This window comes from Onychomys torridus, chromosome 2, assembly GCF_903995425.1.
Source record: "Onychomys torridus chromosome 2, mOncTor1.1, whole genome shotgun sequence".
NCBI lineage: Eukaryota > Metazoa > Chordata > Mammalia > Rodentia > Cricetidae > Onychomys > Onychomys torridus.
In genome coordinates this window covers 16,860,810-16,921,757 of record NC_050444.1, presented here as the reverse complement: position 1 = coordinate 16,921,757, position 60,948 = coordinate 16,860,810, and the positions used below count along the sequence as shown (strand labels likewise).

General features: G+C 39.9%; 1 protein-coding gene across 1 annotated transcript; it reads right to left on the bottom strand.

Annotated features, from left to right (window-relative positions):
• Positions 1 to 693: 693 nt before the first annotated feature.
• Pip4p2 (phosphatidylinositol-4,5-bisphosphate 4-phosphatase 2) lies at positions 694 to 56,026 on the bottom strand. Its single transcript, XM_036178481.1, is given in 8 exon segments — positions 694 to 1,930; positions 3,320 to 3,410; positions 13,079 to 13,131; positions 23,818 to 23,941; positions 24,944 to 25,038; positions 25,040 to 25,051; positions 29,028 to 29,170; positions 55,753 to 56,026. Coding segments are annotated over 8 exon segments (768 nt in total). The 5' UTR covers positions 55,859 to 56,026; the 3' UTR covers positions 694 to 1,786.
• Between the last annotated feature and the right edge of the window lie 4,922 nt (positions 56,027 to 60,948).

The following is a 60,948-nucleotide window of genomic DNA, read 5'->3' as shown; positions in this document are numbered from 1 at the left end:
GTGGACATTCAACTACAAAGGACTGTCACTGAGACTGAACAAAGTTGATATTTGATACTCAATGTCAAGTATGCTACCAACTCCATGGCATGCAAAATGATTTTTGAAAAACATAGTTATAAAAATAGCACAAAAATGACAAATTAACACTGTAAATGCCATGTCTTTTTTAAGATGAATATTTCAGAGCAAGACCTCAAAGTAAATTTTAGAAACTAAATCTTATTTTTTAAGATGAAATAGGACAAAGTAACTTTTGAATAATAATCTTTATTAGTGTATTTTCAAAGATACATATAATCCTGAGCTACTGCATTTATACATTTATCATTTTCTCTTTGAGGTTTACATGTATTTCACTTCAAACTTTTCAGTAAGTACATTTTTATATAAATCAGGAACATAAATAATTTAAAATACCAGTCTTGTTCTTTGGAATCACCTACTAATTTACTCAGGTCATCTCATTGTCTAATTTTATAATTTGAAAGAGTTTAGACCATGAATTCTCCAATAATCTCTTCAAAACTGCAAAAATGGGCTGGGCGGTGGTGGTGCACGCCTGTAATCCCAGCACTTGGGAGGCAGAGCCAGTGGATCTATGTGAGTCCGAGGCCAGCCTGGTCTACAGAGATATACCAGGACAGGCTCCAAAGCTACAGAGAAACCCTGCCTCAAAAAACCAAAAAAAAAAAAAAAAAAAAAAGGCAGTGCAGGAGCTGATTCCACGAATCCCAAGCTAAGTTTTAGGAAACCATGAAGCTCTCCATCTCTGACCCATTTTCTTGAATAAGTTGAGTTATCTGGTGATCTGAGAAATGAATCTCTAATTCTAACATTTCAGCTAATATAAAATGCCATAGGTCTCTTCACAGAGAAATGGGTGCACAAGGATCTCAAAAAGAAAGTTTGCCAGGATCTAAAGAAAGGAAGTGCAGCCCAGTGTAAATATATCTTTGATGAGATGAAGTATTATAAAATATGTTTTCTGAAATACTTCCTCCAGTCTATAAAGGAATACATCCAGCAGATTAACATTACATTCCATAAATCCAGACGACTTTTGTGAATGCTAAATAAAAAGACAAAAATGAAAGGCAAAAAGTTCTGTAATCTTAGAGAAAAGACATTTATCCAACATATCCAACTGTGAACAAGTATGTTCATCCTAAGTATTTTAATTTACTACCAAAATATTGTATCTTTCTACAAACAACAACAACAAAAAAACAAGCATATAATATCTAGAAATGTTTCTCTGACAAGAATGTCAAGTTTTTGAAAGTACACTCAATTTTTTTTCCTGAATAAGGTAACTATAATCTTAGGTTAAAATTACAGTAAGCAGTTCAAGCAAAAATGCATATTGCTTAGATTTTTTAAAGCAAGCAATTCTGTTGAAAATGTAAGTATAAATGTGAACCTAGTGTAGAAACATTTATAAACACTTCTTGGGAATAGTCACAGAAGTAATGGAATAAATGGTTTAAACATAATAAAAGACTGATATTAGATGTAACATGTGATGACAAATCCAAAAATAATTTTAATTGATTTAAAAGAACAAAGACACACTTAATTTTTCCAAGTCTGATAACCTAGCAGCAAAGTGAACTTGCATATAATGTACTGTAGTGAGTATCTGTTCAGAAAAGACTCACAAAGTCTTGAAACTATTATACAAAGCAGGATGGAATCCACTAGGATACATGATTTGAAGGTGTCCAAAAGAACTTATCAAGAACTACTGGACACTCTCACCTGCATCAAGGATTCAGGGGCAGATTTAAGCAAAACTGTGTTCTGGATAACTGACTCTTATTGCACCCCAGTAACAAGCTCGGATAAGGCAAATCAAACCTAAGAGGTAAGCAACTGCCCAAGATACGTAGGTTGCATGAAATCTCCTCGAAAAATCTTGAGTGCCAACCTGAAACAAAAAATAATATAAAGACAAGAGATCAGAAACTTTAAGAAAATGTCTGCTGGGAAAATTTGTGTTGGCCCTCCCTGATTGTGAATACATGAAACATGTCCCCAAACTAAAGCCAATAAGTCTCTCTAAGACTATGTGTAGCTCTTGATTAACTGACAGATGACAATGCTACTTGTATTAACTACTAATTTTATGAAGTAAATTTTTAAAAAGCACACTGTCAGATATGGTGGTGAATGCCTGTAAATCTCGGGACTCGGTACCAAAAAATAAAAAGTAAAAAAGTAAAGAAGAAAATTCATGTGATGTTATCTCTATAAGGTATTTAATCCATGTAAATATTTACTCTCATATGGCACCATAGAGCATTACTAACAACATGGGACCAGGTGTATTGACCAAAGAACACAGAGCATGGAGCAAAACAGATCAACTCCTCATCCCTTTCTCCTGATGTAAATTCCCCATGCCCACTGCTCAACTTCAGTCTCTCTGAAACTAACCTAGCCTCATAGCAAACGTAAATCTTTACTTGGCATGGATAAAGAGAATGATTTTTCAGATCTCTGTAAGTGAAAACATGTTATTTTGGACATAAGATAACTCCATGACTATGCAAAGTTGGTTCTGCCCACTCAACAAAAAAAAGAGGGCTTCTGACAAATGAATAGTGAATTTCTCAGTGCTAAAGACGTTCAGAGGGGCACAACATAGCTTTCCCTGGGTAGGCAGACCCCATTAGAAACAATTTGTGAACAATGAAATCTTGACTTTATATAATTAATACAATGTCATGAAATCTTTTAAAATGGGGATGGAGAGATAGCTCTGAGGTTAGGAGCACTGATTGCTCATCCAGAGGACCTAGACTGGATTCCCAGCACCCACATCAAGGCTCACAATCATCTACAGCCCCAGTTCCAGAGAATCTGAAGTCCTCTTCTGGCCTCCATGGGCATCAGCCATACAAGTAGTGCACAGACATACATGCAGACAAAACACGTGTACACATAAAGTAAGATAAAAATAAAAATAGTTTTTTAAAGATCTTTTAAAAAATCAACTAATTAAAATATATACATTCAAGGATTGCCTATCTGATTGGCCATAGTCCTTCAGAAGCTCTAGAGCCTGTGGCCACCATCTTGGGGATCTCTGATGGCTGTCCCAAGTCTCATGACAGATTAAAGTTGATAAAGCTGCAGAAAGAATTCTAATAGTAGTGTTCAGTCTCTTGGCCTGGCAGGGTACATCTGTAATCCCAGTACACCTACAATCCTAGCATTTGGGATTACAGGAGGGACAGGAGGGTCCTGAGCTTGAAGGCCAGCCCCTGCTACATGAGAGCCCATATCAGAACAAAGAAACAAAAGCAGTACTCACAGTTAACCCAACTCCGACGAAGATACATATCATCCCAATGGTGACATACGCGCAGCAGCGTCTCCGGGGAAGTGCACTACCTACTGAGGAGCTGCAAAGAACAGAGCAGAGGGACACATGGAACATTATGCCAAGGTTTTCCATCACAAAGTCTTCATGACTTCTTATGTCTGGCTTCACTAACTTACTGGCTTCATTTGTTCCTTGAAAGTGACAGTGTGTATAAAATGACACATCAACAAGTGACAAAAGCAAATGGTGTCTTCCTTGCTCACTGACAATATTCATCTATAAAGAAATATATATATATATAAACAAATAAATAAATAACAACAAAACAGCCGCCGTGGTACTTGATCATAAATGTCCATATCCAAAGGTCTTTTCCAGAATGGTGAATAAATGCTGGCTTTAAAGTAACATTTGGCTTGCTTATGGTTTATATTTAGTGCAGAAAATTTGGACAATAGAGACATGGAAGAAAAGGGGAAGAATGTGTAATTCTACTGCCATAAAACCGTCTCCCAGTGTCCTAGCATACTCTGTTCCTGCTAGTCTTTACACTGACCCATGGACAGCACAAAGCTTTCCTGTTATCAAGTATTCTCAAAACAGAGTTCTAATATGTAAGCAGCAGAATCAACCACCTCCCCGCTCACTTATACCTAAGTGTTTTTATCATTATAAATACTGGCAACTAACCATCACTTAAAAGCATTGTGCTTATTATTTATCATTGTCTTATATTTTTTAGAATTAGAATTATGACATCATAGGGGTTAAAATTTTTAAGGTGTCTCAACACTGTCAAAAAGCCTATAGAAAATTCATCAAAGCATACACTGTGACCATGCTTCTCAAGTGAAATCCAAGATCTGATAATATTTACCTACCTCCACTCCTAATTTTGGAAATTTTCAAAATGATGCAAGCATAGAGAGAGCAAGTGACCCAAGCCCAGTGGGCACTGTTTGCTAATGTGCACATGCTTATTAACACATACCAGAAGAAGGCACCATCAGTGAATGACAGAAAGAGGTGTCACCTTTGCATGGCCAGTGGTGAGACCATGTGTAATCAATGATTGTTCTGAATGAGTGAAATAGAGGACCAGGCCACTGTTAGACATAATTTATAAACATGCTACTCTAAAGAGGTTAATTTTGCATAATAATTTCCTTCAGTACTCAAATCTTCCTAAAAATTAACCAATTTTGCTGCAATATATGTACCATCAATTTTCCTGAACTAAACATTAACACAAACATCTGGGTGCCCTCGGGGCAACTGACACTCCATTGTGCAGAGGGCTGTCTGTAATCGCTGAGACATGTACAGTCCAATGCCTTTGTGCTCTGCTTGGCCTCACGCTGGTTTTGGTTTTAACTCTTGTTTCCTGCCTTATAGCTCACAGCTAATTCTTGTTTCTCATCACTACCTGTATTGCAGTCTGTGGTGGTCTCGAACTTACCATGAGAAACCAACTAACATGATTAGAACTGCCCACTGAGGAAGCCAAAGATGCTGAGTGAAATGAGAGCAGCTTTTCTGTGAACCAAGAGGATAACTCAGTTACACTAACCTTCCTGTGTAAATCCTGTATGGAAAATCCATGCCTTTTCTAATCATTTAAATTAAGGAAGAAACCACTGCTATTCCACAGCCTAAGTGCTAACCCACCATAGGGCTGAAGCAAGGACCAAAGACTGCTCACTGCACAAGTGAGAACTTCTCAGTATTTAATACATATGTGGTGCGGTGTACAGTACCCAGGATTGTCTGCATCTGTGAAACCGTTACAGATGCATGTGTTTAACTGTTTGTCTAGGATCTGACCTTTCATTTGTTTAATATTTGACTGGGGAAATCTAGATTGATATGAGACTGACCAGGTCATAATAAATTTTCATCTTATGAATGGAACATTTTCTTAATATTTTGTTATTATACCACTACTCTGAGCACTATTTTTTGTTTTTGTTTTTCAAGACCGGGTTTCTCTGTGTAACAGCCCTGGCTGTCCTGGATCTCACTCTGTAGACGAGGCTGGCCTTGAACTCACAGAGATCCACCTGCCTCCGCCTCCCGAGTGCTGGGGTTAAAGGGGTGCACCACCACCACCTGGGAACTGAGCACTATTTTATGTCATTTATATGTGCAATAATTTCTCAAACATAATCCTAGAAATAGAGTGCTGAGTTATATCATAAACATGGCTTTAACCCTAATAAATATAAAATTTATGTCTTCAGCAAAATTGTATGATACATGCCATTACTCATCCTAAATTCTTGCCAGCATGTAACATCTAGTACTGTTCTTTATTTATCATGCTGAGAAGGTTTTGATTGCAGCAATACATATTTTACTGAATATGTATAACTCTGATTTTTAAAGTTGGGGAACTATTTCAACTGACAATTGGTTATTCCTTTTCTGCTCAATATGTGCTCATGTCTTTAACTCAGGCTGTCATTTGTGTGCCAATTCCCAGATGCTATTTATAGATAATATTCCTGGCATATAAATGTATGAATATATGTGATATATATATATATATATATATATATATATATATATCATACTGTGATTAAAAACACATCATTCTTATAATATCTTTTGATAGTTTTTTAAATCAAGAAAGTCAATGTAATATAAGGCAATACTTTTTCAAGATTTATTTTTATTAGTTTTAATTATGTGTAGGTATATGTGCCTGTGCACATGAGTGCAGATGTCTACAGAGGCCAAATGAGTTGGATCCCCTGGAGCAGGATTAACAGCTGGTTATAAGCCGCCCAATGTAGGAACTAGGAACTGAACTCAGGTCCCTGGCAAAACTGATACATGTTCTTAACTACTGAGCCCTCTTTCCAGCCCAAGGTAATTATGTATATTCAAAATTACCAGTCTTCCTTTAAGTACCTTATCTAGGAAGTTCTTTCTTATCCATGACAAAAATACTTTATCTTGTAAAGTCTTAAAATTTTGTATTTCTTTGTTTGTATCTTAAATCATAAGAACATAGTCATTATAACCAATAGTTTCCATTTTTACATACTGTGACATTATACTATACTATACTATATATAGTATATGAGGCGTACAAGTATGAAATTTATGTTTCTAATGATGTGGCCATGATGATATCTTTATACTAAATAGTTAGTACATGTGATAAAAGAGAAACCCAGACCATCAAAGGCAATGCACAACTGCAGTAACTTAAGGAAGTTTGTTTCTCTTGCACATAAAATCAGATGCATGTACCCAGCCTAGAGCTGACTAATGGCCATATGCTGTGGTTAACTGGCATAGGTAGACTCCACTCAATTGGTAGCAAGGTTCCTGCTGCAGTTACCTGTCCAGATAGCTAGAGAGGCTAGAGAATACCAAGTTAATCAATTCTGTGTTTGAGGAGTGTGCCAGGAAGCTGTACTTATCAGTGTTGATTCCATTGCTCCCAACCTAAGCCCATCGCTGTCCCACTGTAAGAGAGGATACAGCGGGGAGGGGTGGGGGGGGGGGGGGGGGGACAGAGTTCAATTACTAAAAGGAAGACAAGCATGAAAGACTTGCTATTTAAACTCATGGATGTTTTGACATCAGTTAGCATTTGCCTTTGGTGAGTGTTTCATGGTTATATCTTCTTCTGTTCTTTTACTTTGACTCCATGCTCAGCTGTTGTGTTTTTAACCCTCTCTTTTGACTTCTGTAATGCTATTAAGATGCTTGCTGACACAAGCTATCTTTTCCACATCTTCCTGTTCTGGTAGGCTGTTTTTCATTACCTACACATTTGGGGAGAACATATTTCAAGAAGGTTATTGGGAGGGAGCAGTATTCCAACCTTTCCATCTCCTGAAAGTCAAAGGCCATTTCTCTTTACTTGAATACTAAAGCCTCAGGATGGCCCCAGTTATCATTGTATCTTCATTTGTGGAACCTTGGTGACTCTTTTTAACTTTCCTATCGGCTAAGCTATGCATCAAAGAGGATGTTTGTTAAAAGTATATAAAAAAAATGTGCACAGTGACTTTGCAAGGGAAAGATTATTTGGTGTTCCCAAGCATCTAATTATGCTTCAAATTACAAATTTCCTTGTTTATAAAACTACTTTATGGAATGCTAGTCTTAGGAGGGACTCGTGTAAAATATGGTGTGCTATTGTTATGAAAACATTTTTTTTGTTTGTTTGGTTTTTTATGCCAAGCAATGTTCTTTTTCATTTCAGATGAGGTAATGGGGGAAGGTAAGTGCTCTGATTTCAACATTGCTTCTTCCCTTTGAAAACTCATGTTGGAGTATACTCTTCACAGTGAGAGTTTTAGAGGATGGGAGTTTAATTGGAAGGGTGTAGAGATGTGTGGCTTTTGAAAGGTAATTAGGATTAGATATGGTCACCAGGGTAATGCCCCATGAGTGAATCTTATGCTTGTTTTTTTCTTAAAGAATAGGCAGAAATACCAGAGAGAGAAACACATGTGTACATTCCCAGTCACTAGCCATGTGAAACTCTGTACCATCCCAAAATTCTGCTAGCAGAGAGACTACCACCACATATCCGCTCTTAACTCTGAATCATATGAGCTAAAATAAGCCTTATTTGTTTTTATAATGCTGAAATCTATATTTAAGTATTGCAATACAAAATGAATCAATACAAAGAAGTTTGAAGACAGGGTGAGGCGTGAATAGATAGAAGGATGGGCCCTTTTAGTTTATAATAGTGTGGTTCAAGAATGAGAGAAAACAGGGCTGTGGTGGCACATGCCTTTAATCCCAGCACTCAGGAGGTAGATCCAGGCGGATCTCTGTGAGTTTGAGGCCAGCCTGGTCTACAGAGTGAGATCCAGGACAGGCACCAAAACTACACAGAGAAACCCTGTCTTGGAAAAAAAAAAAAAAAAAAAAAAAAAAAAAAAAAAAAAAAAAAAAAAAAAAAAAAAAAACAAGAATGAGAGAAAAAACAGTACTCTAGCCATTCTCCCACAGGAAGCTTGTATGAGCCAACAAGAGAAGCAAAAGAGATTTCAGCTAGTTTGTGTGGTTTAATGGGTATCTTTGAGGCAGGTAGGGGAGAGGAAGTGAAGCAACCAGGCCATCTCACGGCTCCCACACAAGAATAAAGGGACGAATGGAGGAATTGCAGAAGATGTTTACAGAAGCAAAAGGATTTGCTGATGTTAGCACATAGGGGTTGTTTATAGGTACAGAAGAAAACAAAGAAAGCTCGAGAAGGTAGGTAGAGACTTGAATCCAGGGACTGTATAAAGCTTCCTACAAAGCATTCTGAAAAAAAGAGAGAGAGAGAAACTGATTCCTCAAAACAATTTATATGCCACCAGCAAGACAAAATTAAGAAAACGATGAACAGGATTAAGACAAGAAGGGACATGGTATCTTCTCGAGTTATACAGCATGTAACTCACACATTTGCATACCATGGGAACTGCAGGAAGATCTGAAGCCAGACTTTAAAATCGTATGTGGATATGGGCACGCTTTTCTAGGAAATTGTTTGAAAACTTTAAAGCTAGAGCTAAAGGGTAAGTCAGAAGGCCACTGTCAGAGCACTAACACAGGGTGCTGAGTGAGTGAAGCAGTTGAAATGGTAAGAATATGGAGGGAAAAATAAAGTGGCAGGAGACATAACTGATATGATATCAGCATCCATATATAGAGACTAAAGAAAAGATACAATCAGAATTCTCGCAGCACTAGAGAGATGGGGTAAGAGTCATTGATATATCCATCCTCTATAAAGAATATTGGTGTGCAGAGTGGACTCGGGAAATTGTTAAAGTGTTTGTGACGTCAGCTAGATACTAGAATGAAGTAATGATAGATGAGATTATGAATGGAGATTATCTAGCTACATCTGAAGTTTGTGAGAGAAATCTGAACCAATCCGATGACTGCACAACACATAAAAACTCACATAAAATACATTGAAATTCCTGCTTTGGAGAGCACTAATACATAACAAGTTGCAAAAGGAAAGGAGACTGATAAAATTAATAACAAAGGAGTGTTCTCACAAGTGGAAAAACTCAGAAGAAAGCAGTTTCTGATAATCAAGAGCAGACCAAATATTAAACCAGAACGATCAAACTTGCTCTGAGGACACAGGTGGGTAAGGGTTGAGTGGCTGGAACTGGTAACTAGATGTGACTCTCTTCATAGCGAAGTCAGTAGCTCTCTGGAGAGTAATGTCTAGTCCCGAGGGACTGAGGTGAAGCCTGCACAGAAGATGCCCCCCTCCAAAAGAAGGAGAGTGGCCCTAGACAAAGACAGGCTTATAGACAGGGCTGAAAGCCAAAGTTTCCACAATCAGCTTCAATCATCTCCCAGAGATGGAAAACAGCACATCAGTGGAGACATAGAAAGCCAGGAAGCTGAACTGAAGGGTCTAAGGGGAATAAGAAGATCTGATCATAAGTGGTTTGGGACAGGATGCTCAAAAAAAGAGCAAAAAGCAAAGTTTTAGTGGAAGGGTAAAGCTGTACATTAGTAAAAGGCTAACCAATACCAAAATTTTCAGCTTTCAGTTATCCTGGTGAAGGGAGGAGAAAGTCATCGCCATGTTGACCCAAAACGTTATTTGCATAGGGGATAGACAACCCAGTCTCTTTAGATCAACCGTGATAAAAAAGGAACCCATTATCTCCTGCCAGCTGCATGTCTTCTAGAGCCTGAGTTTCTCCTTAAAGTCTCCAGAGCATCTAGGAAATAAGGTCACCGTTGGCCCCAGCCTGCCTCCATCCATGCTCAGTCCTCTCTGTTGCGTCCTTAACAACATGGCTACTCTCTGAGTCCTCCCTTGCCTTTCAACAAGTGACTGTTTCTGCAGTGAACCATACTAACTACTTTACAAATCCCCCCTTGTCTATGAGACTTAGATCACACTTCAGCATCTCCTGAAGGCCACCTCTCATGGTTGCTTTCCCTCCAATCTTCCAAGCAGAGCAAACACTGCCAAGACAGCATTTAAAAGGTTTACTGTGCTTTTCTAGTCCTCTCCTTCCCCACCTTTACCTACCAAACTAATGTGCATCACTGTAAGATTGTTGTCTTTTATTTCAAGTTCCCAGTAACACCGGAGTGCTTACTGAAGTAAAGGGTCCAACTTAGAAAATCTAAAGGACAGCATCCAAGAGGAAGAGTCCATAATAATTGAAAACAGTAGAAAGGCATTCACAAAGGAGTTCCTGGGGACATAGAATTGCTATTCAATGAGAACGTAGATGAAAAGCCCATGTCTCTGTTAGTCATAGATCCATTATAGCATTTCAGTAGGGGACTACAGCCCAAATTCCCAAATTCTACTTCAGAATGCTAGAACTGAATATCCAGATGGCACTCACCAGCCACAATGAAAGGAAAACACATTTTCAGCTGCAATAGCCTCCACTTCTGCATGAACAAGGAAATGGGATAGGAGAATACATGTCGTTGCCTGTGCAGCTGTGGGAAAAGCTGTCCCCAAGTGCTTACTCATTTTGGAGTAATGACTTTATAACTCCTATAAATAAAGGAATTCTAGGAAAGTTATGTTTAAAGAAATAAAATGCTGTCTCAGCACCCTATTCTAATAGACCCATCATGTCACTGTAAAGAAAAACATTGCAAAAGAAATCTAGAAACGAGCTATGGGTGCTCATGCCATGGCAGTATCTGCCCACTGCCCACTCAGAAGTAACAAATGTCCTGAATTTCCCATGGTTAGCATATGACTCCAATTCTACACACCATCTTCTGAGAATGATGTTTAAGCTGGTTTAATCCACATGAATTTCTATGCACACTGCTCCCAAAGTTATTAATACAAATTTTTCTTTATATCAATACAGCCTTCTGATCAGAAATTTAACATTCTTATCAGCAAAAATAGTGCCATTGTTCTGAAGTAATCAACCAAGTTCCGTAAGCATAACCCTTGCCCTCTCTCAGTAGTTTCTAACTTGGAAAACTGGGCCAACCATCCCTGCATTCTAAGATTACTGCAGAAGTTCTGTACAACGTGTGCAGGGGATTGGAAGGCTGCTGTCACCGTGCTTAGAGCAGCTGATCCTTTGCTTCTTGTTTTTTGTGATTTTTTTAAATACTACTTGATGTCCTTGGGAAAAATAGTTACCACTTAATTTTGTGCATTTTGTGATACATGAATAAACATGTATTGATAGCACACATATTCACATATTTTGGGTAGCATTTGTATTCACATATTAGGAGTTGTCTCCCCAACATGACTTTTTTTCTGTGTATGTATTTGGGGTTGTCCACTTTTCTTATCCATGAATGTACTTACACTAGATTCAATAAACCTAAAAATGTAGGTGATTTATTTCACACAAAAAAAATCTCCTCTTTTAAAGTTAAAAATGAATGATAAAGAAAATTATCCCAGGAATATATTAAATTGAAATCATTTAGCAGTGATGAATAGAGACATTTTATTATGTATTCTCAATTTTTCAGAAACTTTTAAATTATTTTCTCTGAGAAACCATCCTTGGGATTCTTCTACTGTCAAAATAGATGAAGTTAATTAAATCATAGTAAAGGTTGTATAAAGTATGAATCCATATTTTCTGTTTTAAAAATTGAGTTGTCAAAACATTCCAGTTTAATTGACTTTGCTTACATTATAATTCACACATGTAAGTGGATACTTATTTTTATTTAAATTTTCATTATCAAAATAAATGTGTGGAAAGGTTAACATATCAAGCCTAAGGCCTTCTTATGAGGTTGGTCCTTAGCTGCTCTCTGGGCACTTAGGTTTTTAAAAAGTTTCCTGCATTCCATAAGTAGTAAGAGTGGCTTATAGGGTATACATTCTCTCTGAGAGTGATATGGGTTATACTGAATATGAACTTTCCTGTTGGGCATTTGGAATGTTGGTACGTGCTTGGCAATAGGTGCCAATGTTCCCCAGGGCACCAAGTCTCAAGTGAACACCCTTAGTGGGCACACATTGCAGATGTGGTACCAATCCTTCACAGAAGATTTCATTTGGAAAGGCCTCTTTGAAGTTGCCACTTGATGTCTCCAAGGTTTGTTCCCCATTGTCTTTTCCCTTTGCTGAGTGTGCTTAATATTCTTCAGCCAGAGTTAATCATCATCCACAGTAATAACCGACTCCTACGATTCAGTTGGAAGCTTGGTCCTCAGAATTCCCCAACATTTAAGCCATTAAATATTTTCAATCAAAATATCTTTGTTGTTTCCCATGGTCATATTGCTTTTTGTTCTTTTCCCTAAGCAAACCAGTTAGAAACATAGATAAACAGACTTCATAGTTAAAACAGACAGTTACATAAACTTTGCCATAGTAATAATCTCTCTCATTAGGAAGGGAGCAGAAAACTAACCATCAACTAATTACAGACTCACAAAAAATATAGGTTTTCTCCCTGATTACAATATTTCTTACAAACTGTAGATGAGTTGCAAGAGATTATAACCTTTATAACATTGGGAAACTTCTCCAGGTAACTAACAATTTATTAATTTTGCTCTCTTAGAAATGGATTCCCCTTTAAAGAATAATAATCAAGCCCAATTATTTTAATTTCAAAATGGACTATATTAGCCTAAAGATGCCTTGCCTTTGTCTTGAAAATGATAATATATTAAGCATTCACTCACTTCATAGCACGTCTTAAAAATCAAATCTACTTAAGTGAGAATCCCAAACCCTGTAGATTGAGCTCAAGCACTTCTCAATGGTATTTCCAGCAGCAGAGAACTTACATTTTTTTGCAGTGTGGGCATTTTGCCAGAGTGTTGAACCTCAGTTCCATCCACTGTAAAATAAATAGAGAGGGATTTGAAAAGAAAAACAACTGAAAACCAGCCAATCTGAGAAAATGTTTATTTTAGTCTAAATGTCACCAGGGATCATGACAGCAGCCATCAATTGCCTTGTCCTGGCTCCATGGTTTTTCACCTCCAACAGTTCTCTCATCCCCTGAAAACACGTTTTGGGATCCCAGTCTGAACCAGTTCCCACGCCTCTCTCAAGGCTCTGACGCCATCTAGACTTGCCTCACAAGGAAAAGAGAATGTAATTCTATACTCACGTCACCTCTTTCCTCTGCACTTCTCAGTTCATTTATGAAGTAGGTCATGTACCTTCAAACTTTATTTTCCTTTAAGCCCTGAGGGCCAACTTGTAAATGCTTAAATATTTTGATTTATAACTTCTTTCAACTTTCTATTTTACTTGTGTGAGAAGCCACAGCACACATAATAAACTAACCAAATGAAATTCTAACAGAACTGCAACCAGGAAACTATCTTGCTCCCTCTTGTTCGTAAAATGTAACAGAATCACATTAATCCAATGGTACAATTTTCTCCTCTATCTACCAGTAAATGTAATAGAATGTGTAACCTTTCTCATAAAACTATTATTTGGATTCCTGTAAATTTAAGCTAAAATTTTTATCTCATGAAAGTATTTTCAAAGGGCTTTCTAGGGTGGTGTGGCTGTTGCTTTGAGTTTCTGTTGATGTTGAACAAGCGTGGGGTCTGGTGCTCTTTATGACACCCCAACAATCTAATTGTCCATGTTGCTTTAAGTAAGGCAATAGTATATTTCTTTCATGGTTTTACAGGGATATAAATTTGTCTCAAAACTAGTTCCCATATGAGAATTAAATTTTGCTCAGGATTCTAGGTGTCCAACTTCTAATTGTTGTGAGTTTTCAATAACTTATGCATATTCTAATGTCTTCCAAATAACAAAAGATAATTTTAAGAAAATATGGGTTTTTCTTTACATTTTTCTTTCATTCCCAGATTTAAGAAATGAGCAAAGGGTGTGGATTTCCTGTGCTCTGTTGCTTCATTTTAATTCAAACTTCATGAAACTCCACTAACCTTAAGAAAAGCTTCCCATGCTCTTTCCATTGCAGTAGGGCACACAGTCCCGAGGGAGGGAAACTCGGAACGAAACGATGTGAATACTCAGTTTTTCAGAGGGATTATTTTCAACATTGGAGACTGTCAACCAAACTTCCTCTCACTACTTACACTTTGTAACACATTAGTTTATTTCAGTTACTCTTACCTGCAAAAGATTCTGGAATTAATGTACCAAACAGAGATCTACACAGATGCCAGAACAGAACATAAAATAAAGTGTTCTTTTGTATTTTCAACAGATGAGTTGTTGGACCTGTAATATCATTTCAGATGTTATCTATAAACAGCTTTTCATAAATGATTTTTATAGTTAAAACAAGAAAATGGACTGAGAAGGCACTTAAAAAATCCTTAAGTCAAGGGTAACTCCAAACCCAAGACTTAAGGTCGACACATTGCAGAATACGAATTTTAGGTGACTAGCCAAAGAGGATTGCTTATCTCAACATGATTGTCTTATAGTGCACACTTGAGCACAGGTTCATCTTGCCGATTTCATTGATAACTAACATCTGAGACTTGATTGTGAAGGAGGTAAACTATGCGGTTGGCACCCTGACAGAAACAGTGGTGCTGCTGTCTCCAGTGCGGTCTCTTGATGCAGCGAATTCAAAAAAGAAAAGATTTTAAAGCTGGGCTTGACTTTCTGTTAATGTATTGAAATGAATGGAAATTTTTTTGCAAAGAATTTAACTTTCTACAATCTCCTTATCTAAAATGTTATGCCTGTACTCTTAAAATGGCTAAACCATGAAGTCCTGATAGCAACAAACAAACAAACAAATGAACAAACTTTTTCTGGCATCTTGGTCACTTCAGGTAGTTTCCTACCTTGGGTATGACACCTGCAGCAGACTCCAGAATCCGAAGAATAGCATGTCTACCTCCCTGCATGAATGCTCAGCCCTGCTCTGACCTGATTCCTCCATGCTCTTTCCCGATGACTAGTGGTGGGTGTGCTGTTCTGTGGTGAGATGGGAAGAAGCCTGGTGTGCCTGCCAACCATCATGGTTTCATACAGATGCTGCAAAGCACAACATAGGAACCAGAAGACAAGCATACCTACAGGGCTCCTTTACGCCACTTGTCTGTATCTCTCCTCGTTTGATGCTATCTCTTCATTAATTAAAACTAGATGTACAGAAACTGGACCAGGATCAAGCAATGCCTCATACATCCCCTTACTCAAATTCCCTATCACTGAGTTCTCATGCCAGAATTCATGACACCATCTTTAGAAAAGCTACAGACTGGCACCTATGCCCATATGGCTACAGGCCTTACTATCATCCTCATCTGCATGGCTCTGAGTGTCTTCATATAGTGCCAAGTCTCAGCATTGCCAATGGTGGATGGAAAGGGACATGTGGTAGACTTTGACTTTGATGTGATCAGCTTGTCAGGAGAAAACCACACAACAATACAGATATGGCTGTGATCGTACCCCTACAACATCAATTATACTACTTTGTGAGGGTTCTCAAGTGCTGATTTCATGAGACTCTTGAGATCTTCATCAACTTGGTAGAAGAGGTTCACAGTCTGGCAAGAGAATTAGTCAAGGGAGCTCCATCTCTGTCTGACATCCTGCAGAAACAGGCACACATAGGTAGAGAGATATTCCACTCCCCGCCTAATGGAAGCTTAGGGAATCATGAAATTCTAGGGGAGCTGAGTCTGCTCCCAAGCAGGAACCCTCTGTCCAGGATCTAGAGGCTAGTGGAGAGAAGCAGAAAAGAGAAGACAGGACTTTTAACAGCCCTTACTCTCAAACTTAAACACTTGAGAAAAGCTCTCAGCCTAGCCAAGTCCTGGCCTGGCCTCCTTGGATGTAACTGCCTTTGTGGTGGTACCCTTGGGCTCAGTGCTTTTCAGGTTAATTCTGGGAGACCTTAGACTGACCCCTGTCTGTCCTTGCTTCTGTCTCTGGCCTGACTGTACTCTAAGATAGTAACAGCACAGCAAAAGTCTCTGTAGAGACGTTCGTTCTCTTTGGTGCTGCATGGGGGGGGGTCCATTTAATAGCATTTTCCCATGATTAAAGTGGGGAATCCGGCAGGGAGGCAGGCCCTTCCGCTCCCATGCTGTTTATACAACAGCAAGAAAAGTGGTAAGTAAAGGTTATTGCTCTTTCACGGCAAATCGAGTTAAATAACAAGGCTCTCATTAAAAAAAAAAAAACTCGGGCTGGAGAGATGGCTCAGAGGTTAAGAGCACTGGCTGCTCTTCCAGAGGTCCTGAGTTCAATTCCCAGCAACTACGTGGTAGTTCACAACCATCTGTAATGAGATCTGGTGCCCTCTTCTGGCCTGCAGTCATACATGCTGGATACATAATAAATAAATAAGTAAATCTTTTAAAACAAAACAAAAAAAATATAAATCTTAAAAAAAATCTCACTTCTGTCAAAAAATTAAAAGCGTCTTCTCTAAAACGTGATCATTTTTAGACAGCTTCCAATATTCTATTAGTTTCTAACCCATTTTACTGGACAGATAAACTCAGTGGCACCATGATACATTTTTCAACTAAGAAAGCTCATAAATAAGGCTTTATTGCATAAAATCAGTCACTTAATATTACCTCACTGGAATATTTTTAATGGATATAATAGACAATGAGAAATACCTGGAAATATGCTTACATTGAAACTATCATTTCCCTCAGCTATGGCACTAACTCTATATTCAGGTGAAGAAAATCTGACCATATCTGAAGCTTGGCCCACTTCAAAGAAGAGTTTGAACCATTGTCTGTGACTCAGCACATGGGTGAGTTGGGCCTCTGAACCAGTGTCTGTGACTCAGCACATGGGTGAGCTGGGCAGTTTTGTAAGAGAACACTAGCCTAAATCAGGACGAATATGCCTTTTATCAGCAAGTACATACCTGTCCCCAATATGGACGCAGTGTTAACCTCTACTGCACATTAAGAAAGGTCTTTATATTCCTAGTAGACTAGTTTAAGCCTGCATATCACTTTATTCTCCTAGGAAATTGTTTTCTCAACATGCCCCTCAAAATAATCACTGTTATCTGACCACAGGATTCTCTCAAAACAGTCTGGATGACAAATGATATTTGGACACTCAACATAAAACCTCCCTTTCAGATGTTAACAGTGACACACATGGAAAGTACTAAAAATACGATTACAAAAACTTCTGCTCAATTTTTTTAGCATATCACTTCTCAATATTTATGAAAGTATTTATAGAATAATAACTGATGGTCCCATTAAATAAATAATGGCATTAAATATACTTTGCAAACACAACTCTAATTCTGCTAAACTGCTCAATGAGTCCAGGCAGGTCTGGAAACAGTGTCAAATAGTAAACTCCTAACCAACTTAACTTAGGAATTATAACCCTATTAGAAGATGACATGAAAAACAGAAGGAACCTGTTGAACAAGGTCATTATAGGGATCTTGAATCCACAAAAGGAATGTCCTCTCTGGTCTCAGGAGTCCAGAGACGGCCATTTTTTTCATTGCTGTTGTTAACTTTTTGTTTAAAATGTCACAAGTATCTTCTAAGATATTGTGGGGGTTTTCTTCTTTTTCTTTCTTTCTTTCTTTTTTTTTTTTTTTTTTTTGTTTGCTTGTTTGTTTGTCTCTAGAAAACTCAACTATAGTTCAGCCTAGCTTTTCATCTCTGCAGGATTAAGTATCTGCATACTTTTCACATTCTTTTCTTTTTTTGTTTTTTGAGATAGGGTTTCTCTGTAGCTTTGGAGCCTGTCCTGGACTAGCTCTGTAGACCAGGCTGGCCTCGAACTCATAGAGATCCACCTGCCTCTGCCTCCCGAGTGCTGGGATTACAGGCATGTGCCACCACTGCCCGGCTCACGTTCTTTTTCTGACGCATTTCTCTTTTCTTGGTTTTCTCCACTAGGACAAGGAACTAGTAGAAAAGAGTCAAGATCATTCATGCCTAGCACAATAATGATGAGGCCACAAGCAGGAAGAAGAGCTTGGCAGCCAGGGCTCACTTGTGAACACTGAGCAATCTTTACTCTCCACCCCGGGTGTGCTGGGGATGGAACTCAGGGCTCCTAACTTTCAGGCAAGTCCCTTCTACTGCAGAAACCCCCAGCGAGCAGCCACTGAGCTCCCAATCCCATGCAGCTTCTCTCATTAACCTGAAACTATCAAACTCAGCTCCCATCCTTTAAATACCAGCAATGTTCTCTCTTATTACCAAAAATAACTTTCCAGAAATTTTGAAATCATCTTTACATTCTGTAATTTAAACTGAACATCTCTTCTAGATAAAGAATTCAAGTTTTTAATTATTGTTATTGTGTAAGATATGCTAATTTGATCATCTGACTCAGTTGCCTAGCCTATATATTAAGTAGAAGATTTGCCTACAGATAGCAAAATACCTAAATGCAAAAATTATATTTTAAGATTATAAAAATTCCCCCTCCTACATATCTATTTAAAGTTTCAGTTTGGATTATTTCTCTAGAATTCGCTGTCAGATGATTCCCCCTGGTACTAAATAGAGGAATAAAAAAGGAAAAGAATAAAGAACTGGGGGAGGGGAGCTACTGTAGGGGGAGGGGTAACATGGAAGTAGAGGAGATGACAGGAAGAACACCGAAACACACTTTGTTCAAAAATGCCATAACGATAGCTAACATATTACACTGCAATTTAAATTTAAATGTATGTCTGTGTCTGTATAATATTTTTCTGGAACTTTTCCCCACTCTTTCCCACACTATTAAGACTATCATGAATTTTCTCTCTCTCAAATTCTTAATACTTTTTCTAACCATCACCATCATCATCATCATCACCATCATCATCATCACCATCATCATCATCACCATCATCATCATCACCATCATCATCATCACCATCACCATCATCATCATCATCATCATCATCATCACTTTTCTGAATAAAAGCTGAACATCTGTTTAGCCCTTCACAGTCCACTCTATACATCTCATACATATATCTTTTTTTAATTAGTATTTTACATTTTTTTATTTTGCATGAGTGTGTGTGTGTGTGTGTGTGTGTGTGTGTGTGTGTGTGTGTACATGCGCACACTCAAATTGGAGAGGTCAGAAGACAACTTGTGGTAATCAGTTCTTTTCTTCCACCATGTGGCTTCCTAGGACTGAACTAGGGTTATCAGTCTTGGCAGCCTTTACCTGCTCAGCCATCTTGTCAACCTCGAAGAAAGCACTTGCCTAGTTTTCCATTACTCCTAGATACTGCCATGCCTTTTAGGCTCGGTGCATCTCTGCACTAAAACAATGTGTTCCCATGCTCTATTCCAAATACATTCCACATGATTCTTTGTTGTTGTTGTTGTTGTTTGTTTGTTTCCAGACAAGGTTTCTCTAAACACTCCTGGCTGTGCTGGAACTCACTTTGTAGACCAAGCTATCCTTGAACTCACAGAGATCTGCCTGTGTCTGCCTCGAATGCTGGGATGAAAGGTGTGCACTACCATGCCTGCCTTTTCACATGATTCTTAATTGTCTTCCCTTCCTCTAGGTTAGAAAACTCTATGAAAACAGAGATGGCTTCCGGTTTGCCATAATTTCCTTGGGATTTGCCCAGCACCTGGCACACACACACACACACACACACACACACACACACACACTCAGTATTTTTTAATAAATTACATTAGCTCTTTTGTAGGGTAACTACAAAGATAAGCCATGAAAAGATTAGGAATATAAAACATAAAGAATGCAAGATCATCCTGAAAGGAGATTTCTCAATAAATTGGAAAGAAGTCTGTTCTGAAGAGTTATAAATGCTTATTACAGGGGCTGGAGAGAGGCTCAGAGATTAAGAACACTGGCTGCTCTTCCAGAGGTCTTGAGTTCAATTCCCAGCAACCACATGGTGGCTCACAACCATCCGTATGAGATCTGGTGCCCTCTTCTGGCCTGTAGGCATACATGCAGACAGAACACTGTATACATAATAAATAAATCTTTAAAAAAATGATTATCACATTCAAAAGACAATTTCTTCATGTGAGACAAAGAGCAACAAATGTGTTAAATATATTTTTAGCCAAATCACTTTACTTTATGTCTGCTGACATCTGTAAAGTACACTAATCTCTACTAAGTCAATATGAAGTGACTGTAAACAGAAATCTGTGGTTTATCCCAAGTATATTCCATAATTTATATAAGTACTGTTCTTATCAATAAAATATAATGTAAAGAGATTTATATTTCATCCTAGATCAGAAAAATCTGAGTCATTACGATGAAATGCACACAATGAGATGAATGAATGAATTTCTATTTCCTTCTCCAACCATGACTAAAGTGATAAAAAGTGATAAGATACATGGGGCTGGAGAGATGACTCAGCAGTTAAGAGCACTAGCTGCTCTTCCAGAGGGCATGAGTTCACTTCCCAGCACCCACATGACAGACAGTTCACAACTGTCTGTAACTCCAGTTCCATGGGGATCTGACGCCTCACACCAATGTACATTTTTTTTTTTAAGTTAAGATTCTGTAAGAAAAACAAAAACAACAAAATCAGAAGACAAATGGCTTCCAATTTGTGTACAGCAGAAGCCAGAGGCTCAGCAAGTGACTTGGTGAACCGGATGCTGCGATTCACTACTGCAGAGAGACATGCCACAGAAAGCAGGCAGATTCCCACTGAACTACAATTCAGGTATTTGAACTACTTTCTAAGTGGGATGTTAGAGGGTGTGATAGAAGCAAGGAGCATCACACTTCCGTGCTCACTGAAGCATTAGTCACCATAACCAAAATGCAGAAGGAACTCATAAATTCACTGACAGATCAAGAAATGGTACACCCATGAAATGAAATAATCCAGTCTTAAAAAGGAAGGCAACTGCAGCACATTATGACGACGTACGTCAATGTGGAGGACAGTATGTTAAACAAAATAAACCAGACACAGAAAGAGTAACACTGTGTGACTGTATACAGTCTGTATACAGAACTGAAAAGAATGAAACCTATAGAGGCAGAGAGGACAACCATTGTTCCAGTGGCTCCAGAAGGATGAAGAAGAATCAGGAACTGTCTACTGTGGAACTACAGTAGATAAGAAGATACTGTCTCATCTTCCTGAATTTTACGAAGAAAGCAGATATTAAGTGTAGAAGTGTTGCTTTTATGATACTTACACCAATAAGGGAATATATCTAGTCTTCTAAATGTTCACAAGTTAGATTGTGATGATTTTAATGTACACATGTGTAAAATATAAGTTGTACCTCCTAAATACATATGATTTTGCATTGTCAGTTATACCAAAGGCTGAAAAACATGTACCAAAGTGTTCCTTGTAAACTCTCTCTGCATACTACAAAGCCAGATGCACTCTTCACCCAACACATGTAAGAGATGAGTGATTTATTCTGAAAAGAAATTGAGCAGCCAAGAAAGCAGTATTCTGAAAACAAAGGAATTAAAGTCTACCATCTGAGCAGGAGGTAAGAACTTCACTCTATCAGTTCCTAGAATGCTGGATCCTATGTCCAACCCTCTTTCCCCAGAGAAAATGGCCCCTCAGCAGATTTACAAGTATTAATGAATGACAAATTTTCAGAGAAAATGAGAAAATGAAAAAGAAATCATCTAGCCTCTATCTACACATAGAGTCCAATAGGGGAACGTAAATTAACACCTGAGTAAAATCTCTGTTAGGAAAGAAACACAAATAGAAAAATGAGGACAAAGCAGAGAAAAAGCACTGAGAAAAATAACACCTCCTAAAAAGTATAGTCTTTTCTGAATGACACCATGAGGAAAAGATTACATTCAAAAGGAAACAGAATTTGAAAGGCCTCTTGTGCTGTGGGATGTTCTGTATGTCAAATGTGTTGCTCTGATTGGGTAAAATAAATAAAGTGCTGATTGTCCAGTAGCCAGGCAGGAAGGATAGGGTAGGCGGAACAAGGAGGAGGAAAATTCTGGGAAGTGGAAGGCTGGGGGAGAGACTGCCAGCCACCGCCATGAGAAGCAACATGTAAAGACACCGGTAAGCCACAAGTCATGTGGCAAAGTATAGATGAATAGAAATGGGTTAATTTAAGATAGAAGAAGTAGATAACAAGAAGCCTGCCATGGCCATACAGTTTCTAAACAATGTAAGTTTCTGTGTGTTTACTTGGTTGGTTCTGAGCATCTATGGGCCTGGTGGGTGACAGAGATTTGTCCTGACTGTGGGGCAGGCAGGAAAACTCTAACTACACTCTTGGGTATTTAAGCTTAAGTTAGATCATCTAAAATAAATCCAAAGGTCCATGAGATACTGTCCCCAGGACACGGCCTCAAGAAATTTCAAATTAATGAGGAAAATGAAAGAAAAGAAGGAGAAATAGAGAATAATAGGCCAAATAGGAAGAACTTGGAATTAAAACAGTAAAAGTCATCAATGGGAAATTTTCTGAAAGAACAACAGAAATTTCAAATTCAGTATCTAAAGAAATCATTATGGAAATTTGACATTAGATTAAAAACCACCCAAGAAATAAGTTTTACTTCCTGTCTCTTCTCAGGACAAAGTCAACAGTCTCGAAGTCAGCATGAGGGACAAATCTGCAGACTGAAAAAGACCTTTCAGGATGGTGGTGGAGGAGGTCCCAAGATGATAGCCAAAAGCAGATCTTAGCTACATCTGACTAGATACAGCAGTTTTATAGATCTAAGACACCACATAAGGAACAAGGAATGTAGACATAGAAAACTAAAGAAACCAAAGGAGAGGGCCAAATATTTACAGATCAAACAAAATGCTAAAAGTCATTTGAGGAAAATGTACCACATCACTGGCTCAGCCATGAACACAATTACCCTAATCCTATAAAGTCCACAAACTTTATGTAACCCAGTCAGTCCACTGGGAATAAGGAAAGGAATTGAGGGAGGGAATACAAAGAAGGCGGTGTGAGTATAAATGTTCAAGTTCCATCTTACAAAGTAGTGAATAAGACCCAAACTTGACAAGTCAGAAAGAAATAGGAAAAGAAACAGTTTGAACAGAGAAAACTACTGTTAGTCAAGTAGCTGGAAGAGTTGAAAGCATTTGAGGGACACAATCAGATCAGTGAGGTGGTCTCAAGCCTGATTTGACATTTAGAATGTATGCACACAAATGCTTTAATACAAAAAAACACTTACAAGGAAAAGAGCCAATCATACTTCTGAAACTTATTCGTTCCATGGCAGCATTCATAGATTTCCTTTCCAAGACTCTAGAAAGTATGTAGTGTTAAGGACCTAAAATAGCTCTCTTTTACCCCATGCTTTGTCACTAAGTAAGGTAAGAGAGCTATGATTTATTTGCTCACAAGATACCCTATAGAGCTAAAAGTGGATGCATCTTTGTCTAATGCACAAAGGATATTATATATCCCTGCTATATGCTGGACTCCTTATCTTCATAAACCAGGCTCTATTTTAACATTTCGACCAATGTACACTTGGATATAACTATACAGTTATAAACAGTCCTGAGATCTATGAGCTCATGGCCTAGATTTACAGAGTAGTATCCAGTGACCAGGGCACAGCTCCTTACCAGGAATGTGTTGCCGCAGTGCCCACACACCACCCTTGTGCCTTCTGGCTGGATTGGCAATGCAGGTTGTGCCGGTTGTTCTTCAGAAATGAGCATTACTGGACCAAGGTTAATTATGCGTCGACTGTGGAAAGAAAAGGCAAACAAACCCATGAATCCACAAGCAGACTGAGGGTAAACCCAGAATACACGGCCAGAAACAGAGTACAGTAAGGTAGGTTAACTGAATCAAGTAGCAAACCCTAGGCCCCAAATCACAGAAGGTATCAATAATCCCTCAAAAGTAAAGCAAAAACAATATGTTTTTCAAATATAGGTCATATTATGTTATCAGTTCTAATCAATGGCCTTGGGAACCATTTAACTGCTATTTCCAAATTTTTAGAACTTCAAATCAGAAAGGTCATTTTTTTTTCTTAATCTACACAGGTGACTTGAATTTGGAAGAAGACTGAATGCACAAAATATTTTCCACATTAATAAATATGTCTGTCACGAAAGGACCCAGTGCTGAGCCAAAACCAAACTTCTCTGAAAAACCTAGCAGTCCTTGATAATTATTCATTCATAGATGTAACAAAAGTAAAGTGGAGCCCATGTTTCCTTTCTATTCTCCAGTCATTCAGATGATGTATTTGATGGTCAAAAGGCCAGAGAAGTTGCAGGAAAAAGAAAACGGTGAAGGTATTTATATACTTGCATGTCAGCACATTCATAATGGCATTTGGTATAGGCAAACAACCCCAGCCATTATTACATATTATACAGATTCTCATGTAGCATACAAGGAGACACACAATTTAAAAAAAAGTCTCCTTGGTTAAAATTAATTATATCAAAGGTAAGCTAAGTAGTTATTTTTCAGTAATCCAAAGTGAGCCACCAATTTATTATAGTTCATTAAATACCCACATACAAAAAAAGAAACTATCCACTGTCCATTCAAAAACATTACATCCTACAAATCTACAAATACTTCTGACGGCCAAGTTCTAGGTCTACAATCTCTTTAACAAGAAAAATCTATGCTCTGTAATGACTCAGAACAAAGCCTTGCATATAATGAGCCTTAGCAAACACTTGTTCAATGCACAAACGAATGAATGAAGGAATCTTTATCTCTTACCAGTTGGGTCTCGGGCATCCTATTCGCCGAGATGTGTCCTTACATATGAGGAGACAATTACAAGGGCATCTAACATATTTCTTCCCTGTTGGGGGGGGTTTTGATTGGCTAGATAACGGAAGAAAATGCAAACACAGGAAATCAACCAAAATACAAATTGTCACAAATCGCTGTGTCTAAGGAGGAAACAATGACTTGAACATGGAAGGCCCCACAGTACTACCAAGGCACAGTCTAACAAAGAGCTCACCACAGCACATGGTTTCAAATGCTGGCAAGCACTCAAAAAATCAGGGACTGAGGATCTGATTGTAAAGAACCCATTTCAAAGTGAGCTAGAGCTGGTCTTTACATAGGGTAAGAACAGTTATCTTGCAGGCTGGTTGTTTTCTTCCTAAAGTTCACAAATGAAGGTCATATACCTGACCACTTAGATAGAAACATACACAGGACTATCGTACCTGGCCCACGCTCAACAAAAGCAACATTAGAGAAAAATGGGCTCATTTGACCTTTTCTTCAACTACTCAATAGAAGTGATTAATTTTAATGACATATCTAACTTAAAAATTTGCAATTATGGCTGGGCGGCAGTGGCGCATGCCTTTAATCCCAGTACTTGGGAGGCAGAGCCAGGCAGATCTCTGTGAGTTCGAGACCAGCCTGCTCTACAGAATGAGATCCAGGACAGGTACCAAAACTACAGAGAAACCCTGTCTCAAAAAATAAATAAATAAATAACTGCAATTGTTCCAGATTGCAATTGTTCCAAATACTAGTATATATTTTTTCATTTACAGCAAATTTGAAGTGAGAATAAATAGCATAGAAGAAAATATTCCTTGCAATATTAGAACTTAGGCTTGCTAAACTGAATGGTCATGCTAAAAAGAACAGATCTCTTCTGTGGTGTTCCTTCCAAAACACATGACCTGAAACCAAGCATGGGGAAACAAGAGATAGCTCAACTGGGAGACAGTCTACAAAATATCGTGCCTAAACTGATCCAAACATAAAAACAATAAATAGTGAGACAAAAAAGAACAAATTACAGATAAAAGAATGTTAGAGCACTATGACAACCATATGCTATATATGATTCTGGTTTTACTTCTGAAGCAGAAGTGTTTCTTTCCTAAAGACATTAATGAGACAGTTTGGGAAACATGAAGTAGGTCATAAGATTATTCAGCAGGGGCCGGGGAGATGCTCAGTGCTTAGAAGCATTAGCTACTCTTCCAGAGGACCGTGTTAAAAGAAAGAGATCAAGAACTCCAGTTCTGGAGAATCTGACTCCTTCTTCTGGCCTCTACAGGCACTGTACACATGTGGTACACAGACACCCAAGTAGGCAAAACTATCATACACATAAAGAAAAAAAGAAAGAGAGAAAGGAAGGAAGGAAGGAAGGAAGGAAGGAAGGAAGGAAGGAAGGAAGGAAGGGAAAAAGAAAAGTAAATAAATAAAATTGAAAAAATAATAAGATGAGACAGCAGAATAATGTCTACATTAATTTTCTGCATTTGATAAATTTATACTAGTAAAACTTATTTAGGAAGAAAAGCATGTATAGCGTACGTGTTAACATCTGTAGACTAAGGATAATGGGCATTTGGGAATGCTTCATATTTAACTGCAGGGAGTCCTTAAACTATAATAGCCCACTTGCAGCTTGTCGGTAACTCGGTGATGTGAAGAAAGAAGTCTGTGTTCAGTAGAAAGCACACTTAGAATGCTGATTTTTTAATCTTTATCTTTTTTATCTTTTTATCTTTTTCAGAGCTAGCAATATGATGTATGAGATTCTCTGAAGAAGTTCTTGGGCACCAGCAACTAGCTACAGCTCTCAGCCCCTTAACCAGCAGAAGAAAAACCCTACACTGCACAGTGAGCATACTGTGCTGGCAACCAGGGATGCTCAGTACGCTTGGTGTACTAAATGTTTCTTATGGGCATATTGTTCTCTTCTGGCCATAACTGATTGGAACTCGAGAAGCATCCATACATACCATAATTTTTTTAACACTTATTCTTTAAAAAAACAAAAAAGAATTACAAATATTTTAAGTAAAGAACTTTGATGGAAATACATATATGTTAATAAAAAACTATAATTAATTAAAATTATATGTTATGTAACTAAATCTGAATGTTTAATGTTCGCAAACATCAAGGATATGTATATCTGTAGCATGAAAAGCACCCAGAAAAACAGAATTTGGGCTTATTTATGTTTGTTACTTTTTATGTTATTCAAAATTTACCATGAAATAAATGTATGTTTGACAATGGATAAGATTTTTCACACACACTTGATTAGTTTCTCACTTCTAGACATCAGTCCCTTCTCTTATAACACAAGGCAAGTAAGTTAGATTTCGAGCACTAGCCCTCAGTGCCAACCCTCATCATGTCCTGTTTGGTCTGCGTGGGAAACAGGGGAGGGACATGCCCTGGAGCACACTTCTGTTTTGTTTTAAGACTTACTTAGTTTTATTTTATGTATACGGCCGTTTTGCCTGCAGGTGTGTCTGTGTACCACATGTGTGCAGTGCCTATGCCAGAAGACAGCAATAGGTCATCTGGAACGGGAGTTACAACAGGATCTCGCTAGCTACCAAATGGTGCTGGGAACTGAACCCAGGTCCTCCGCAAGAGCAACAAGTACTCTTAACCTTTGAGCCATTTCTCCAGCCCAAGCACATGTTTTAAAATTATTATTTGGCAAAACAAAGTTGTCTAGCTGGGCATGGTGATGCATGCCTTTAATCCCAGCATTCAGAAGCCAGAAGCAGGTGGATCTCTATGAGTTCCAGGCCGTCCTGGTCAACATAGTGAGTTCCAGAATAGCCAGAGTTACACAGTGAGATCCTGTCTCAAATGACAACAATAATAATATTAAAAGTAGTTTTGTCAATAACAATGCTGGGTATTTTACTTGTGTTTCCCACAACAATTATACAAATTGGTATTATTTTACCATGAAGAAATCACAGGTTAAGATATGAAGTCCCCCAAGATACAGTTACTGAGCAGAAAACAGGGCCTCACAGTCCAGTCTGTCTGCCTTTGAATCTCAGGCCCACAATTAGCTCTGGCCCATTTCATCTTGACAGACATACCAGGTTCCTATCCGAGTGGCTACCACAAAGAACAGACTCTGAGGCCCCATTTCAGGTGCTTGGGAAAGGATCGCCGTAGGGGACAGAGACTGTGGGTGTAGAGAATCACTGATGGATCTGAGTCCATTTCATTCATTATTTCTGACATTTTCTCTGAAGCTACTCCCAGGTGCCTCACAACAATTCATGTACAAGCTTATAATCAAATTACAAGTGGACATTATCAAGACACACATCAAGGCTCTCCTCCAAACTTCCTTTTTACTTCTGTCCTCCTTTGTGAAGTTAGAGCTAGGAAACAAGTCAGTTTGAGTACATGCTATTAGCTAGTCTAGTGTCTCCACAATTGTTAAGGATCGCCATAATTTCCTTTAGGCATCAAAGTCCTGAGCTGCACTGGTTCTGTACAAATGAATTATTAAATGACTGATCCTTTTTGTTGAACTTTCAGAAACTTTAAGGTTTCAGCATGAATGACCTACTTTGTTCTGTTTACTTCCAAACAATAAACTCAAAGCCTTAAAACTTGCGTGTATATGTGTGTGTGTGTGTTCCTATCATTAACAAAAGCCAGGCATGGTGACACATTCTTGTAATCCTAACACTCTCAGCAGCTGAGGCAGGAGGATCATGACCTTGAGGGAACCTGAACTATGTAGTAAGATGATGTGCCTAAAGGGACTGGAGAGACGGCTCATGGGTAAATGTACTTGCTGTGAAAGTATGAGAACCTGAATTCCCATTCCTAATATCTACATAAAGAGATAGCCATGACTGCACACCCCAGTAACTCCAGCATTGTAGGGTACAGGGACTGTCAGAGAGAGAGAGAGAGAGAGAGAGAAAGAGAGAGAGAGAGAGAGAGAGAGAGAGAGAGAGAGAGAGAAAAAGAAAGAAAGAAAGAAAGAAAGAAAGAAAGAAAGAAAGAAAGAAAGAAAGAAAGAAAAAAAGAAAGAACTTACCGTAGCTTCATTGCAAACTGTGCATTTAACCACATGCTGGTGAAGTTTGCCATCCAAGTTGATCAGTGACTGGCACACACGACAGTTGATCACGGGAACACCACTGGCCCCTGGACTGGCTGTGTACGGAGGTGGGAGCTCAGCTGAAAAGATATGACGACCCTGAGTCAGAGTCTTCAAAATTACTGTGGCTTGTTTGGGCATAGAAGCATCAGACATGCAGCAGAAACTGCGAAAACATTCCTCCACACTTAATATGTAACACTAGCTGACCTGTCCTAGGTGCAGAGAGTAAACATGCATGTGGCTGTGTTGTCAAGCAGAATGATTCTTAACTCTGACAAAACCCAAAGTTTGATGGTTTAGGTCTCTTACAGTGAGGAATTTCCTTTACTCACCCACCCCATTCCTCTGCGTCCATCTGTAGAGGTGGTAGTAGTAGTTTGTGTCTAACTGAAAATCATATACTAGTGCACTTGTAATTGCAGTACTTGGTAAACTGAAACTGGAGGATTGCAAAAACAAAGCCAACCTGCACTACTATATGGGTGAAGGGACAAAAGGCCCGAGAGTCCCATACTTTAACAACTGGGCTGTGACCTACTTGGAGACTAATCACAGTGACTTACAACGACATTTACAGCTGATACCCAACACTCTAAAAGACCAGAGAGACAGCACTGTAAAATTTACTCCTTGAGATATTAAGAAGCCTGCCTATCTATCCACATGAGAATGCCTGCAAACAGCTCAAAGATAAGACCAAGTGACTTCTCTGCTAATTATTATACTGTCATTAAAAAAATCCCCATTCCCTCCTAGAGCCAACATCCCCTCAGCTACATCCTCTCTAAGAACTTGCCTTTCTTGAAGTATACACCAATCAGTTTTCGCTCTGTCTGTTTGGACTCTTGGTAGATTCTTTTTTACCCACATTCATGTCACCAGCCCTCAAGACATTTTTTTACATGGCCATAAAAGACTTTTTTGGAGAATAATAAATAAATAAACGTTCTCACTACTAGAAAATAAAAACAGTAACAAACTGAAGTATTGTAATCACTCACACATATCATAAGTTGAATACTGTTGTGCTTCCTCTATAAAGTAAGGACTATGAGAAAGTTAAAGAGACAAATTAACCCAGGCAAATGGAACTTAACAGGATCAGACAAAGATGGGGACTATCCACATTTCAGACACAAACATAATGAAGTAAATTTAACAATTTCTAGTTTCAAATGTTTACTACCATTAAGAACATTAAAGAAGACGTAGGAGTTATGAGTAAAATAAAATGACTCCTGAGACAAGATAATCCAGGGACAACCACAACAAAAAGGACTGGACACACATGAGTGACCAATGACAGCTGGTGAATATAATGATACAAAAGAACATGTCTTTCACATATTTTTTAACCTTGATCTTAAGCCAAAGACTTGGTAGGGAAGAAGATATTCTAAGGCAGCTATCAGGTCATCACCTGTCTTTTTTTTTTTCTCCATGTGAACGGAGCTACAGTGAAGGAATGGACAAAGAATTCTGCCAAGCTGAAAAGCACTGGTGTTCTAAGTATACACAGGGATCCTATGAACCAGAAAGCTCCCAGACTCCTTTCTCCTCCAAATGAAGCATCTTTAAGATTCTATTTTCTTTGGCCAGGGATTACATAAAAAGCTGACATTTTAGCCGGGAGGTGGTGGCGCATGCCTGTAATCCCAGCACTCAGGAGGCAGAGGTAGGTGGATCTCTGTGAGTTCAAGGCCAGCCTGGTCTACTGAGCTAGTCCAGGACAGGCTCCAAAGCTACAGAGAAACGCTGTCTCGAAAAACAAAAACAAAACAAAACAAGCTGACATCTTAACAGAAAACTGAGAGAGCCTGGCGTCTGGGTCCCTTCCTCCGGGAACTGTTTTGCCGGTCTTAGGGATAAATTTCCCCTTTTCTCATGGCTTTTCATAAACTGCAAGATGGTCACAGGTGAGATGAGCAGGAAATTAAACATTCCTACCTACTGATGGACAAACTGCAAACACATCTCTTTTCCTTTACTAAATTTTGTTTCCCAATTTCTTTTCAAATACAGGGAAAGAAGGCAGCAGGTTTATAAACCTAAGTACCCAGAAAAGTAAAACCTTTGAAAATGCCCATACCTCCAAGAGACACACAAACACACACACAGCTTTTTCCTGCTGCTGTAGTTTTGCTTTGTGAGGTATCTAAATTGGATTGAGTGGGTAAAGAGTTATGCCTAGTTTACAATCATCTAATATAAGGTAGGCCAATACTCTATCACTAAGGGACATTCTTGTCCTCTAGGATAGAAAGCCTTTTTGATTTCAGGGATGATCTTAGGACATCTACAAAGATCCACCCAACATATGACTGAAGCACCACCAAAGAAAACTGACATGCACACAGAAAACAGCTACATGAAAAGAGCTACTTTTGAAATTCAGATCCAGAATCATGTGACATTTTTTTTCTAAGTGTCAGAGAACAGTACAATTGGTGTATTTAAAATCCACATGTGGAACCAAACACAAAGGAAGTTATGAACTTTAAACCGACAGCTTGGAACCTTCACGGGACCGGACTAGACCCTCTGCACATGGGAGACAGTTGTGTAGCGGGGTCTTTCTGAGGGGCCCCGGCAGTGTGATCAGGATCTATCCCTGGTGCATGAACTGGCTTTCTGGATCCCATTACCTATGGTGGGACGCCTTGCTCACCCTTGAGGCAGTGGGGAGGGGCTTGGTCCTGCCTCAACTGAATGAACCAGGCTTAGCTGTCTTCCCATCTCCCCATGGGAGAACTTACCCTGGTAGAGGAGGGCATGGGGGGGGGATGGGAGGGATGGGGGTAAGTGAGAGGAGGGATGAGAGGGGGATCTGAGGTTGGTACATAAAATGAACAAAATTAATGAATAAGTAAAATCAACAAATGGTCTTTTTATTTCAGACATTTAGCGGCAAGTGCTGTGCAGTCAAATGATCCGTGAGGTGGATTCCTGAGGCAGTCAAGGTTCTAAGCAAGCGGCCATTTTGAAATGACACTATTGCTTACATTTCTGGGAAGTCTGTGTCAGAGCTCTGCCAAAGACCGAATATGAAAGAGAACTAGGTATGTCTTAAATCATAAAAATAGTTTGAAATCCTTGAAAGAACATTAAGGTTGGTCTAGAGTGACCCATCATGCTCGAAGAAGACAAGAGCAGGTCAAAGCCACAGTGAGTGAAGAAGACACTTAAGGCCTTGCAATTTACTCACACACACACACACACACACATACACACACACACACACACACACACACACACACACACACACACATACACACACACACACACACACATACACACACACATACACACACACACACACACACACACACACACACACACATACACACACACATACACACACACACACACACACATACACACACACACACACACACACACACACACACACACACACACACACACACACACACACACACACACATTTTTCAAATTTGTGAGAGAAAATAAAGAAAGAACAGAAAGAAGGAAGGGTGGGCTGCAGAGGTGGCTGAGCATCGAAGAATGTTTGCGCTTTTTCAGAGGATCTGCAGTCTCCAGCACCCATGCTGGGCAATTCATAACCACATGTAAGTCCAGCTCCAAACGATCTGATGCCCTCTTCTGGCCTCCCCAGGTACCTGCACACAAATGGCTTTCACTCACACAGATGCATACATGAAAATAACAAATTACAGTGCTTTTTATTAATATCTTATTATTTTGTGTGCGTATATAGGTATTCTGTCTGCATGTATGCCTGTTCACCACATGTGTTCCTGGTACCTGAGGAGGCCAGAAGAGGGCATCAAATCCCCTAGAAGTGGAATTACAGACAGTGGTAACCAGGCAATGTGGATGCTGAGAATTGAACCTGCGTCATCCAGAAGGATAGCCAGTGCTCTCAACCCCCAAGTCAACTCACCAGCTCCTTTGTCTCTTTTGGTTCAAGTTTTGGTTTTTAAGAATAAAACTTCAGTGTTGTAACAATCACTTGAAATACAAAATCCTATGAATTTATCCTCAAAATTTACACTACAGTTTTTAATCTGTCAAACAGGAAAAGCCCTTAATGACAAAAATAAGTTCAAATCTGCTCTCATGGAAGAATGGTGGGATAACCAGTGGTGATAAGCATGCCTGGCTTAATGACTCAGTCCCTAGCCTGCCACGATGTCCCATATTTGGCCGATGTTCACTGCATAGTTCCAGAAGCACTAAAGTGAGCTCATAAAGCACTTAGGTTTATTGGGTACAACAATGTCTCTTAGAAAAATAAGACTAAATGAATAACTAACTACCAGTCTCCTCATAGAGGAGCTAGGGTCCTTAGAAAAGAATGGCTCCACACTGGAGGGGAAAAGAAGAAAACTCTCTTCCTTGTGGAAAAATGTTCCTTCCAAACCTCGCTCTCAGAGGTGAGGAGCTGGGGACACTGCTTGATCCAACCCACGAATGCAGTCAGTAGAATGGCAGACACTATAGTCTGATTGCTCCACTAGCCAGTCAGCGCTGCTAGGCCTTTGATTCCCATCGTATGAGCATCATTCTAGTCCTAAGGCATTTGGAGACAAAGAGCTCTCATTTGGAATTTACCCCCAAGGAAACCTGCACCCACAGCTCTATCTCCTCCCATGAGGGACCTGCAATTCGGGAAATGTAGTCAGTTACTCTGACAATAATTGGGATTTAGATTTTCTCATGTCATCTATTTTCACTGTTTAAACAGCCAAGAAACCACTTGTACTTCAGTGAAATTTCTAGATTAAAAAGGGTTCAGTGATGTCAGAATTGCAGCTCACTAACTTTCAAGTCAAAAATTCTTGGTTTTTCAGAGGTTTGGTAGACGCTTAAACAATGGGCATTTCCTCTATGCTGTTATATTAAATGAAAGATCTTGTCTTTCTATGTATTTGCAGCCCTTAATTCTAAACCACCCCGTCAAATCTTCAGGACTGTACCACATTAGAAGTGGAATCAATCTATGAAGTCTAATGTTTTCTTTAAAAAGAAGCCAAAGCCTGGGGATGCTGACCACTGCAGGGCTCTAGAGAGATTCCGCCACACCCGGAACACAGTCGCTATTCCATAGGCAAAGACTTCCCGTGGGGAAAAGGGGAAAAGACAAGGGAGGTGATGGAAACAGGCAAGAACCTATTAGTGAAGGTTTCTGAAGAATCAGATCTGGGGTACAGTGGATAAAGAAAAAGATGAAAGTCAGGGGATGTTAAAAATTGAATAGTATGAAGGAATCATTTCATGGTAATAAAAGCTTCATGGAAAAGACAGAATGAAAGCCAAGGATCAAAGGACACGCATCATGCTGCTCCTGAAACACTCGGGAGGAAGCAGAACCAGCCTGCAAACCCACAAGTGGTCAGACTGCAGTTCTCCATCACAAGCATCAGCATCGTTCATCCATTCTGCACCAGCAGCCCCTCCACTGTTGCTAATTCACCCTAGTGTATTAATCTGTACTCTCTGTTTACAGACACATCTCTCTGTAGTTTAAAGGTCGGCATTGCCTCCCTGGCTGCTCTGACCTTTACTATCTCAATCACTCCCCTTCAATGCCTGCCCACTGAATTCACTTACTTCACCCAGACACTTCCTATATCCTGCCCTACAGACCCTTGACAAAAATGCATGAATAACAGAAAATGACATCAGATTAAAGCCTGAGATGGTCTAGGATCCTACTACAAAGGAGCTGCCTGGGAAGAAGGTCTGCTTTATCCTCCCCTTTCCTCATGGTCATTGGGAGAATGTGGGTTAAAGACATAGTCAGCTGGGCTGTCGTGGGACATCTGCTTTCGGTGGCCACTCTCTCCAATGCAGCTCAACACAGAGAATGGCAAAGGCCACTCCTGTTCCTCCCCTTCTCAGAAACCAAAGAAATCATGTCATTCCAAGAGACTCTCAGGCTCTCCCAGAACCATGCCTCTGTTTAGAGGAGGTATCTGACCCGACCCGACCCGACCCAACCCGACCTGACCAGGAGAGAGCAGGTTGGTGATCAGGTTCCATCCTTTGTTCTGTATTGTGACTACAGAGCTGAAACAGGGCAGCCACCCCGCCCCCACACTCTGTAAGCTGCCTGCAGGTGCTCTGTTAGTAGGTGCTTGAGGGAGTCTACCAGAGGAGGAAGGGACTTGTCTCTTCTGTTTGTTACCTGTTTGCTTCTCAATCTGCCCAGGAGCACTCCTTCACAGTGGCTAGGGCACTTTCCCACAGCAGCACTGAATCCTGTTTGCAGTCTTTAACTACTGTGTGTTGACTGTGTACCCCAACTTCCAGACAGCGCTTCCCTCCTTGGGTGCACGGTCTTTTCTAGCGTTCAGAGACACCAGGGCCAGCTGCTTGGTGCGTCTTCAGAAGCCGTATTTCAGCTGTTCAGGAACTTTAAAGGTTTCAGTCTTTCCTTTTGTTCTCTGGGCCCTAACAGTGATCACTGCATTTTGTTACCTCCTGGGCACTTGAGAGAAAGATATTTACCTTTCAGTTGTCTAGTTAGCGATGCCATACCTAGCTAACGATTCTTTATATTAAATTCTGTTGTTTCCATATTCTGATGAGATCTTGACTGCTACAGAAACTAACATAAGGAGATACCTCAAGAGAAACAAGGATAGAATAAGAGAAGTGGTTGGATGAGTCTGGATTTGACCAGCACGCTGAACTCCTCATCAATGAGAAACAGGAGGGTACTAATCCACAACGTATAGTGTCATTCTGATGAACCTGATTAACCCTGGGCTGATATCTATGGCTGATATCTATGGCTGGTTCATTCGATTATTACAAAAGTAATAATTACTATACAGGCTAGAAGATGAAAGAATGTACATGAATATACAGGTCCTTGAAAAAAAGAAGGCTTAAATCTTCAAACTCTCAGCTCGTCAGAGAACTGTTACAGCTTTAAAATTATCATGTATATTTAATTAAGAAATGATTACTAAAGGCATACAAAGAGACTCCCTCCCCTGCCACATGAACTCTAATTCTCTTCAGAGACCCTCCCTGTCAGACTATCTGTCTCCAGTGCTGAGACCTAAACTTTCAGAGCTTGCATGCCCTCCCCCTTTGTTTGTCAATAGATGGTATTAATATATCCTCTAATAAATCCCCTACTCCTCAGAATAAAAGAAGGAAGAAGTGCCAGGTGATGGTAGTGACACCTTTAACCCCAGTGCTCGGAAAGCAGAGGCAGATGAATCTGAGTTCAAGGCCAGCCTGGTCTATAGAATGAGTTCCAGGATATCCAGGGCTACACAGAGGAAACCTCATCTTGAAAAAAAAACAAAACAAAAAACAAAAAACAAAAAAAGGAAGCAAGCAAGTGTGAAGCTCTTATTAGAAACCAAACACAAAACTTAGTTGTGGTGATTAAAAACTATGTCAGGTAAATCCACAGGCTGAGTCTGCCACTGATGGCCAAGAAGAGTGCTGGTTACAAAGGAGTGGAATTCTGCAACTTGGAATGTATGCAAGCAGAGCTGAGAATACAACCCTGACCCTAAGACTCTCACAAGTAGAAAATAGCTTTCTCAGTATCTGGGGAGATCAGCCTTCCCTTAAGGGAGTGGGGCCCTCAAGGAGATGGCTAGCCTTTTTCCTTACGATCAACCATTAAAATCCCTTATTGCCTCAAGATCCAACATGATGGCAAAATCTCAGTGTGCTTTAAAAGAATGAAATTGGGGCTGGAGAGATGTCTCTTTGATTAAGAGCATTTGCTGCTCTTGCAGAGGGCCTGGTTTAGTTCTCAGCATCCACACAGTGGCTCACAAGCATTTGTAACTCCAGTTCTGGGGATCCAGAGGCAACACACACACACACACACACACACACACACACACACACACACGTACATACTGCAAAACATTGATGCACATAAAGTAAAATTAAATGAATCTTAAAAATAATTTAATAAATAAAATCAAACTCTAAAAACAGAATTGACTTATACATTAAGAGAACTATAAGATTTCTGGTGATATGTCTCACCTCAAACCTGAAAATATTTTTGAGTAGATCTTGAAGGAATGAGCAAAAGTAGATAAAATATAATGCTGAATTGAGCCAGATTTTCTAGACTCATTCCTTGTTTTAAAGCTAGAATTAGCTGAGGTACATATGAACTCACAGAGACTGTGGCAGCATGCACAGGGCATGCATAAGTTCAACCCTGATAGGGTCCCAGAACTGGGAGGGAGAAGCAGACACAAGCTCCCATACCTAACCAAGAAATACTCTCCAACTACTTGCAAAGAAAAATTTAGTTTAGTCCAGTGAAGTTTCACTGGGTACATGAACCACACTCAAAGGTAGGCCCCATGCCCAGCAGTAGTTGGCCAACACAAAATGAACTCAGTGTTATTTTTGTAGACTTTTGGTCTCATATGATTTTGTTTGGGTATTTTTTTTTTTGTCTTGTTGGTCTTTTGTTTGTAGCTTATGGTTTCCAATTTTGTGTTTTTAAGGTGTGTGTGTGTGTGTGTGTGTGTGTGTGTGTGTGTGTGTGTGTGCCTTTCCTATGCTTCTTTGCTTTTGTTTTGTTTTTTATTCTGATTTGACTGGTTTTTGTTTGGTTGGTTGCCTGTTTTCTAAAGGGAGAAAGAAAGAGCTTAGAGATGGGAGGGTGAGGAAATGGGGAGGATCTGGGAGAAAGGGAAAGTGTATGACAAAATTTTATTTTTAATTTTAAAAATATATACACATATATGTATATTTCACTAGAATTGGCTCTGAGAGTTTACTTTGCTGTTGATATGATGTCAAAACATTTGGACTATGATTCTGAAGAAGCAATCACAGGTTCAGAGAGTTGAGAATGTTAGAGTGTATTTCTCACAAGAAAGTCGTATACATAAGTGTACATCACTACATCTCCTAAGATGGCTCACAGCATGCTCCCTTCACTAAGACATCAAAAACCATCATTTCAAAGGTGGTGGTGGTGGTGCACAGCTTTAATCTGAGCACTTAGGAGGCAGAGGCAGGTGGATCTCTGAGTTTGAGGCCAGCCTGGTCTACAAAGCGAGTTCCAGGACAACCAGGGAAGTTACACAGAGAAACCCTGTCTAGAAAAACCAAAATAAAGATAGATGATAGATAGATAGATAGATAGATAGATAGATAGATAGATAGATAGACAGGATAGGATAGATTATAAATCAATAAATGAAGCATCATTTATAGGAAATCAGGCATCTTTGTGGTTACTTTCCAATACAGAGAAAATATTATATGGCACAATACACTTAGAATGTGTCTTAGTTGTGTGTATGCGTTGCTGTGGCAAAAGCACCTTAATGGAGAGAAGGTTTATTCTGACGCCGCATTCAAGGATATTGACTGCTGTGATAGGGTTCAGAGAACAGGAGTTGAAGCAGCTGGTTACATCACATCAACATCAGGAATCAGAGAACAATTAGGAATTTCTGCAGCTCAGCTCCTTTTCTCTGTGGAGACAGTCCAGGGTCCTATCCAGGCCATGGAGCCACCCACAATTGATAGGTCTTTGTACCTTAATTCATGAAATCAAAATAATCCCCCTCCTTCAGGGCATGTCCAGAGTGTTCCAGGTGATTCTAGATTTCATGAAGTTGACAGTTAATGCTACCCTCACAGATGAGATGTCTGGGGTCAGTAAGGAACAAGGATTGTAGAGTAACTTGTAAACTAGCAGAAGTCAACACTAAAGACACAGGAGTACATGGATTATGAAGGAAGGTCATGCATTTTCAAATACTGACTCACAGGGACTTTTTGCAATGACTAATTGAAATTAGCCAGGGATTAAAATGGTTAGCTAACCTGCAAAGATATTGCTTGGCTGTACAGAAAAAACTCTAGGTATCCTAAGCAGCAACGTAACTTCAGAATCTACAGTAGAACCACAGTCCTTCAACTGGTTTCCAATAAAAGCAGCTTCCCAGAACCAGAGCATCTACATGGACTGGGTGATTGTGATTGAGAGGAAGCACCTGCCTCAGTATAGACACTGTGAGTGTCTTCTGAACTTCTGCAAAGAAAGCTGAAGTAACCAATCTGATTGTTTACAGAGGAAAGAAAATGCAAGTAAACTGACTTTCAAATAATGTTCTCTGTGAATAGACTCAAAATGGCCATCAAGTGATAATGGAGTCTTTCATTGACCCAATTCACAGCAGTTCCAGTATATGTTAGAACCCACTCAAAAGGTATTTTAACAGTTCTTGAAAACATAATTTAAGCAAACACCTTGACAACCATTTAATTGCCAACTTCTTTTTCTGGCTCACGAAGAAAGCTGAGTGGAAGTTTCTGGAATTTTCACAGAAGGCAATACCACATCCCTGGAAGAATAGCAGGCGTTCGAGCCATTACGGTAGACTTGAAAGGTGAAGAGGTGGCGACAGGAAAGAAAGAGAGAGAGGGGGGAGGGGAAGAGGGAGAGAGGAAACAACAAATGGTGGTGAGCATCTGGAGAAGGAAACCCAATCCACTGCTGGGAATATCCTTAACTGGTGCAGCCACTATGGCAGTAAGTACAGTTCTTAAGAGCTAAAACTAAAACTGCTATTGACCCAGCTATTCAACTCCTGGGTATGGACCTGAAAGATCCTGAGTCAGCTTCCACAGAGGTGCTTGGGCAGCCATGTTATGATACTGTTCACAGTATCCAGGATATGCTACGGCATCAGTCCACATGTCCTTAAATGGAAGAATAGATAGTGAAAATGTACATGTACAAAACAAAATTGTGCAGCCATAAAGGAAATGAAATTACGACATTTGCAGAATAATGGGCTGTATTAGGGATCATTATGTTGAATGAAATAAAGCAGATTCAGAAAGAGAGATGTCATGTTCTCTCATTTACAGAATCTAGACTTCAAATATATGTGTATCTATACACATATGTTTATGTACACACACACACACACACACACACACACACACACACACACACACACACATATATATATATATATATATATATATATATATATATATATATATATATGAGATGGAAACAGAATCAGGGCTATGAAAGGTGCAGAAGTGGTTTAAATGGAGCAAGTAAGAGGTCAAGAAGCTAACAGGGCATATGTGGCATTAAAATACTTGGGGAAGGAAGGCTCACTGAAGGCAGTGAGAGAGCAAATCAGAGCAGAGCCTAATGATTTTATATGTATAACAATGCCACAGTGACAACCAATACTTTGTATGATAACAGAAATGTAACTTCTTTATAAAAAGAAAAATCTGATGAAGGCAGAGCATGTGCCAGGGCTGCAAGTAGAGGGGGAAAGGATGTGAGCACAGTCCTTTCTGCAAAACTTACATTTATTCCTTTAAGTACTGCAACTCTTCCATATAACTTTACCATTACTTTCTTCCTCTGATCAGCGTCTCTAGAAAAGCAGCCACACCTTATGTGCGGCTTGAGACCAGCACCGGCTTCCATCCTGGGCATCAGTCCTCCTCATGGTGCTTACATGAAGCCAGGGTTGACCTGGGCACCAACAAATCAGGCATCTCTCAGGCAACAATGGATGTGAAATTTCTCTATGACTATTAGCCTCTATCTTGCATTGTCTTAGGGTCTCAGGTTATAGACTGTGTCAAAGAATGGCCACATAACTGGAGATCTTGGCAAGAAATACTTAATGACCTGCCAATAACCAACTCCTAGACAGCAACAGCTTCTGCTCTGATTTCTACTTTCCTTGGACCTGAACAATGCGTTTCACCTGTGGCACTGCAACTGCCTCCAAGACATGATGTCTTACAATGTATTTCTATCTTGCTTTCCAATTATTCCATTTGTTGCTATTTCCAGAAATACAAAATTTTCTGGCATTGATTTATGTGGAATCACACTGATTAGTTGCATGGCTCCATTCTCAGTTTGACATTTATAATATTGCTTTCAGATACATGTGTCAAAAAATTACAAAGATTCTCCTTTGTTGCATAGAACAAATAATTACTTCCATGACCAAAAAAAAAAAAAGAAGGAAAGAAAAGAAATTTCTCTCCTGCTAAGCAGGTGAAGGACTCCACTGCTGTTACTCTTCCCACCCACCACATTTCACTGAGGATGACAAACTGTATTTTCTAAGAGAAAGTATGACAGTCCTTTGTACATAACTAGGTGTGGTGGTTTGAAAGGAAATGGGTCCCAAACAGAGTGGCACTATAAGAGGTGTGGCCTTTGGAGGAAGTGTGTCACTGTGGGGGTGGGCTTTGAGGTCTCCTTTGCTCATATTGCTCATACCACTTCCTGTTGCCTGCAGATCAAGATGTAGAACTCTCAGCTCCGTCTCTAGCACCATGTCTGCCTGCATGCCATCATGTCTCACCATGATGATAATGGACTGAACCTCACAATTAAATGTTTTCCTTTATAAGAGTTAACATGGGGGGTCGGGGGGGGAGGGTTGGGATTTAGCTCAGTGGTAGAGCGACTTGCCTAATAAGCGCAAGGCCCTGGGTTCGGTCCTCAGCTCTAAAAAAAAAAAAAAAAAGACAAAATAACAAAAAAGAGTTAACATGGTACTGATGTCTCTTTACAGCAACAGAAACCCTAACTATATATATATATATATATATATAAACTAAGCACAGGTATTTCCTAAGTTACTAATAATAAAGTCTACTTATCCCAGGTCTGTTTAAAGACATGTTAGACCAAGAGATGATATGGAGAGGGGAAGGGGAAGATAAACTAAGTATATGGGAAAAGGAAACAGCCAAACTGGTTTAGTAATGTTTTGTTTGCTTAAAGAGGTTACACATTGCCGGCGGTGGTGGCACACACCTTTAATCCCAGCACTCAGAGGGCAGAGACAGGCGGATCTTTGTGAGTTCGAGCCCAGCCTGGTCTACAGAGTGAGATCCAGGACAGGCACCAAAACTACACAGAGAAACCCTGTCTCGAAAAACAAAACAAAACAAAAAAGATGTTACATGGTATGGCATTCTATTAAGATCTCATGGTATTAGATAGTATAAATATGTAAACTAGTATATTATACTCTGCATCTTACCAATTATGAATTATTACCTTTAATGAATTTTAAGTGAATCAATGATTAATCAATTTTAGATTTTAAAAAAATCAATAATGTGGAGCCTCCTCCATGGGACTGGACTGGGCCCTCTGCATGGGCGAGACAGTTGTGTAGCTTGGTCTGTGTGAGGGGCCCCTGACAGTGGGAATAGGATCTATCCCTGGTTCATGAACTGCCTTTTTGGAGCCCATTGCTTATGGTGGGACACTTTGCACAGCCTTGATGCATGGGGAGGGGCTTGGACCTGCCTCACCTGAGTGTGCCACGCTTGGCTGACTCCCCATGGGAGACCATACCTTTTTGGAGAAGGGGATGGGGGAAAGACTTGGGGGGAACAGGAGGAGGGATAAGGGGGGAATCTGTGGTTGGTATGTGGGATGAATAAAACATTTCTTAATTTAAAAAAAGATAAAAAAAATCAATAATTAGATAACTTTAGAATTTGAGTCATTCACTCTACATCTTAGAAAAATCAAATGAATACAAGAGAGCTGATAAGACCCTTAGGATCAATGCTTATTTGATAGGCATACAGTAATTGCCAAAAAACATAAGTAAACAAATCCCATTTTTAGCTAATGGGCCAACTAAATTTCATTTCCAAATATAAAAATTCGCAAAGAAATACAGCAATTAAAGTGGCAGGTCTTTACTATTGACAGGAGTGACAGCCTTGGAGTGCCTTCCTTCACCCTGTGGACATTTCTGGGGAAGCCACCAATGTATCCACATGTTCCACTGGATCACACCGCCTTTTGTTCTGACACCCCTCCAGCACCTTAAACCCTAAGAGAATTCAGTGTCACCATGATGCCTCACCCTGGCACCCATTTATTCACATGATGGGCACATCAGGGATGGAGACTGCTGAGTGTCTAGATGTGAAGGCTGTAGGAGATCACATGCAAGAGATGGCAAAGATAGGGATCCTATGTTGTGCCTTGTCTCTGGAGGATCACACACACAAGTATTAGGATACAAACTGGACACACACTGTTGAGGGGACATGTAGTTCCTGGCAAAAACTTCACAAAACAGAAGTGCTTTGCTGGGCTACTGCAGTTTTACTTTTAATAGTTCCACAGTTGCCTTCCCATTTGTCTATGAGCAGGAAGGAAATTATAAATCTCAATCTGGAAAAGGGGAAAAGTCTAAAACTTGTAAACTTGCTATAATTCATAATTATGATGAGATAGTGCAGATACTTTAAAAAGCCTTAAAAGATAATATTCATTAACTGAAAGTTATGAAGTTTTCCTTTCATGTTAAGAGTCATTACCATGTGCTTGTAATAGTGGGTTTTTCTCCCCATGAAAACTTCATGCTTATATTGCCATAACTTTTATTTTGAAAAAAAAAACTTTACATTATCACACCAATGTTATTTATATGCTGATATGATAGTCTGCTCACTGTAGATCACAGGGGCCACACCTTTTAAACACCCTTCTGTGACTCTCTAGGCTACTGTATATAATATGCACACATGCACATTCTCATGTGCCCTATATTTGTACACACAAGACATGTGCCCCACACTATAAATACTTCATGTTTTGCTACCTCACAGCATGTTCTGGCAACCTGCCCTCACTAGTGTTCTACTGGTGTATACAGGTGCCTCATTTACATTTCCAGTTGCAAGCCAGGTGCAGTGGCACAGGCCTTTAATCTCAGCACTGGAGGCAGAGAGGCAAGCAGATCTCTGTGAGTTGGTGTCTAGCTTGGTCTGCAAAGCACGGTCCAGGACAGCCGGGGCTGTTATACAGAGAATCCCTGTCTTGAAAAACAAAACAAAAAACTTCTTACTTTTCCAGCTGCATAGCATTCTATTCTCAATTATATATGTCGTGGCTTACTGTGGTGGTTTTGTAACATGGCCACAAGTTCTCCGTCACTCTTAGCATGAAAAGATGAAGTTCCTCCACTTTGAAGCCAGGTGATTTGTAATTACAAACCAATAAGTTGGCAGATGTGATGATCATCTTCAGAGAACTAAGGCAGTTCTATGAGTTTAGAAACTATCTATCCAATTTTAAAATAATTTTGTATTCATGTATAGAATTCACAGAGCTCAGAAGAAATCAATGGTTTGTTGTTGTTGTTGTTGTTGTTTTGGTTTGTTTGTTTGTTTGTTTGTCTTTGGTAACATCCCATAAAAATCTTCCTATTTAAGTCACTCATTTCCACATTTTACTTCTCTTCTGGATGATGAATCTTTGTACTTTTCTTAATTTTTGACACCACAAGGTTATAATATTGTACTATGTCATCCTCAATTTCTTCCTTTATTGAAATCATATACTCAAATCTAGGAAAATTAGGGCCTTTCTTATAAACTATTTTGAAATTCATATTACGCATCAACCAAGTTTAAATAACTCACTAAAATGGGGGCAGAAGAAATAATCTGCCACTCCCTTTAAGCACCCACCCATGCTGAGAACAAAAGTTCTCTAATCAGTCACATGGCCTATGCATATACAGAGAATTGAAATATTCCATGCTAGTTAGACTTCTAATTCTGAAAAGAAGAAATGTGTAATAGTTCTAAAAGATTCACATATTGTCTTTCCAATTTCTAAATACTATAACATTTAGCATTTAAGGAGCTGGAGAGATGGCTCAGAGTTTAAGAGCACTGGCTGCTCTTCCAGAGGTCCTGAGTTCAATTCCCAGCAACCACATGGTGGCTCAGGACCATCTGTAATAAGATCTGGTGCCCTCTTCTGGCGTGCATGCAGGCATACATCCAGGCAGACCACTTGTACACAAAAAAAATAAATCTTTAAGACAAAAAAAAGAACTTAAGCAAAGATGAGACTTTGGAAGTAAAGGTGTGAGATAAGAAAGGTAATACAGGTTAAGCACATATATAGTTGTTGTTGTTGTTTTTTTTTCCGAAACAGGGTTTCTCTGTGTAGCTTTGTGCCTTTCCTGGAACTCACTTAGTAGCCCAGGCTGGCCTCGAACTCACAGAGATCTGCCTGCCTCTGCCTCCCAAGTGCTGGGATTAAAGGCGTGCACCACCACCGCCCTAAGCATATATTTTTAAGTTAAATACAGTTTGAGCATCTCTAACAACAACAACAACAACAAAGAATCTAATGTCTAAAATGTTTTGAAATACAGAACTTTTTGAACACTAGCATGGCAGTCAGAGTATTTCAGATTCAGAGCATATCAGATTTCACCTTTTTAGATTAGGGATATTCAACCTGCAGAGCCTATGCAAATATTCTAATTAATTAGCTAATTAATTAACTAGAACACTTCTCATCCCCCCAAAATATGATAGATATTCTGTGTAGGTATATTCCAGGTGCTTCCAATTCCTTATAAACAAAAAACAAAACAATTGGGCCATAAAACACAAAAGCCAAAGGTCACGCTATACACTGTTTCTGATCTGAGAAACCCCGGCTCTGAAATAGGCAGCACCCAGCAGCAGGAGGAGCGACTCTGAGCCTATGAAGGAACAGAGTTCCATGGTGCTTGGAAGTCTCTCCTGAAGTCAAGGAAAAAGAGCAGGTCTTTGCACATATCTTATTTCTATTCTCATAGAACATAAAAAGGGGTCAATAAGGTTATTTTATAACAGCAACGTGATTAAAGAAAAATATCTAGAAACATATAAAAGCAACACAAATCCATTAGAACTCTTTCTCCCCACCCACAAAAGTACAGAAACTTTGTCAAAAACAAAACCCCAAACCCTGAAAACACATATTTATTCCTTTTAGAAACTATGAAAATGATGTTATTCCCATTATATTTAATACCTCTTAGTGATGATGAAAATACAATGCAAAAGAGCTGAGACCCAAATCTTCTCCAGAATTGCCTACTTCCCCCCATAATAAGATTACAGTTTTTATTTGGAGAAGCTCCCCGATCGTTTCCCAGGGATTACTACCCTGGTAGACAGTTATGAACTACTTTGCTAGCTCTCCCCTGCAACACCTCTGCCCATCCGCCAGTGCCATCAGCAAGTGGCAGGGCTCAATGCTTGATCTCTGCTTAGACAGGCGTGGAGGCTGAGGCAGGAGAAGCACAAGTTCCAGGACAGCCTGAGCTACCTAGTGAGACCCTGTCTCCAAACATTAACACGAATGAATACATGGATGGAAAATGACTTCAACCACATCTCAGCAGTTTCAGTTCCCAATCCCTTCCACCACAGTTGAGAACATCAGTCCACAACTGACAGCCCTTAATTAGTGTTATATCTTATTAGTTAGTTTCTTCTCATCCTCTCTAAGTATTCATTTTCCATATACAAATCAGGACAGCCTTAAAAAGTCAAAGTTTGAGGTGTCTCATTTACTCTCATTGCCCTCAGAATGCAATCCCTCTCTGGATGGTGACTCACCGAGCCTCCTAGTCTCTCAGTCTATAGACATGACCTCTTCCACTACTCTTCCCCCAATCTCGATGCTCTAACCCATGGTATCCCCAGCTCTGTAAAACTGCAGCTGTTACATTTGCTGTCCCCATTGTCCAGAAAACTCTTCTTTCCTTAAAGTTTTGATGGCTGATTCTGACTCATTTATCAGGGCTCTGATTGTTACCTCTGAAATGTCTTTCCTGGTTGCCCATCTGAAATACTTTCTGCCTTTGTTCTTTGCTTATTATTTTTAAATTATAGTGCTTACTGCACATAGCTCAAATGAATGGAAGTTCTTTAGCATATGAATAGCAAAATAGGCACTCAAATATTTGAAAGGATGGCTGAATGGATGGGTGCAGGAGGGGGGTCTTGATTTAACATTTAAAGACGCTGGAAAGAACCTGAGTGAAATGTGAGAATTATAAAAAACAGAATAAAAGAACCTTGAAGGCCAGTGCTTCCGGAACTAGGGGAAAGATTCTAACAGGAAATGGGCGTGGCATTCCACTAGAGTGCCAGGAGCAGGTACGCTTCATCCTTAATGAAGATTTGTCTCAGTGGAGCAAAGTTTAACTTAAGAAACAATATGAAAGACATCCCTAAAATGGCATAAGTGGGTTATAATAACACAAAAGTCAAGTTTTTGTATTCATCAAGACCCTGTTTGTTCAGCATCATAGAAGGTATGCACTGTTTCAGGACACTGAAGAAGCTTTATGACACTTTTCTCCAAAATGCTTCACATTTCTTGCTTATCATGACAATGTGACTTCTCAGTGGGTCTTCGGTAAATAACATGAACAGTTTAATAAACTTCACCAGGGATTGTGTGCAGAAAAGGGCTTTGCATATAAATCATTTCTTCTTATCAATACATAACCAATCTTGGTTCTTCAAGTATGCAAGAAGATTTGGAAATTCAAGACTTACAAAATATATCTAAAGACTCAGTATCAGTCTACTGAAATATAGAAAAATGCAGTTCCGAAAGAAGTAAGATTGCACATCCAGTTTGAACTAAGGACAATCTCTAAATTCAGATTTTTTCCAAGGATAAGACGTAAAAGGGTCACTAAGAACTTACTTCTGAACCAAGCAGTATTTCCTAAAGATCACAATAGTGCATAATAAATGACAACTTATGAGAGCTAAATTTATGTCTGAAGTCTTAATTACTGTGCCTAGGAGATCCATAAAACAGAAATGCCTCTAACCCATAAGCCCCTTGCCCAAGGACAGATACTCTCTGAGATGATTGAGGCTATTTATGTAAGATAATAAGTCACATGTTTTTAATCCCCCTAAACAAGTGTGTTTGATCCAACTACACTGGATATGCTTAATCGAATGTAGGCAGGAGGTACGCAGGCAGAAAGTATGTCAGGATATATGCTTTCCCTGATTGGATCTGGTCTTTTTAAGCCTCTGAAATGTGACTCTTCACAATTTTCTGAGAACCCTGGAATGGACCTGGCCAGAGTCCATAATCCTGGCCAGTATTTAACTAAAGCTTGCTTCAAATTTGGCTCAAAACTGTGGTAAAGGTCTTATTCTCACCCAGTGAGATTAATAAACTTACCATTTATTTCATCACTGAAAACATGTCCTCCAGTCTCAGACCTTGAGAGGGCCAGGCAAATAGCATGACAGGCCCCCAAGAACTCAGTTAAGAACTAGGCCTCCGTTCACAAACAAGGGGCAATCAATAACCAATGCCCCTGACTCTGGATGAAGTGCATATGTCTGAGCAACTCCCCTTCCTCACCCCTCCCCCTAGTAATAATCAAACAAGGACAAAGCCTTGGACTTGTCCAGTCTTGCCAAGAATGTAAAAGCTATAGCCTTAGCCCACCCCTGCTAGCCCTAAACAATTAGAAATGTACTAATATGATTGCCACTTGTGTAGCCATACCTAGGTAGAATGGTCACACTGCTTTTAGAATCCTTCAGCTGTGCTTAAAAGGAACTTACACATCTCTCTCACTTTGATCTACATTTTGTACAAGTAAGCGACCCAACATGCATGTGGTATAATAAGTGCTTCTGCTGATTGAATCGGGACTGGTGGTCTTCTTGGGACTTCTCACAGATCCTAACAATCTTAGTCCAAGAATTGGGTTGTGCAAGGGGAATTCTGACTGCTTGTCAGAAAACAAGACAAGAAAGAGTCTTGTTGCTGGGCAGTGGTGGCGCACGCCTTTAATCCCAGCACTTGGGAGGCAGAGCCAGGCGCCAGGCAGATCTTGGTGAGTTTGAACCCAGCCTGGTCTACAAAGTGAGATCTAGGACAGGCACAAAGCTACACAGAGAAACCCCTGGGGCGGGGGGGGGGGGGTGGGGGGAGGTTGGAGAGTCTTGTGACCTCACTTTCTTCAAAAACACAGAATTGTTCTTGAAATGTGATTTTGTGCAGGCGTAGCAGATAGGAGTGAGCTGACTTCAGCTGTTGTTATTCATGTGCCTCAATGGAAAAACATGTTTGTGCCATGTGTGGCTTGTCCTTGTGATTGAATACCTTACTTATGTGATTTTGGCTTGTTTTTGTTTTCTGTTTGTTTTTTGAAATGAGGTTTTATCTGTGTAGCTGTTACTGTCCTGGAACTCATTCTGGAGAGCAGGCTGGCCTCAAACTCAGAGATCCTTCTTCCTCTGCTCCCAAGTGCTGGGATTAAAAGCGTATACCACCACTGCCCTTAATCCTCAGAGTATAAATTGCCTGATGCTCAAGTAAAGTTGACTATTGCATGAGACTTTAGTACACCTTATTTTTAGGTCCCGCATGCCACCAGCTAGAGCTGTAAACACTCAAGCAATTAAAATTTTTTTTCACCTAACACCTTTTCATGGATACATGCATATGCCCTGGTACACTCACAGGGCCCTGAGGGGCTCCTTTAAAATGCTTCACATCTAAAGCTAAGTTTGGGATCTTCTTCTCCAAAGTGTAGTCCTCTGGTGTTCTCTGCTTTAGTGCAGGCAAATAAACCATAAAGCTATAGAAGCAGAATTCTCGCCATCTCACTTCCAAGAGCCATCCATCAACAAGTTCAATCCGTCTACTCTTAGATTTGCTTTGGGTTTTGACTGGGAATTAAGCCCATGGCCTCTTGTCTGCTAGTTAAATGCTATGCCACTGGGTTTAATTTCCATCTCTTTCTTCATTGTTGCTATTTTTCGAATTATTTTGAGACATGATCTGGTTAAATTGACTTGGATAGCCCCAAAGTTGCAATTCTCCTGAGTGGCTGGGATTATAGGCCTGTGCCACAATGCTTAGCTTTTGTCTCCCTCCTAAACCTCATCCCTGGGCATTCTATCTCTAATATGACCTGAGTCCAAACAACCAGCATAATTAATGAAATTTACCTGAATTATTACTGCAATTTAGTAAGACAGTTATCCTCATGTGCTCTGGTAGATCATTTAATTCATTTATTCTATAGAGTGATTTAAAATAATCACCTGACATAGTTTTTTGTTTAACCAAACTTTCTTTCACATGGCCTACAGTGCCCTGGAATCAACTCATATTCATTGTAGGGTCCCTTAGTACAGCAGAACAAATCACTCAGAATTATAGTATCTTAAACAAAAATTTAAGATCAGTGCCAACAATTCAGTTGGGTTGTCATCTACAGTCTCTTATATAGATACGGTAACAGTTTGGATTGCATTGGTGTCATTTGAAGACTCATCTCTGAGGTGTATCCAAGACATTTACATGGCTAAGGGCTGGTCAGACATCTTTCTTCTGTGTGGCCTTCTGCATAGTTGGTTTTGGCTTTCTCTAGTCATGAACTGTCTCCAGATATCCCATTTCCTACATGACAAGTTACTTTTTTCCATAGTGTACTTCTACAATATCAAAAGTCAAAACTCTATAATCTCTTCTCATTTAGCATCTAAACTCATTCATCACATCTTCTACCTTATTCTGGATGTCAAAAACAAGTCACAGGGTCAGCGTACATTGAAGCAGAGAGACCCTACAGGGCTGAAATACATGAAAACAAAGTTATAGGGAGGAGGGAGACTCAACGAAAAATATCAACCATCTACCTCTTTTACAGCATGTGCCTACATCCATCTTCACTTTAGCAACATTGAACTTCCTTCCCCACTAGGCCTTACCATACTCCATTCTGCTGAAGTTTTTTCCCCATACTTTCTTTGCCTACAATCTGGTATGCTTTTCATCTAGATAACCCCTGTCCCATCTTTAAATTCCAATCGAGGCTCAGGAAAGCCTTTCCAGTCTCCTTTAACCAGGTTAAATCAGTGTATGTGATCAAGGTACTAGACATGTTTCTTTCTTTTTTTTTAAGAAGCATAAATATTTATTTGTAACAAAGGAGTGTACAATGTTGAAAATCTACAACTTCTTGTTAAATTCACATTTGCACTTCACCTTTTTAAACAAACATTTATAATCATTATTTTATACAGATATAGATATGTAAATACAACATTGAGTTCAGTGGTCCTGCAGCATTTTCCACTTAAATGTTTTTGGTTTTTTAACATAAAACAAGTTATAATTCCAATGTCCAGAGTTATTTGAAACTGGAAAATATTTTCTCTGTAAAAAATAATAAAAATGCCAGGCAGTGATGGTGCATGCCTGTAATCCCAGCACTCGGGAGGCAGAGGCAGGTGGATCTCTGTGAGTTCGAGGCCAGCCTGGTCTACAAAGCGAGTTCCAGGACAACCTCCAAAGCTACAGAGAAACCCTGCCTCGAAAAAACCAAACATCATCATCATCATCATCATCATCATCATCATCATCGTAGTAATAATAATGATAACATTTCCCAATAAGCCCCTTTAAGCCAAATAATAGCTGAATTATACATATAAATATTGATTAGATTCTGGGATACAGAAGAAACCTATCTTCATTTGTTTAGAGAGCTATGTTTTACTTAAGTTGTGTAAGTGAGATTTCTATTTATCTTCCCCTTTATTGTTTGATTTATAGCAGACATTTTTCTATAGGGTAATCCATAATCTAAAAAGATTTTAGCTTCCCTTCCTGAAAGTACAGCCAGCATATCCCTTTCATCAGCTTGGTACAGTACAAATTCTTATCCCAATAGTGAAATGTTTCACTAAAGCATACCCAGTGATTGGCCAAAACCAAAACTCATTATAAGCCACAGTCATCCTAGGGTCCCCCCTGCTATACAGTCTCCCTGGATTTGTGGGTTGCAGTCTGATTGTTCTTGGCTTTATATCTAGTATCCACTTATGAGTGAGTACATACCATGTTTGTCCTTCTGGGTTTGGGTTAACTCACTCAGGATGATATTTTCTAGTTCCATCCATTTGCGGGCAAATTTCATGATGTCATTGTTTTTTCTCTGCTGAGTAGTACTCCATTGTGTATATGTACCACATTTTCTTAATCCATTCTTCAGTTGATGGGCATCTAGGTTGTTTTCAGGTTCTGCTATTATGAATAATGCTGCTATGAACATAGCTGAGCATGTATCTTTGTATTAGACATGTTTTTAACACAGTTCTTGTCCCCTCTGCATTTTGTATTTCTGTGAGTGAAATACATTACATCATAAGAGAAAGGAAACTAGTCAGTTTTCCTTTTCCTACCACAGCTTGGCTAACATGCCAGGATTCGTTGATGAATAAAGGAGAGAAATAAACCTAGACCTGTCCCTCTATATGTAGCCAAGTATCTCCTCCCTTTCTGAATTACACTCAAGCAATAAGTCATGTTTCCATTGTCAATACTCTGCACAATTAGACAGCCTGGAATTCAAAACATTTTCACAGATTTTGCAAAGTGAGCTAATTAATTTTGGCTCAGCTGAGGAACTGCCTCCCCCAGAATGGACTGTGGGCATGTCTTTCAGACATTTCCTAATTAATGACTGGCATGGGAAGTAGCAGCCCACTGCAGGCAGTACCACCTTTGGGCAGGTGGTTCTGGGTTGTATAAGGAAGCAATCTGAGCGAGCCATGAAAAAAACCACCCAATAAGCAACATTCCTCCACTGGCCTCTGCTTCAGATTCTGCCTCCAGATTCCTGCCTCGAACTATAACTTGTAAGCTAGAATAACCCCTATCCTCCCAAATTTATTTTGGTGATGGTGTTTTATTACATCAACAGAGAAGCAAACTAGAATGCAAATGTAAAAGTTATGTCATTCTCCCATACATTGTCTAAAATATTAGTAGATCTGTAAGAGAATCAATTAATCTAGGCAAACTATTAACACTTGTGGTATTTTTCCCCCTACTTCCCTTTCAAATGAGACTAAAGCTGTCTTTGACTTTAATTTCTATGCCTGAACAAAAACTGATCGATATACCATAGAGCATTGCAGTCAGGAAAGAAACTGCACTCTGTAGCTACCCAGTACTGACAGTGGAGAGTACTAGCTTTCTACACAGAAACTCAGGTGGGTAGTTCCAAGGACTACATGCAACTCTTCTGGGGCAACACCTAGTGTCCAATGCTAAATACCCTCGACTACATTATTAATTGTCTACCTAGAAATAAACACACCATAACTTTCAACCCCAAATGCACTATTTCTTCATAGGAGATAGGAACTAAAATTTATGTTCCTTAGAAAGTGAGGAAAAGAGGAGTTGAAGAGGCGGCCTGGTGGTTAAGGGCACACATTATTCTTGCAGAGGATCCATGTTTGGTTGCCACCACTCACAATGGGTGGCTTACAATCAACTGGAACTTCAGTTCCAAGTCATCCAATGCTCTCTTCTGGCATCCTCGACCACTTGCAAAGACATGGCACACACACACACACACACACACACACACACACACACACACACACAGAGAGAGAGAGAGAGAGAGAGAGAGAGAGAGAGAGAGAGAGAGAGAGAGGAGAGTCTGAATAATTATAAATGGTATAATAAACTAAAGTTAATCGTCAAAATGTACATTCAATTTCTAGTCTTTGGATTCCAACTAAGAATTTTACTGTTTTCAACTATTAACAGAATCTGGTGATAACAGAAATCTTAAAAATCTGAACTGATTAAGCCAAAAGTTTATTTATTCTTTCTCCCACTACATGAACCCCATGAAGGCACAGTTTTGGTCAGGCTTACTCAGAGCAGTAGTACAGCATGTGGCACACTGTGGTGCCCCTAAAGTTGCTGAATGAATGAATGCTGATGGGGTTCAAGATGAAGAACGTGTGCAAATAGTTACTTGTTATTAATCAAGAAAAAATACTGTCAAGAGGCAAATAAAATGATGTTATTTTACATTTATGTTTCTTGCTTCATAGGTATTGTCCATATGAAATTAGTGTTTTAAATATCTCACCTGTCTCCTTAATAGGTACCAAAAAAAATTATTCTACTAAAAGGCCAAATGAGCTTTTTTATTAAACACATTAAAAGTGCTTGTTTAAGCCGGGCAGTGGTGGCACAAGCCTTGAATGGGGAGGCAGAGCCAGGTGGATCTCTGTGAGTTCGAGGCCAGCCTGGGCTACAGAGTGAGTTCTAGGAAAGGCTCCAAAGCTACAGAGAAACCCTGTCTCAAAAAACAAAACAACAAAAAAAGTGCTTGTTTAGAAGTTGTTTAGAGTGAAATTACTTCTCCTCAGTGGTTGATCTGAGTACCACTTCCTTTGTAGTTTGAGGAATCTGATCAAGTTAAGGGAATCTACAGAAAATAATGAAGGTCTATGCAAGTCTGTGGGTATGAGTATCAATCATGCATGTTGTAAGTACAACCTGGCTAAAGGTAGGAAAAGACGGCTCCATAACAGAGCATGAAAATATGTCCTCCATCAGGAATTTAAGTCCAAACTCAGTCCCCTAATAAATTGTCAAATACTTTGTCTTAAATGACTAAGTTAATGAATTGAAACATTCGTTAAGGAATCAGTGAATAAATATTATTCAATGTTTATTACAATATTGAATAGTACAACATTAATATTGAACTGGCCCACTAAGGGAAATTCCCCCAACTTGGTATCTGGTGAATGCTGACCAACAAGTATAACTTGCAGGTTTTCTGTGGGTGAGTTCTGTTGGACTTTGCCCCTTTCCTCTCAAGCTGTCAATCATACTGAATTACTCCCAGCTAACCATAGTTTTCCTTTGTCTTGCTTATGTTTATAGACTGAGATTCACATAGCTGATTTTCAAGTTATAAAATGTTCAATAGAAATACTAAATGCCAGACGACTTCAACCTATTCCAGTGTTTCTCCAATTTCAGACACGAACTTAGGGGAAGTTGTGCTACAAGACACGTGACCTGCTTATATTTTTTTAAAGCATTAGCTTTTGCCTCCTTGGGTTTTTACACCTCATTCACATTCAGTCAAAGAGAAAGATGAAGGAAGCTATGTTTGCACGTGCCATATTTAATGGTGTCTGCAAGGCTTGCCTTCCAGACTACTGGAGTAATCATCCAGAAGGCTTTGAACAAAGACAGATCTTTGAATAAGTCGAATCCTTTGGTAAACAGACTTCTTTTTCCTCACTGCACCATTTACCCGAATTTCTTTGTATTCTATACTGAAAACAAAAATAAAAATATATACAGTATAAACTTGGGTAACTTTTTGGAAGTTCATTTCAACCTCACCCAGATGTATATAAAAAATATTTCACTTTCCCTTCTATATCTGCAAGTTCTTCATTCACCACTGAAGCTGTGACACACACTTCTCACAGGCAGGACCATTACCCAAAGCCTAGGGATTTCAGACATATCAGGAATATTGATTAACTCGGTCCCTTCTGGTTAGGCACTTCCCTGGTTGCACTGGGCTGTGGGGTGAGTGTAAGAGACGAAGATGTTTGGTGCTCAAGTCCTCGCTCAAGGACGGATGCCAAGGTGAGCAGTACCCCCAGGTTTTTCAGCAACCAAAAGCACTTGTGAATGACTGAAGGATCTGCACCACCGCCCAGCTACACTTAGGGGCTGCTTTGGAAACAGCAGCACAGAGCTTGGGAAATGCACATCTGATCCTAAACCCGGGTAAGAAGTGCTCAAGCACACACTCTCCACACCCTTAGCAGCAGCCGCGAAGCCCTGCAGCGAGGCTCCGGGGCAGGCAGGCACCGCCAGGGAAGGCAACGGTCAGCATCCTTCTCCCTCAGCCCAAGTGAGAGGCTCTCCGCCTCCGCGCCAAGGCTCCCCGGCATTCCTTCCAGACCTTTCCGTGAGAAGCAGAAAGGTCTAAGCCGGCCTTACCTCTTGGGCTGCTCTCCTGCAAGTACGGCGGGGCGGTGGGAGTGACATTCCCGGAATGGGAGGCTGACAGCAGAGGCGAACGTTCGTCCACCCCGTCAGCAGCCATGACTGCAGCAGCAGCAGCAGCAGCAGCAGGCCCGCCGCAGGCTGAGCTGGGTTGCGGCTCCGGAGGAGGAGGTGGTGGCCAGCACGGCTGCCGAGCTGCTGCTACGGCCTCCGGGAGGGCCCAGGATGTGTCACAAGGCAGGAGGCGGGGGAGGGGAGGGTGCGGGACCGAGAGGCGGGGGGAAGGGAAGCACGCCGGGAGGCTTGCGGGGGGGGAGGGGAGGGGAGAGGAAAGAAAGAGCCCGGGAGGAGGAGGAGGAGGAGGAGGAGGAGGAGGAGGAGGAGGAGGAGGAGGAGGAGGAGGAGGAGGAGGAGGAGGAGGAGGAGGAGGAGGAAGGGAAGAAGTGGTGGAGGGGCACCCAGCCAGGCTGAGAAAAGAGGGAACAGATTAGGACTGTTTAGGAAATGGGGGAGGGGAAGAGATCAAGTAAGCCCGAGGAGGGGCCGATGGCATGAGAGGGTGAGGAATCTTTTAAACTTAGAGAAAGAGGATAAAGAGCAGCTTTGAAAGGCACTAAAAGAAAAGGCCTGTACTTGATTACGGGAAAATTAGAGCAATCAAGTTCAGCTCCTCCAGGAAGAAGGGGGGTCTAACTTTGCTGATAAACTTTGCAGTTGGGTAAAGAAAGTTTATTTCTTGGGTATCAATTCCTTCTTGGAAGTTTCTCCTTTGTTGTGAATCATAACCCAGTATCTGTCAACTAAGGAAGATCTGTGGGGACTCGTTGGAGTTTCCTCTTTTCCTTGGTGAATTTTTAGCAGTATGAGTGCTGACATTTGATTTCGGCACTTTAAGCATAGGTGTTGACTTTTAAACTTTTGTTTCACAAAATAGGCTGTCATTTCGTTTTTACAATAATGAGACGTATGTAAGACAATTAAATATTTTTCTCACAGATAATTTTTTTAAAAAGCCATTGGGCTGAAGAGATGGTTCAATGGTTAAGGTGCCCACTGGACTTGCTTAGGACACAAATTCAGTTCTGAGCACCCACATTAGGTGGTTCACAAACACCTATAACTAACTGCAGCTCACGCAATCCAATGCCCTCTTCTGTCCTACACACACCACACCACACACACACACACACACACACACACACACACACCACACCACACCACACCACACACACACACCACACACACACACACACACACACACACACCACACCACACACACACACACACACACACACACACACACACACACACTTGTTTGTTGTTGTTTTGTTTTTTTGAGACAGGGTTTCTCTGTGTAGCCCTGGCTGTCCTGGAACTCCCTCTGTAGACCAGGCTGGCTTCAAACTCTCAGCGATCCACCTGCCTCTGCCTCCCAAGTGCGGGGGATTAAAGATGTGCTCCACCACCGCCTTGCTTATAATCTTTTTAAAATACTCAGCGTATTTACTATCTTATTTTCTATTTACATTTTTTTCTTCTTTTGATGGTTTGCCATATGATTCCATCATAGTTTACATTTTTTAAAAAAGCAAATCAAAATTTAGAGCACAACCAAATAAAAATGCAACAGGAATAGAAATTGTACCCTGGGATGATAGCTTTCCTGCTATGGTCACTTGAGAAGAGTCAACTACTCACTTACTTGGGTGTCCTCACCGTATCAGTGGTCTGTGTTCGAGGTGGCTGAAAGGCACTGCAGGAAAATAGCTATGCCAGCGGCTGGTAGTTGCACCCTTACGTTACCTTGAGTATGAGCAGCAGATATCAGACATTTGAAACTACTCAAACCACACCCAGAATCCTCAAACTGCTCTCTGAAGACATACTCTTTCTTCCTTAATCTACTAAATACCAGCTGGAAATCCAAGGGGAGATAAAGAATGATGTTTTTTTTTCATGCAGCATCTTTGGATGGTTAATAACAGGAAGATACAACACATGTAAGTATCCCCATATGGTATGATCCCTACGGGCATAGATGGATCTCTAGTAGCCTGGGATATGAAGACTCAAGATGTAGCACTCCCTGCAAAACATAGTTTATCCCTTGCAAAAGGAATGGTAGAACTTCACAGTTGGAGTCTGAAGACTACTGAGTTGAAGAAAGTTACAGAAAGTCCACAGAACCCTACTTATACCCTAGTTATGGTTTGGATTGTCCTACAAAGGCTACTATGTAAATGACTGGTTCCCCACAGTAGCAGTATTGGGAGGTGCTGTAGAGGGTTAAGAGGTGGAGCCTTTGAGTCATCGAAGGTATATACCCTTGAAAGAGATGGCATTGGTGAGTTATAAGTTACTGGTCTCCACACTCTGCATCATGTGCAATGTAGACAGTTACTCCCAAAGTTGATTTTTCCATTGCCATCCACAGCCCTCATCAGAGGACAGCCATATATATGCCTTTATTTGAATTTCCAGAGTAAGTTAAATAAGCCTTCTGTCTGTAAGTTAATTGCCTCATGTATTTGGTTTTAGTAATGCAAAGATGACCAATAAATATCATGTTCTCCACTCCTCAAACTCCATTTATTTCTTTTTTCCTTTTTTCTTTTTTTGGTTTTTTGAGACAGGGTTTCACTGTATGACATGGTTGTCCTGGACCTCACTGTGTAGACCAGGTTGGCCTTGAACTCACAGAGATCTACCTGCCTCTGCCTCCTGAGTGCTGGGATTAAAGACATGCACCAGCACTGCCCAGCTCAAACTCCATTTTAATAGTATATTTGCATTTGTATTATCCTCTTCTCTACCCACAATTGACAAATGAGGTCAGAAGACACATATCTTTTTTGGGAGGGTCCTTTTTAAAATTTTAATTACGTCATGCTCCCTTTCTTTTCCTCCTTCAAACCCCTTCCTACACCCTCTCTTCCTCTGAAATTCATAGTCCCTTTTTCTTTGATTATGATTACTGCATGTATATGCATAATTTATAAATACAAATAGCTGAGTCTATTTATTGTTTGTATGTACATGATTTCAGAGCCAACCAATCGGTATTATAAAATCAGTGAGTGGCTCATCCCTCTCAGCATTGCCTGTAGTTCTTTGTCTAGGAATGGGGCCCTTGAGAGTTCTTCCTTCCATGGTAGTATGTCTGTTAGTGTTGTCATTGATTGGATCTTCTTTAGACAGACATATTGTTAAGGAATCATGGGTACAAGTTCTTTGTCATTTCTAAGAGATATAATCTCAGTAGTCCTCTGGATCTTATAATCTCCCTGCCCCCTCTTCCGAGATATTCCCTGAGCCTGGGCTACAGGAGTTATGTTGTAGCTGTATCCCACAGGGCTGGGCACTCACCATCAGTTCTCTGTATTTTGACAGTTTGTGGTTTTCTGGGGTAGTCAGTCTCTGTAGGCTGCAAAAGAAGCTTCTCTGATAAGTAGTGAGAACTACATTCATATGTGAGTATCAGGATTAGTATTTAGAATGAAATTTGGAATTACACTGGTCTAAGAAAGTGGAGATGGTATGGTCTCCACTAAGGTCCATGGACTCACCAGCCCCAGGTAGTTGGGTAGGTTTTCAGTACCAAGAATGAATTCCCTCTTGTTGAATGGACAATAAGTCGAGTCAGACTTCCATTGCTTACCACCAGGGTATGAATACCACAGTTGCACCTTTTAGAACTTCTTACCGTGTTGGTCCTTGACGTGTCTCAGAGGTGTCTCCTCTGGGTAGTGTAGCGCAAATCTTAAAAGGTCTTATTAATAAAAACAAACTCAGGAGCCAGCCAGTGGGACACAGGAAAACTTCTGACTCCAGGTAGGGCTATTGATTGTTCCCCCAACTTGGCAGCCTGCACAGCAAGTACCTCCTGGTACTGTGAAAGCTGGTCCCTGGGGAGGAAGAAGCCATGTTTCTTTTATTCACAATATACCTCCAATGTCTAACATAATGCCTAGCACATAAACAAGCATATGCTACTTGCCAAATGAACAAATAAGAAAATGATTGAATAAACAAATACAACAAATCAACAAAATCCTAGTATCCTTTTTTGTTTTTTTGTTTTTTGTTTTTTGAGACAGGATTTCTCTGTGTGCCTGTCTTGGATCTTGCTCTGTGACCAGGCTGTCCTCAAACTCACAGAGATCTATCTGAGTGCTGGGATCAAAGATGTGAATTACCACTGCCCGGTCAATTCCAGTATCTTAATAAAATTCTTCAACATGGAAGTCAAGATTAGAGCTGGGGATATAGCTTAGTTGGTAGAGTGCTTGCACACCATGTACAAGGCCCCGCTGGATTCAATCCACAGTTCCACATAAACCGGGTGTGGTAGTACAGGGGTGTAATCCCAGCACTAAGGAGGTGGAGGTAGCAGGAACAGAAAGAAGTTCAAGGCCAGCTTCAAGTACATGACAAGGTGCAGGCCAGCCTGGACTGTGATGATATCTTGTTTCAGGGTAAGGGTGGGGGCATCCCCTGTGCTTAAGCTCGTTGAGATATCGTGGGACCCAGCAATCCTTCTGTGTCCTGTCTCAACCTTCGAAGCATCTGAAACTCTTAATTGTGTTCAACCATGCCCAGCTCATTTCTTGACTTAAAAAATTCTATAACAGCATGGGCATATGTGCATGCAGGCAAGTGCCTGAAGATTCCAGAAACATTGAATCCCCTGGAGCTGGAGTAATCAGAAGTTGTGATCCACCTATCAGGGAATGGAACTTGGGTCCTTTGCAAGGGTAGTATGAGCTCTTAAATGCTGAGCCATCTTTGCAGCCTTCATGGTTTTTTAATGAAGATGACAATATTGCCATTTGACTAAACAATATTTTTATTGTTGCATTGTGTCTCTACAACTATAGTTGTACCTAGAAGAATGATAAGTCTGAAGAATGTTTCCCCCTTTACTTCATCATATGGTTATTTTTCTTAACCCTGTCATACAGCTTCCCCATTAAACTTAGGACTTATTTGAAGCTAATGGCAGTTACTCCTACACTGTAGAAGGTAGTAGATACATGGATATTGTATTTACAGTAATGCTGAATCAGATAAAAAATTTTCTTAGATGTGTATCACTTCATTCTGGTTTCAAGATAAACCATGACTTATGGTACTCAATAAAGGTTAAGAACACTCACCAATTCATGGTATTTCATTTTTATGACATCTATT